The 72,089-nt window shown below is 42.6% G+C and overlaps 1 protein-coding gene and 1 pseudogene across 8 annotated transcripts; both read right to left on the bottom strand.

The window, feature by feature from the left end:
- Nucleotides 1–21,380: 21,380 nt before the first annotated feature.
- LOC143438744 (ATP-dependent RNA helicase DHX30-like) lies at nt 21,381–55,619 on the bottom strand (annotated as a pseudogene).
- Anos1 (anosmin 1) lies at nt 53,717–59,948 on the bottom strand. 8 transcript variants are annotated; one of them, XM_076925192.1, is made up of 10 exons: nt 59,353–59,519; nt 59,147–59,257; nt 58,988–59,040; nt 58,009–58,071; nt 57,567–57,780; nt 57,269–57,450; nt 56,968–57,097; nt 56,659–56,843; nt 55,995–56,118; nt 53,717–55,824 (listed from the first exon to the last, which is right to left on the bottom strand). In XM_076925192.1, exons 1-10 carry the CDS (start codon nt 59,372–59,374, stop codon nt 55,751–55,753), a joined length of 1,158 nt encoding a protein of 385 aa, XP_076781307.1. In that variant the 5' UTR covers nt 59,375–59,519; the 3' UTR covers nt 53,717–55,750. The 8 variants fall into 8 exon arrangements, with proteins under 8 accessions (XP_076781307.1, XP_076781305.1, XP_076781309.1 ...); XM_076925190.1 differs by lacking the exons at nt 59,147–59,257; nt 59,353–59,519 and adding an exon at nt 59,526–59,948 and having other exon boundaries at nt 58,988–59,044; XM_076925194.1 differs by lacking the exon at nt 59,147–59,257 and having other exon boundaries at nt 58,988–59,044; nt 59,398–59,530.
- Between the last annotated feature and the right edge of the window lie 12,141 nt (nt 59,949–72,089).

Here is a 72,089-nt window from a genome sequence, read left to right as displayed (position 1 = left end):
GGGCTGAGGGCCTGTCTGTCCCATGGCTGTTTAATAAAACAGCTCTGGTCAGACCCTGGGGGCAGCCTGCTTCAAAGAGCAGCTGGAAGGCCATGTGATAATGGGAAGGGAGCATAGAACCTGTGCCCAGGTCTATGAGACCTATCTTGAAAACAGAGTGGAGAGTTTGTGCCCTGCATTCCCAACAAGCAGCTAATTTCACCTGCCATTTCTAATCTTCCCCTAGCTCCAATTACTTCTTGGCTTCCTCTTTTGCCTCAGATAGGCAGGTTTCCAGAGCTGTCAGATTTTCTTCTGCTCAAGTTAACAAGGAAATTGATTTTGGAGGAAGGCAGGCCCTTCCTCCCACCCTCATCCTTGCCTGGCTCCTGACTGAGCCTGGCCAATGCTATGGCATTGTCTAGTTTTATTAGTACTGCCTGGCTGAGACCTCCCTTCCCAGGTGGCCCTTGTGGCTCTGGCTTCCTCTACTTGGCATGTTGGCATGCATTTTTGGTCTCCTAGGGAGAGACTGCTTACCTGAACAATGGGCACTTGACCCCCTCAGTTCCCAACTGGACCTGTGTACTTCAGCAGGACTTGTATCTGTTTTCAAGATGATCACCAGGAGGAGTCATAGCAATGTGACCTTGCTCTGATGGCTCTGAGATTGATGGAAATAGTGTCAGTTTAAGGGTTCTATGGCTCTCAGTATGACAGATCTTAGAGGCGCTACTGTATCTATGGAGGATACTGTGTCCCATTCAGAGTGGAAGCATGACTCTTCTGAACATTTTCATGAGACATAGAATTGTGGATGTCTGTTTCTCTGGAGAATTTGCTCATAAAAACAGGAAATAGAAATTTCAGAGGAAACTATAAAGGCTTTCAAGGGTAAAACTAACTAACTAACTAACTAACTAACAAAAAGCCAAAAACAAACAAAAAAAAAATCCCAAAACCAAAAAACCCCATTGTTTCCCACTGTAGAGATAGAAAAGTAGGTTTGGAGGAAAGAAAGGAAGTTTTCCTTGTGTGGCACACATCACCCTGTCCCCTTCTCTTTCCTCTCTAACCATAGTGACAGCCTGCACATGGCCTACCTGTTCATTCTTGGCCAACTCTAACCTACCTTTAACCTGACTTTAATTTTGTTTTGTTTTGTTTTGTTTTGTTTTGTTTTGTTTTGTTTTGTTTTGTTTTGTTTTTTAAGACAATTTTGCTATGGAGCAAAGACTGGCCTGAAACTCCTGGTCACCCTTGTTCCCAAATGCAGGAATTAGAAGTGTGCATGGACATTATACCTGGTTGAGAATGATATTTTTATGGTAGGCATGTCTGCTGCTTGGTCTTGGCTGCTCTCCACCTTCTTAAAATACATCCAAAAGCCCTTCTTATGTGGCTCCCTGTTTTACCTCTCCCAGCTCCTGCCTTCTTCCTGAGTCCTCTGTGTCCCTGAGAACTAGGTTCTCCAGCACATATCTTTATCATAGTGCCTTCAAAATGTCAAGTTCTTCTCTGCCTCTGGGCTTGCAAATCTTCCTCCCATTCCTTTAGAGTCCATCCCCCACTTCCCCCAGACCCTTGCTCAAATGTCACGTGCACAGAATGATTCTCTAGCAGGAGTCCTGTTTTCTGTTTTTGTTGCATTTTGCATTGTGTGTTCTCATCACTGTCACACGCTGACTATGTACATCTGGGTGCATACTGGCCTAGTGTCTATTGCACCATCCATGAGATCCTCAAGAGGAGGTCCAACACTTAGGTTGCTTACATCATAAATAGCTTCAGAGACAGCCACCCATTGCCACATAATGGCTGCTCAATCCTTATTTGATGACTCACAGAATGGCTGTCTACCTACCTGGTGTGCCTTTCCTAACAGTGTAACTTCTGTGTAATGAAGCCCTGTTACTCCAGCATAGAACAGACATTTTCACTTGCCAGGAAGACCTGGAATGTTCGTGAGAATCCTGAACTTACATGTCTAGATGACTAGGACAAGGTCCCCACTTCCTGAAGCCAAGTTGGCTTGATGGTTTCATCTGGTCTCACACACACCCCCCAAAAAACTCCTGTGTGATGGCAAAATGGCATGTTTTCCCTGACTTCTCATGCTGGCCAAGATGAATGTGCCACATTGGTGATAATGTCAGTAAACTCTGAGGCTACCAAAGAGTACAACAAGTGAGGGCCAAGAGGAAACCAGGCACAAACACTCAAGCCCTGGAAATTGTCTCATTAAGAGAGATGCCAGCCAACACACACTGGATGGAAGGTCATAATTGTTGGAAACAGCTAATCGCTAACAGCCTGACAGCTCTGGGTCTATAGTCCTTTCTTTTCTTCACTTCAGGATCTGTGCCCCACCCACTTCCACCAGAGGAGAAAAGGTGCCAAAAAAGGAAGCCAGGCATGATGACATGGCTCTTGCCTCATACACAAGGAATTTCTCCCCCCACCCCCAGCTTTCCAAAGTTACATTGGGAAGCATCTCTTTATTGCTAAGCTTAAAATTTCAATGCATCTATCCAAGCAAAGTTCTCTGAACCCCAGAGAAGTGATCTGAACCCAGCTTGGCAAACAAAGGTTTTCTGAGTGACACTGGACTTTCCTAAAAGGGTGCCTCATAAAAGTAACCTTTGGCTTTTTGGCTTTCAGGGGAGTTATATGTGAGGACATAAACTAAACATCTCTTGGGGAGACCCTATGAAGCAAGTGATCCACAAAATAAACAAAAATAAAGGCCCTCATAGATTTGTTGGTTTCTTTTTTTGTGCTGAAGCTTACTACATGCTAGACAAATTGTTCTACCACTGAGCCACTATCTCAGCCATTTCATTGTTAAATTGCATTTATCACAAGTGTATTTATGATAATTCACTAAAATGAGTGATTAGCTCCATCTAGTAAATGCCCAAATATCAAAACAAAAATGTCACAGTTCTCCAGGAGAATATACCTGTTCAAAATTACAAGCACAAAGATGGGAGACAGCTCAGTGGTTATGAAAGGACTCAAAGGGGGATTCTCACTCAAGTCTCAGGACGGCACCCACCCAAAAAATTCACGAGAGACCAACTTGATGTAAACACATGAGGCAGTGTAATATCAGAGCTCTGGGCCAGTCCATATCTCCATATCTCACATAGGGGATAGAGGGACTGACCTCGAGGCCCTAAGAATTAGGACTTATATAGCCAAGGGGTGGGGGAATTGGGAGCTTTTTACGTGGGTGTATAGGATTGGTTGTTTTACATCAGCAGACAGTACCAGTCTAAGTTAATATAGTATCTAGTTAATTGCAGTTTCTTGGACCTTGAGAAGACCTCAAGGGGAGGGGGAAAGGGTCTGGAGGAACACCAGATGGCCCATTACTCATTTGGACATATCTCTGTTCTTCTAAGGATGTCCTTGTATACTTTTTATCTATGTGTCTGGCCAAGTCCTTGGGAGGCTCAACAGGCCTTCGTCCTTGGTCCTATAACTCTATATTTTCTGTAACTAATTAATTGGGCCCAAACATGCTGACAGGCATTTTTAACTATTTAGGTTAGGAAAAGGAATCACAGGGCCCTGTTATTTTATTAGTTTGGGCCTATTTCAAAATTTTCTTTCAGTTACAGCTATTGCCATGAAATGATGAGCCCATAATGGAGCTCCTATCCCGAAAGCCCACATAAAATGTCGATTGGGCATAGTGGCCACCTATGACTCCAGATTTTGTAAGATGAAAACAGAGATCCCTGAAACAAACTGGTGAGCTAGACTAGCATTATTGGAGTGGTTGGAGTTCTGACCTTCAAGGTCAAAAGTGGCAAGTCATGTGGAGACATTGGTATGTCACAATCTCTAAGAAATAAAGGTTTTAGTGATCATTTTTTGTATGAGGATGCATGCATATGTATACCTCCCTTTGCATAAGCATATACCTATGTATGTGCAAGCAGAGGCCTCTTTCACTAAATGTGAAGCCCACTACTTATAGTAGACTAGCTGGGCAGCCAACTCCCAGAATCCACCTGTATCCATCCCCCAATACTGGGGTTACAGGCATGAGAGGCCATATATGGCTTTAAAATGGGGTTTTTACTATAAATTTGACCTCAAGTTCTCATGATACAGCAAACATTATTATCCACTGAGCCATCTCCCAAGCTCTACAGACTCCTGTAAAATAGTTTGTCAATATATAACAAAAGCCATAAATGAGGCTGGAAAGATAGCTCAGTGGTTAAAAGCACTTACTGCTCTTCAGAGGACACAAATTCAGTTTTTGCCATCCATATCTGATGGCTCCAGAGGATCTTATACCCTCTTCTGGCTTCCACAGGTGCAGGAATGATTAGCTCATGTGTGGGCATGGGTTCTTGAATCTTGTTGGGCAGTGTTGTTCCTGAGTGTCTGCCACAGCTCAGTCGGCTGGAACTGCACCTCAGCATGGCAGCAGCGTGGGAATTTGACTGAGTTGGTTCTATGTGCAGCACTGGGTGGGAGCTAGTGGGGCCTTGCCCAACGTGGGGAGTTCTCACTCAGTCTAAGGTTCCATGGGGTGGGGCAGGGCTCTCAAGAGGGGAATCCCTGGGCCAGGAGGCAGCCAAGGACTGACTGGTCTCAAGCTCTTGGGCTCCCAGACACTGCTAGAAGCCTCAAAAGAGTTGAGGCTGGGAACATGTGAGCACACCACCAGCCCACATTCCAAGAGAAATGAGGTGGGGGAGGGAGAGCTCTGGCCTTGCCCCACAGGAAAGGGATTCTTTGGTACTCACTTGGCTTGGAATGGCTCAGCTAGCTTGCTTGCTTGAAACAGTAGTCCCATGGCTGAACACAGAGAAGCTCTCCAGGCTAGAGATTAAGCAGCTGCAGCTACAGCAGCAGCGTTAAAGGCTTTCTGTGCAATTTCTCTATGGCAGGCCCCCAAAAGACATGATGGAGTCCAGGGTTTCAAGAGCTTTATGGTGGATTATAGATGGTCTAGATGCACCCCCACTTAAGTCAGGGCAGACCTGACTTAAATAGGGAGGGAGACGGAGAGGAGGGTCACTTAATTAACTATGCCCTCTGGCCTTTAGGTATCTCATTAATATGGAAATTTTGAGGGAGGCTAAGACCTGTAGTCATGCCCTCTACCTGTGTTAGGTGACACCTCTTTGGGAAAGGCTGACTGAATGATTCAGGTTAATGAAGATCTTTGCCACGTGTCAGAAGCCTAGATTCTGGGAGCGAATCTGAATAGATGCCTGTCCCTCACAGGCAATGGACACCTGTTGGGTCTCTGGGCTACTTCCAGCCAGCACTTCTACCAAAACCCAAGCTATCCTTTCACAGCCCCACACACAGGCACCCCCACAAACACACACATATGGCATACATTCACACACACACACACACACACACGAATAAAAATTTTAAAAAACTTAAAAGCAATGGAAATGTTTCTACTTATTGATATGGTAATCCCAATTTAACAAATTTGTTCTAAAAGAAGTGATCTACTACCAGGCATAGTGGTCTACACCTAGGATTCCAGCACTGGGAAAGTAGAAACAAGAAGATAAAAAAGCCAAGGCCATTTCAGCTACATGGTGAGGTGCAGGCCAGCCAGGGCTAAAAATTAGATATACAAATCTCCTTATTGTGAAATGTATCAAAATTTGTTATGTTATAAATTATAGTAAAAACTAGATATAATTTCTATATTCTCAACATTTGGAGAATGGTTGACTAAATGGTTAATTAAAGTGAAAACATTTGACGCTTATTATTCATCTATTAAGATAACAAGGATTCTTGCAGCAATTTAAAAAGTGACCATAGCTGGCAGGATAGCTCAGTGAGTAGATGAACTTGCCACTAACCCTGATGAAGTGAGTTCAATCCCACATGGGGGAAGGAGGAAGGGACACCACAGTTGTCTGACTGCCACATTTGTGCCAGGGCAAATGCATATACATTCATATATTAATTGAATATAAAAATTTCTTTTAAAAGACACACTGTAACCAGTCAAACATATTAATTGAATGTAAAAATTTCTTTTAAAAGATACACTGTAACCAGTCAAACATATAACCATTATGCCTACAAGAAGATTGACATAGCACAACAAGCCTATATTAGAGTAAATTTTAAGTGAAATTGGACTCAGAATCATTTCCTTTCTTTAAAAGATTTAATTTTTTCATCATCATCATTATTGTGTGTGTGTGTGTGTGTGTGTGTGTGTGTGTGATGGTGATGGAGGAACACATGCCACAGCATGTGTGTGAAGGTCAAAAAAACTTTATAAAGTTGTTTACTCTCTCCAACATGTGGAGAGATCATCAGGCTTGTATAGCTAGCATCTTTATATCAGCAATAATGCCAAGCCATCTTGCAAGCCCTCTTTTTTTTTATTTAAAATTTATTTTTATGTGTGGGTGTTTTGCCTGTATATCTGTGTATCACATGTATGCTGGATGCCCTAGGAGGTAAGAAGAGGGATGGCCTCAGACCTCCTTAAACTGGAGTCATTTCTCCACATTCACTCCCAGACTGCCGGGGACCGCTCTGCCAAATGTTGGAACCCACACTGCCAAAAGCTTGGGGGCCAAAATTGTTAAAGCCCTCACTGCCCCAAGTTTTGGGGGCTAAATTGTTCCGGCTCATACTGCTACTCTGGTCCACGGGTCAGGGTTCAGCAAGAGAGAGAGTGAGGGAAGATGCAAAGAATGGAGACCAGATAGAGTGTGATTAAGTCCCATTTATTCTCAAGTCTTTCTTCCTAGTCCAAGTCCCAAGTCTCAAGTTCCTAGTCCCTAGTTCCTAGTCCCTAGTGCCTCCAAGTTTCAAGTTTCCAGTTCAGTCTTCTCTTCTGTCTGCCTCTCACCCTTTGTAAGTCTCACTTCTTAAGTCAGGCCTTTGAGTCACACCTTTAAATCATGCCTTTAAGTCACACACACCCAAGGGGAAATCCTGGGTATATAAAACAAGATGTTATCAGAGTGTGCTCAGCTGTTGTAGGCTATTGTAATCAAGTCTCTTGTCAGGGTATATGGCTCAAGATGGCTGCAAGGATGATAGCAGCCTTCTATCAGCTCCCCACACCAGACCTCTTTTTAAAATTATCCCTTACTGCTGTTAAAAGCAATGAAAATTACAAACTTTAAATTTCTGACAAGACTTGTCTTGGACACAAAAAGGGTGCCTGCTGGGTTGTTTTGATGATTAAATCCGTTAATAGGTACAAATGCACCTAGGTGTGACCCTGGAGTGCTGGAAGGTTTCCCTTCTTTCCCTCCCTTTCTTTCTCATCAGTCCCTCAATCCCTCCACCCAGTATCAGTATCCCAAGGGAGCAGGATCAACACTGGACCTGTTGTTGGGCTCAGAGACCAACTTCTTGTGTGGCCCTTTCTCTTTCTCAATGTTTACCTCCTTGCTCATTGTTTTTAACTCATCACTTCAGGAGCACCACAGGCTCTGGCCACTTATACTTCCCAACTCTCTTTGAAATGAACTTGTTCTTTTCTCTTTAGTTAAAATGCTTTTTAAATGCAATTATCAACAGTAGAGCAGTTCTGTGAGGTAATAAACAGAATCACCTGCAATTCCAGAAAAGGAGCTAAATACAATGACCAAGGAGATGGCCATATTGGTAAAGTGTTTCCTGCACAAGTACAAAGACCTGAACTTGGATCCCCAGATTTCATGTAAAAAGTCAGTCGTGGTGGCTAAGACAAGAGGATCCCTGGAACTTGGTAGCCAGTGAGTCTAGCTGAATCCATGAGCTCTCACCCTAACCCTGGTAAGAGAACTGATCTCAAAATGTAAGGTGAGAAAGACACTAGATGTCAAGTACTGGAACACATGTGCGGACACCTTCACATAGGAACACACACATGCATGATCACACACATGTACACACACAGTCACACACACAAATAAGGCAGTGACTCAGACACTATGTATATACAACAATATTCTTTACAGTAACCAAAAATGGAAATAACCAAAATGTGATAGTGAGCTCTCCATTATTACAGCAAAACAGTACCTATAATCAGCTTTTCTAAATAAGAAAAGTATTGGTATCAGAAAGCCTCATGGTTGTAGAACTGCAGTCCATGACTTGTGAGCACTATTGCTTTGGGTCTACATTAGTGTAGTTGCTAATGATGAAGGAATGGTAAGTAAAATTGCTGACCTTATTGTCAGGAACCTAAAGAGATAATGGGGAGGAGACAGGAATCCCACAGTTCTTTTCCCACACATCTCCACCATTCAAACTCTTTAGCCTTCTCACAATGCACAGCACCAAGTATTCAAGGCCTATCTGGGATACAGAGTGAGTTCAAGGCCAGCCTGGATAGTGTACCCCTACTCAAAGTAAAAAGAAGCTAGAAGGATATAGCTGAGCGGCAAACAGCTTGCTAAGCATGTGAGGCTCTGGGTTCAATCCCCAGGACCATACACACATGTACACAATTACAAACACCACTAAAACATTATCTGTTATGTTTCTTCACACCTTACAACACTTCTTTGAAGCACATACTGTTAATAATGGCAACTTTCCTCTAAGTTAATACCTTAGCACAACTTGTCAAGTACTAGGCTGACATCTTAGCAAGTCCTTTCTAGAGGTGATACCTTAGGTAAAGGATGAAGACAGTATGGAAATCTTGGGTAAGGTAGCTAGTCAAAGAGAAGCTTGTGGGACTTTCCATTCCCTAACTTTGTAAGAAAAGGTAAAAACAAAACAAAAATAACAACAACAACAACAACAAAAAATACAGATGAGAGGCAAGGTGAGAAGGAGGAGGTGAGGGGATGGGGCCCAGATACAGCAAGGGAGTAAAGAAAAAAATCAGAAGCCAGTCAGCAACCTGTTGAGCAGTTCAATGTCAAATCACAGTTTACAAAGTCCATGGGAGCCACTGAGAGTCACATGGCCCAGCCTCTTGTTGTGGGTGATTCCTCCTGCTGTGTGACTGTGGGGTAGGAGGTTGTGTTTTGTTGATAGGGTATTCACTTGCTTTCCATCATGCCTTGTTCCCTCTTGGATAGTTTTTCCTACTGTTACATTAACTTTTAGGGGGGAAGCATAAACAAATGTCTGCTTATCCTAGGTAGGGCTCCAAGGACAGAACAAAGGAAAAAAAGAAACAAGTCTAGCTTGATGAGTGATCCAGGAAGCTGTATTGGAGTTACTGCTAAGAGCATGGGCGAAGGGTTGCTTAGAGGAGCATGCAAAACTTCCTGGCAGCTAAGCTCACTTCCAACATCCCCAACAATAAGTAATGCCTCTAGGACAATGAGTGAACACAGGAATGTTAGTCTTATGGCTGTCAGTTATGTATAATCACTGCTGCTTTGATTTCAAGACAGCTGCTGCTATGTCATGCACAGAGGTCCATGACATCTACTGTGAGGGTTAATATTAACTGTCATCTTGATGGGATCTAAGAGTACCTAGAAGACAAGCCTCTGGGCTTGTCTGTGATGAATTTCCTAGATAGGGATGGAATGAGAACTCACTCTACATGTAGGTGGTGCTATTTCATGAACATCCTATCCATGACTAGAAGAAAAGAGAAAACTTCCTGAGTACCAGCATTTATTACTCCCTGTTTCCTGACTGCAGATGCCCCCACCTCAAGATCCTGCTACCATGAGGGACTGTACTCTCCATATGAGAGCCAAAATAAAGCCTGCCTTATTGCTTTTGTCAGATATTTTTTCTCCCAACACTAAAACTGAAATTTTACATATAAGACATTTGCTGATGGAGCTGTCTCTGCTCTGCCTCTGAGGCATCCTGGGTTTATCTCAATCTCCCTGCTCTGTGCTGCCTTCAAGACTTGAGACTAGTAGCATATTCCGTATCTCATCTGTTTCTTGGCCTCAACTCCAACCTCGACCAGTCTCTTGAGTTTCTTTAATCTCATACTGTTCTTTCTGTAGCTAATGCTACCATGAAACCTCACTAAGCAGTGTCTGTGGACATCCCTGTGATATGCAAGCTAGATGGCAAACCATTTAACAATTCATACACATGACCTGAAAGCTAGTTCATTTTATTGTTGATCAAATCACTCTAAGGACAAACCCCCCCTCCCCAAGATCAACAGGTAAAAACATAGAAAAAAAAAAAAAGATTTATTGGGTAAACAGTGGTGGTTAGTACTAACTACCAAGATAACAGAATCTAAAATCACCTCAGAGCTTGGCCTCTGGGCATTCCTGTGGTGATTATCTAGGTTGCATTCATTGAGGTTGGAAAGACCCACGCGTGGTGTCACCATTCCATAGGCTGAGACCCTGAACTATGCAAAACAAAGATAGAAGATAGTAAGTCAACCACAACCATCTCATCACTCTTTGCTCTCTCATTGCTGACACCATGTGACCAGGCCCTGCTACCTTATTATAGACCAGACCTTGGTATGTCAGACCAAATAAAGCTTCTTTCTTAAGTTGTGCCTTTAGTTTGGTTTTTAGAGACAGAATTTCTCTGTATAGCCTTGGCTGTCCAAAAACTCACTCTGTAGACCAGGTTGGCCTGGAACTCATAGATCTAATTGCCTCTGCCTCTCAAGCGCTGGGATTAAAGTGGTGCACTACCATTGCCCAGTTACAGATGTATCTTCATGTCATGCACAGATCAACTCTACGTGAGAATATTACTTTCTCTGCTACATATTAGGAAAAATGGGCATGAGTTTGTGCCAGTAAAAAGAATCAAATTGGATATTATCTGCTTCAGAGGCCCATATATTTCCCCTACACTTCTGCCAGATACATTCAGGGTCAAAGATTGAAGATACAACTTAAGCTGTTTTACTTAAGGACATTTACATGTCAACATGCAGGACAAAGGAGGCCAGGAGGCTCAGCAATATCACAACAGAAACTTACCCATTCTCCAACTACTTTGCTACCCACAGTGATGCTTTTGTTCAAAGGCAGACTGTGCTTAGTGAGTCTGTGGCAACAGGCTCCCTTGTCACTGTTAGCAGGGAAGAAAAATGAATTTGCCATAGTTTTCTTTAAAGGAAAACAACTACACCAGGAATCCCCAACATTGATGATTGACAGCGACTGTTGGCAAGAAGGGCTGAACTCTTTTGGACTGGCCTAAGCAAACTTAGCTTTTGACCTACCATGAGTCCCCTTAGATGTACTAGTTGCTTGATGGTTGCCTGCAGAGAAATCAGACAGACTTGAAACTCTATCACAATCATTACTGTTTTGACATGGCAATTCCTATGTTCACTGAGAGCAGGTGGTGTGTGCTGGAAGCACTGGGTATTGGGAACACAGACCCATCCCTGTTCTGGGGCCTCTAGCAAAAGGTGGGCAGATTCATGCATTGTCTTAGAGGATAAAGACATACAAAGGGCACACTAAACAGATATGGAGAAATGATAGTGTGTGAGGTCATGGAAGACCTTCTGTTAGGGATGCTCCCACCGAGATCCAAGTATGCTGGGCAGAGAGAAGGTTGCAGGTGAATCCTGAAGCAGAGAAGGAATGACAGACAAGTCCCACCCTGAGTACATGGGGACAGAAACTAATCATTTATTCAATCATTTCTACATACACTCAATGTAAAAAGGGCAGCAGAAGAGGACACATGTATGTAGCTAACAGTAAAGATACCTGCTTAAAGAATGATCAATTAATGACTGATTCAAGCTCTCACTCACCCCTGCACCCACTTACTACTGGATTATTTTTCTGAACTTTCACTGGAATTGGGACCCTCCAGAAGAAGTGAACTTCAGTTTATTTTTTATATTTCTGTATGGTGGGGGCATGAGCATAGTGTGTGTATGATTCTCCTGATTAGGGTTCACAACTAGGGTTGTTGTAATGAAGCACAATGACTAAAAACAACTCTAGGAGGAAAGGGTTCGTGTGGCTGACACTTTCACTTTGTACTCTATCACTGAAAGATGTCAGGACAGGAACTCAAACAGGGCAGTATCCCCAACATAGGAGCTGATGAGCTGATGCAGAAGCCATGGAGGGGTGCTGCTACTTGGCTTATTCTTTTTGACATATTCAGCCTGCTTTCTTATTGAACCCAGAACCACCATTCCAAGTGTGGTAGCACCCACAATGGGCAGGACTCTCCATATCATTCACTAATTAATAAAGGCCTTACAGACTTACCTACAACCTGATCTGACAGACAAATTTTCTTAATTGAGGTTCCCATCTCTCAAATGACTCCAGTGTGTCAAGCTGACAAAAAATATCCATGTATGTACAAGTGTCATGTGTGTATAGGTGCACATGCTTATACACACGAGGGCCTAAGGAGGATGGTGTCTTTTATTTATCCCTTCTATTTGACACAAAGTCTCTCATTGAGCCTAGACCTAAGTTTGTAGCCAACAAACACCATACACCTTCCTGTCTCTGTCCCTACCCCACCCCAATGCTGGAATTACAGGCATGTGTGCAACCATAGTTAGTTATTTTTTAACATGAGTGCTAGACTCTGAACTTAAATCCTCATGTTTGTACAACAGGCATTCTTAGCCACTGAGCTATCTCCCACAACCCAAGAAGCCAATTTCAAACAGGAGGGAGTACCTTCGCAATCTTTAAATTTTGAAGTAGCTCAAATAACTATAACACTAGTGAGTCTGGGATTATTACATTAAAACCAGGTTAACAAATGACTCTAAACCACATACACTTTCTCAAAATGAGCTTTGAGTCCCCAGTTGTAAGGAGCAGGCCCTTAACAGAACTGACTCTATATTTATAATAGAAAAGAAACCAAGTTTAAAGTGAAGTTGTTTTGAAGTGCTGTGATAACCAGCAGTTGTTTTGATAATTAAAAGTTGTTTTGAAAACCTTATGAATCAAAATATTTGTACATTAAAATAAGTTGGTTTGAATAAGTGTGATAACCAGCTGTAATGAAGTCATAGCCCCACAGATAACCAGACACATCTGGTTATCTGCTAGGTATGTCAGAAGTAACCCTAATTTAAGCATAAAAAAGGAGCCCTTGGCCGGAGCACTTCACACTGGTAGCCATGACTGGCTAGCGTGATTCTCCATTCAGGCCTCCTCTGCAGCCAAGAGACTGAGCACTCTTTACCCGATTATCAAAGCTACCGAACATTCTGCTGCACCCCATTATCAAAGCAGCAGCCAAGAGGCCAATGCCCCTATCTTCACAGTCAAGCACTCTCCGGACCTAAGCTGCTGGAAACTACTGTCATAAGGACTCAGGTCATATAACTCATGAATAATGATGTACTTATTGTTATTCTTATTTCTTTGGTAATTAACAATTTATTATTTGTGTTAACTGCACTGACATTAATAGAGTCAATGCATAGGAAATGTGGCAATACCTCATTGTTACAATAGCTTTAGCATTGGTGATAATATATTGTTTGCTGTGCATTATTAGAAAACAATTAAATATTAAACCTCTGTCTCTGGTGTATTTCTCCCCTCTTGGGGAACTAGCCATCTCACAGTCAATCCTGTATCCTATTCCTGAGTGGAGAGGACCTGTCCCTCCTCTACCCACAGGGACCCTAAACCTTATTACAACCTGCTCATGACAGATAACTGACTGGGCTCGAGACACCAGTGTACTAGCATCAGGATGCAGGGTCTTGGGAGGTTACTGGGTCAGGATAGTAGGACCTTAGAAGGAAGGCACTTCCCAGCCACATCGTATCTATGGGAAGATAGACACCGGTTCCCCCCAAAAAGCCTCTCAGTCTCTGATGTGTCTGTTCCACTTTTCTCAGAAGCATCCTATTCAGGATATGCTACTTCAAGGAGAATCTTTCTCCCTCCCTCTCCCACAGAAAGGAAAAAAGAAAGCATTAACCCCATATTTAAATGTTAAAACCTTTATAAATGAACCTAATATAAATGAACCTCACAGTGTGAGCAACAGACTCTGAAAAGCCAGCATCTACCAAGGGAGTGAGCCAGGCTATTGATCAGCTCCATGTTTGATTACAAGCTTCATCTGAGTCAAGATGATTATTCCTTAAGCCTCACCCCTGGCTTGGCTCATGACAGTTCTTCTTCTCACAAAGCAGCTTCTCTCACTGGGCCCAATTTTTTTCCAAAACCAATTATATTTTATTGTTGTGGGTGAATGCATGTGTGTGGATTTTTATGGAGATTAGGAAACACCTTGAAGAAATCAGTCTCTCCTTCTACCATGTGTGTTCTGAGGAATAAAGTCAGGTATGTCAGTTGTAGTGGCAGCAACCTTTACCCACTCAGCTAGCTCACTGGATCAGGGACCATATCTTTTGAACCAAATTTCTCAGGAAAAGTTCCAATGACTTGCCCATTTGGGCTGTTTCTGAACAAGGTGCCAAAAAGACAACCCTGACTCATTAACCCTAAAGGGACTTTATTGGCTCAGGTGAATATTCCCAAGGCCCAGCACCAACTCCTGCAATCAGGACCAAAAAACTAATGGCTACAGAATCATAGGGACCCATCTCAGAGGTGAAAATCCACAGAAATTTAAGATTTGCTCTGATTGCCCTGGATAATGTCATGGGCTGAACTGTAGCTAGTGGAACAAAGTCCAATAATTGGTTGTCCTGGGTTTCAGACTTAGAGCTGAGGCTGTCCAGAAATACAGGCTGAGATCTGAAGTGTGAAGATGGCTAATGTAGCTCAGCTAATAAAGTGCTTGAATAGCATTTAGAGGCTTGATTCCCAGACACCACATAAAACAGGACATGATAACCCATTCTTGTAATCCCAGCATTTGATTGATCTCTATGAGTTTAAAGCCAACCTGGTGTACAAAGAAAGTTTCAGGCCACTGAGGTTTGCATATTAGTTCAATATCAGGATTGAGATTATCGGCACATGCCTTTAATCCCAGCACCCAAGAGGCAAAGGCGAACAGATATGCAGGAAGATTAAAAAAATTCAAAACTACTTGCTACATAGTGAGTTTGAAAATAGATTGAGATACATTGAATATATAAGATCTTGTCTTGAAGAAGGAGGAGGAGTTGGAGGAGAAGCAGCAGCAGCAGCCACCACAGCAGCAGCAGTGATATCAGTGGGCAGCAGCAGCAAACAGACTGTGTTGATTTAAATGAAAATGGCCCATTTATCCTATAGGCATTATTGGAGGTGTGGCCTTGTTGGAGGTGTGGCTTTGTTGGGGGTGTGGACTTGTTGAAGAAAAGTTTTCACTGGGGGTGAGCTTTGAGGTTTCAAATGCTCAAGCCAGGTTTCTGTCACCCTTCTCTTCCTGCTGCCTGCTGATCCTGATGTAGAACTCTCAGCTCCTCTCCAGCAACATGGCTGCCTGCATGTCACCATGATTCTTGCCATGACAGTAATAAACTAAACCTCTGAGATGGAAGCCAGCCCCAATTAAATGTTTTCTTTGTAAGAATTGCTGTGGTCATGGTATCTCTTCACAACAATAGAACTGCAAGACAGAGCTCAAACTTCTCTATCCATGCATATTCTTTCCAGGAGTATCCCTGAAATCAATACCTCAAAACCAAAGACATTCAGCTCAGTGTTTCCAATGCTCTGTTGAGGAAGGCTTTGCTACTTCTCCCACATATGCAAACTCATATGTAGCTGCTCCAGAATATCAGGATACTGAAGTGATTGCTAATTAGCCACCTCAGACTATGCAAAGGATTATCTACCTCACTACCTGTGTGATTGATCCTGTGTGATTATCAACCACTAAGACACAGCTTCCTTTGCTTCCGATGCAATTCCGTTTCTCCATGGTGAGGCTGATGCCCATGTGAGGACTTGTTCTGCATATGTAATTGATGACCATACAATTAACTAGCACAATGATAATGCCAGTGATTGATACCTCTGTGATTATCTGCCAAGATGATGTAGGTGCAAATGAAAACTAGCAAGTTCTGTAATTTCTAATAATAACCCTCACCAGCATATGAAAGCCAATCACTTAAAGACTTAAGACAAGTCCTCTCTGAAGATAAAAGGCCACCCACACACCACAGGATCTCTATTATGTATGTAGTATGTGCATTTCTATGCTAAATCACATATTTATGAACACATTTTTGGCTGAGGAGTTCTACCTTCTTGCGGTAGTAATTAAAAGAAAACCTGGGGGGCTGTGAACATGGGAAAAGTCCTTGCTGTCAGGCATGGCAACCTGAGTTGAATCTCACACAAGGTGGGAGGAGAGAGCAAATTATCTTTGACCTAAATGAGCACTGCATGCCATGCTCGTGCCCCACCCCCTAAAATCAATCATAGTTAAAAGAAGAAAACTTGGAATCCAAGTTTTAACATTACATCGTGGGTCTTCCCCTTTCTTAAATTCTGATTCAGGAAGCTCACCAATAAAAACGCATTACTAGCCTCACAGAGAGACTCTCTGTTCTCCCTGAAGTTTTTCTGTTAGTGACATTAGTTCCTAATGACTGTTTTGCTCACATTGATCAACTCATGAAATCAATGATAGAAAATAACTGCTGATTATAACTCTGCCTCATTGATGGGGTGCAGACAACAGTCTGCATGGCTTGATCTCAATTGCAGTCCAGTCCCAGGTAACACAGTTCACTTCTTAGCCCCATTTCCCTCCTCCAAATAAGAACACTGGAGTCAGTAAGGCCATGTTCAGCCATTTATCTCCCCTCCCTATCTCCAATTCATTGTTCTACTGTTGAGAAAAGCATATAATATCCCCCATAGAATTGATTATTTTCTTTGTTATTATTAAAAAAAAAAACCTGCTAATTCATGAAGAGTTTCTTCCTGGGTAATGTTAATTCAGCTGCTTGTTTTATAACCAGAATTTAAAAATCTTACATGCTAACTACCAAATAGACTTTTACAACTGCTATAAAATCTAATTTAATTTCCATTGGCATTAGGGGAATAGCTGAGGTACAATTTATGTCTAGCTACACTTAACACCCTACAACCTCCAATAAATATATAACATTTCTTTTGAAGTTATTATAAAAGAAAGCTGTTCAGTGGAGTAACTGGGTCTCAGGAGTCCAATCATGCAATATCTCTAAGACAGAACAAATGTTGTTTATGTGCAGTAAGGATTATGGGAAAAGTTTGTTTAAGCACATTAATGTTTGTTTACCCATATTTATGCAATTTTCTACATTATGCAAATTCAACATAAAATGATCTTCATTTATTTCATTTGAAAATAATTATGGAGGGAGTCAGCTATTTGGTCTGTTACCATTTAGTTTGAGAACCTAATTAGCTTAGAAAACATTTCAGAATAAATGCTATACCAAACTCAGGCAGAAGGCTAATACCATGTTTTATTTTATACCATGGGAGGAGGCATTTCTTTGGTGTTTGGGTGATGATGAAGGAAGGGCCAAAGGCAGGGATTAACAGGTTCTCTTCTGTATGTTAGTCTCCTTTTTAAATGCAGCGGGCATGAAATAAGCTCATGGAACAGACAAATCTAGGCACAGCTAGACAGACACATTTTCTTCCTGCTCTGCCCTTCCCTTCCTTCCCCCTTCACACAGGTGAATAAGGGGAAGCCCATGTCAAGACAGATGAAAATGCTGGCAAAGATGGCTCAAGACAGGAGGATAAAATAAGGAAGCTGAAGTGGAACACATCAAAAAGAACCTAGCACTGGGAAGTTGAACATGAATCTCAGGGGACAAATCTTTTTAAAGATGCAAATTGCTATCAAACACAGAAAACAGTAGGGCTCTGTTTACCCTTTCAGACAGGGTGCAAACTGCTAATCAGACTCCATTGCTGGGTTGGCCACTTTGTTTATCAATAAACAGGAAGACTGTTAGACTGTAACTTTCCTGCCTAGTATTGGTGGCCAAAAGGAAATGCTAGCAACTTGATAGTACTGGATTCCAGTTGTACAGAAACCCAATTATTATTGGACTAATGTATAGGTGTTTGCAAGTCACAAAGGCATGCTACACATGCCCACAAAGCCATGTGAGACATATTGGCAGAGCTGTCAAAACAGACCTGGGCTTCTGGGAGCTCAACTGTGCACTATTGCCTCAAAACACATGCGCATACTCAGGAAGTGAGTTAAGATGTCAAACACATGGGAATCTTTCACATAGTAATACAATGTAATGCAAACAGCAATGAGGCAATAATACATCTCTCTGAAGTGGGAAATTTTATTGGAATATAGTCTAACCACTGCTGCATGCTGTGTTACCATGGAATGCCTTGTTATTCTAATGTGAGCAGAATACATGACCTCAAATCTACAATATTCACAAGATCCTAAGCCTAACATAAAACAAAATCCTTACACAGATTCAGGACTTTGAACAGTCCAAATAATTATTTAGTTCTCTTTCATTTGATCTTTACAGCTCCATTTGTAAGAGATAAAGATATATTAGGCATGGTGGTGTGTGCTTTTAATCTCAGCCCCCAGAGACAGAGACAGAAGGATCTCTGTGGTTCAAGACTGGCCTGATCTACAAAGTGAGTTCCAGAGTCCCACTGAAAGGGTTAAGAATTTTCAAAATCTCCTAGCAGGCTGGGTAGAACCAAGAGTGCAGGTCAGCTTGGTCATGAGCTCTGTGTTTCAGGAACTTGGCTGACCTCAAGATAGATGGCTGATTACGTGTTGGGGGCCAACTTTTAGCAGAAAGCGGCTATCAGCTTTGCAGCCATCTTGAGCCATATACCCTGACATGAGACTTGGATTACAATAGCCTACAACAGCTGAGCACACTCCGATAATCTTGGTTTAGATACCTTGAGATTAAAGGTACATGAGATTAAAGGTGTGTGAGATTAAAGGTGTGTGAGATTAAAGGTGTGTGACTTAAGAGTGTGACCTAGAGATCAGATTTAGAGACAAGACCTAAGGGCATGACTAAAGGTGTAACTTAGAGGCATGGCTTAGAAGTGAGACATATAAAAGGCAGAGGCAGACGGCAGAGATATATACTCTTTAGGGAGACTCTTTAGAGAGTACAGCTAGACTTGGGACTTGGACTAGGAAGAGAGACTGAAGAATAAACGGGATTGAATCACACTCTGTCTGGTCTCCATTATTCAAGTCCATCCTCACTCTCTCTCTTGCTGAACCCTGACCCTCGGACTGGAGCAGCAGCTTGGGCCTGGAAACAGTGGCCGCAAAGTGCAGAGTGAAGAGGGCCTCAACATTTTAGGTAGCCCAAACGCAGGGCAGCCTGGGCCTCAACATTTTGCTCGGGCCATGACATTTTTTGGTGCCTGAACAGGGACTAGTGCAGTTCCCAACAATTACGTACAGGCTCTTAGAGAATAGCCTATACAAAATGTTCCTTGGATCCTGTCACAAACTGAATAATGGGCTGGGACTTTCCACAGGTACTCTCCAATAACCCTTCTTCACTCCCCCTGGGTTGTGGTTTCCCCCCGAGTTGTGGTTTTGGCTTTAAATTCTCTTTGTCTCCAAAGCCCTGGGGTCAGACCCCATTGCCCCTGCATGGGCTACAGGTCTTGTCCTCAACATGTTTATTAAAATATACCTCTTGCTGATTACATCAAGTTTGGTGTCTTGTGAGTTAATGGGTGGCTGCGAATTCCTGAAGCTTGGGTGGGGTCCTCCCTTTGTGGGGGCCTTACACCAAAATGAGACTCTGTCTCGAAAATAAGCAAAAAAGATGCATTTTGCACACATGTACACTGATAATTGGGCTTGAAACTGTACAGTATACACTGGTCAGTGCTTTTGTTAATGCTGAACTAACCCATACATGAATAATAAAGACAATGCATTGATCACATAGAATTTACTGGATTTATCAGATATCTGCTGTGTATCGTCTAAGTATGAAACACTGCTAAGTTGTGGGAACACAACTGAATTCTCTTTACAAGGCCAAAAGTCTTGCAGTGAAGTAGGCACTGAATGACTCTTGGGCTTTCAGTGGTAGCTTACCTAACTCTTTTTTTTTTTTTTTTTTTTAAGACAGGGTCTCACGTATCACATCCAGTCTTCAACTCAATCTTCAGGGTAATGTCTCCAAGGATGACACTGAACTCCTAAGTGATGGAATGACAAGTGTGTGCTATCCTGCCTGGTTTTATGCAATGCTGAGAATCAAATGCAGAGTTTCATGTATGTTAAACAAGCAACTTACCAACAGACCCACACCCTCAGTTCTAACTGACCTTCGTTCATTCTGCTCAGTCCACAGTGACTATTCTGGCTATTTGAGATGACAAACACTAGTTCACTGTATTAGGGTGTGTCAAATAAGTGGAAATTCTGAAGCTCAGTACAGCTCTGTTGAGAACAGTTTTGATCAAATGTTTTGGGATAGGGACTAACTGGTGTAGGGACTGACATAAACTGAGTCTGTTAGCCTCTCTGAACTCTCCTTTGCCTATCAATCACTGAGAATTATGAGAGCTGAGAAAAGAATGAAGTGACCTAATCCATGCACATGGCACTTAGAAAACTGTTAGCAAACAGAAACATGCACCAGCTCTCTGGGATCGTCTTTGGACAACTGTCAGCACCATTGTTAGCTCCAGAATTTCAGGAAACTTCAGGAACGCCAAAGATGGGATGAGATAGCCTTCAGCTCGGCCCTGAACAAAAGGACCGCCATCCTCCTGTGGACCCAGGAAGGGGATGTCATGATGTTTGGAACCTCTTGAGTCTCAAAGTTGAAGATGGGTGACTAGTCCCTAACCCACACAGACTGACTCCAAGTCTGGATATATCACATTCACCTCAGCTTCCCTTCCCTCTAAGTGTAAAAGATTCCCTGATTTACTGGCTCCCGATTCTTTCATTTATAGCCCCTGATGAACTAAATCATGGAACATTCCAGAAAAGAGATGCACTTGATACCACACCTGTAGGACCATGAAAGGGGTCTTGGTTTTGGTCGAAGTGCTGGCTCAAAAGCCTGGAGACCCAACAGGTGTCCATTGCCTGTAAGGGATGGGCATTTATTCCGCCATGCTCCCAGAATCCAGGCTCCTAACATGTGCATGGAACTCCATTGACCTGCACTGTTCAGTCATGTTCAGGGCAGTGCAGCCCCGCCCAAAGAGCACAGGTAGAGGGCATGACTACAGGCCTCAGGACCTAGAGAGATTTATATACTAATGAGATGCCTGAAAGCCAGAGGGCAGAGCCAATTAAGTATTCTTTCCCAGCCCCTCCCCCCTCCCTATTTAACTCAGGTCTGCCCTGAGTTTCACAGGGGTGCACATCCAGATTCAACCATCATCAATCATGCCAATAAAGCCATTTTGGAAACCCAAGGACTTTCTCGTGTCATTGGGGCTGCGCCATGTGGAACTGTGGAGAAGACCTTTAATGAGCCACTATAGCCACAACCACCATGCTTAACTTCCCACCTGGAGGAACTTTCAGTGTTCCCAGACACCTTACCCACACACACCCATTTCCTACATGTTTCCATCACTCCAGAGGTTATGGTAGGAGGGGTACCCACCTCGGATGTGCACATCCCCATCTGTTAGAAGCAACACAGCTGGTGGGTGCACCTGGGAGGAATCTTGAATCAAAATGCTTCCACTGGACTTGATGGCCATAAAATATGTCAGCCATTAGCTCCGTAACTGGGTGGCCTCCCTAGGCAGAAAAGTGCTGTGTGAAGCTACACCTCTGGTCATTCTCTGGGGCCCTCTGTATCTAATCCTGCTTGCCACCCACCTGTTAATGGTCGACTTGTGCAGGAAGATGTTGCAAGATTTGGTCCTGTAAGTGACACTCTTGGGTTTGAACTTGCCTTGCTGAGTAACCTTACCTGGCCTCACCTAGAGGGATAAAAGAAATACAAGCAAGGAGTTAGGGTTGGAAAGAGGTGGAAGCCTGGTGAGCACCTGATCCTAGAGGAAGCACCTGGATGAGGTAGGGGTCAGGACCGACCATCAGCATGCCCTTCACCAGCTCCTCTTTGCACTTTGCGCTGTACTCATTGCACTGAGCAGAGGGCAGTGTGCACTCAGAGGGCTTTCCCATGAGGAAAGCCTCATAAATGTTCTCTGAGAACTGCTTGATGAGCCATGGGGAGGCAAAGTGCAGTGTGAACAGACACCCTGCCTCAGGACTGGGCATGGGAGCTCTGGGAGAAGTGGAGGGAGTGCTCAGGAGGCCTCCTTGGGGGCCAGGCTGACCGTGAATGAAGAACAAGCTGGGGGCATAGAAAAGGTTTTCTTCTTCGAGGTAGTTTTCCCTGGAGGTACAGTCCTGCCAGTGCAGTACCTCCTACCAGCCAATTACAGCCCATGCAAAGGCCAAATGGTCCCTGTCACTGTCATAGCTCAGCAATGCCTTCACTTGGGAGAGGAGAATGTTGTACAGAGGACAGCAGAATAACTAGAGTCCATCTCAGCACAATGGGTGAGGTGTGAATAGACAGCAAGAGGGCTATAGGATGCACTAGGACTAAACTTGTCTACCTCTGCCTGGTTCTGAAAACTGGTGCTGAAGGTGTCCTGGGTAAGACAAGAAACAACCACCAGCAGTGGGTGCAGGCAAAGGAAGATGGTAACCAACAAACACTATGGCCTTTGCCAGTCAGGAGTCAGTAGAGATGTGTGTCAGGCATTACCCCAAGGTAGTTAGGTACTCCTGCTAGTCCAGCACCCCTGCAACAGTGCAGCTGTCAGTCCCTCTCACAAGCCACTCTACAGCCCAACCATTCCTAGCCTCCATTTACTGATCTTCTGGAGCAGTATCACAGCCTCATTCATTGCCTTGATAGTTGGACTGTCCACAGCTTTAGAGAGGAACTCCACTGCCTAGAGCAAAAAGAAACATGCTCTCACAAGCCTGTGTCCTATCTGCTTTATCTAGGAGCCAGCCATTTTCTAACTCTGCCTCTGCTGCACTGTCTTTTCAGGCATGTGGATTTTGGCTTGTAGCACCAGGTTCTCAAGACGTGTGCATAGGATCTCTGGCACTTGGAAAAAGACCATTTTCTCCAGCCAGCTCCTCTGGGAGCAAGTGGTAGGCAAAACCTGACTGGCCGCAGCCTGCCTTGCCTTGGTGCTAAATCACATTTGCTCTCAACACCCACACAGTCTCCAAGCAGGACACCAGGGGGAAGGCAGAAAACCAACATGTGCTACAGGCCTTGTCTACCCACATCTCCAGTCAACCTCATCACCTCTCAAGAAGAACATTTCCTATATGTGTGGCCCTCACACAAAAAGAATGTCTAGAGTAGATTGAGAAAAGGGGCTACCTGGGAACTGGAACCATTCCCCAAGGTTAGTTGGGCCCACAATAGAGGCACCACCTTGGTCTTCAGGTCATAGTGTTCCTCCTTATGCAGACTGCCATACATGACATGCACAATGTTGTTAACTGTGATGGAGATTTCAGCAATGTTGGTGGCCAATACGATCTTGCATACCCCAAGTGGAAGCTGTTAGAATATGGCCTTCTGGTCCATCATGGGGTACACTGGTGGATAGCAAGATACAAAAGGGCTTTACACACTGTTCAGCCAGAAGAGTTCCATATTGAAGGCAAGGCAAGAATTTGGATCCCTCACCCAACCCTGATACAACTGAAGTCCAAATGATCAACGTGAGAAACAAGTATAGGCTGGGTCACTCCCTACCACAAAAAGCAAGACTCACTACTGTGCAGAAGCTCACCTGGTAAGATGAAGTACTTGCTTTCATGCATGCCCTGGGCCCCCCTGAGCCATTGTTGCACTCCTTTGATTTCTTGCCAGCCAGGCAGAAAGCACAGGATCCTACCTGTAAAGGGATCCTGCAGCCATGAGCTGGTTGGTCCAGCTAATAGGGGAAAGGGTGTAGCTGAAAATTGGGGGGAAGCACCCACCTGGCTCCCCATGGGCATTGATGTGCAGAATCAGATCTGTCACAAGGTCCAAATCAAGTGCACATTCATCTTCAGACTGGAGTGGGGGAAGAAAGGCCACTCACAGTCATGGGGTAGGGAGTCACACACAGGAACACAGTGAAGGTGAGCAGCTACTCAGTATGTAAACTCTAGCCCACACATACTTGTCCCACATAAAGCATGATTATTCCCCAGTTTGTATCAAGGAGATAGGATTGGGAAGAAAATAATGATCTATCATAAAGCTAGGGAGGAAGGAATTCAAAGGAAAGCTCCAGACCCTGAAATACAAGGGTATTCCTCACCTCATGGTGTCAATGCCAGTGTGGGTATTGTTATTTACCCAGCTTAGCCAAGACATCTTCCAGGTAGTGTTCCTTGATGGGATACATGAAGCCAGGTACCTTGATAACAGGGCAACCCCCAAAGTATCAGGAAAATTGCTCATTATCTCCTGTAGCACTCAGGAGCACTAACCACAGGGCTGGGTTGAACCACTGCAGACTCTTGAGAAGAATCAGCAGGAAATATGTGTTCACATCCCACTCATAGACCTCGTCTATAATGATATGGCTTTCCGTCCAGGCTGGGGTTGCTCTGTAACTTCCAAAGCAGGATACCCACAGTGCAGAAGAGCAGTGCCCCACCTCAGGCTGGAGGCTTGCTTTCCAGGCATACCTGGAAAACCATATTCCAAAGCAAGGAGGGGCCAACTGAGATCCTTCGAAGTTGTGTGATGATCACAATGCAGCAGGCACTTCGACCCTCAGTCACATAGTGTTCCAATAGCAGCTGAGGTATACATGTCGTCTTCCCACAGCCTGTGTCCCCAGAGATGTCTGTCTACTACTGGGTGTTGTTTAGTGGCACTGAGGATAGTGTCCCGATGAGGGTCCACAGGTAGCTGGTGGGCCTCTTGCCAGATTGGCCCTCTCCTGCACCACAGCTCTAGCAGGATCTGGCTCAGGCACACCTCCACTGCTTCTGACAAGAGTATGTATGGCTTGCCTGTGATAGGATCACTCAAGGGTCCTGAGTCCTTGCCTAAAGGCAAGATGTCATCACTCTGCAGCTGGAGTTCTGGGGAAATCCATGAACCGTCCACCACCTACTAGAGGATGAAGAAGCAGTAAAATAACAGAGCACCTGCCTTCCTCCTCCATGTAGTCAGACCTCCAAAGGCTTCAAATGAGTCACATAGTTGGGGCCCAACCCACAGAGAAGAGAACTTAGGCTGTGGCTACCCTGACAACAGTCTGGAGACTGGAAGAGTTCTCTTTGCAGTTTTGCCTATGCCTGAGGGACTTAATAGCAGTCCCAATATAAAAGCGTAGTAATCATTGATATAATTTTAGGAATTCTTTTTTTTCCATTTTTATTGGATATTTTATTTACACTTCAGATGCCATCCCCTTTCCCCATTCTGCCGCCCCCCCAGAAAACCCCTATCCCATGCCCCCTTTTTCTTTTTGCACTTATACATTTTTTAAAAAATGTTAATCAAAGGCTTTATAAGTTTGGTATTTCTCAATCAGAGGTGAAACAGACAACCCAACCTAGATATAACAACTATCTTTGACTGATGGAGATACATGAACATCTGCCTCCCTGTCTCCCCCCCTTTCTGTCTTTCATCACCTAGCTTCTCCTCTCCTTCTTTTCCTCCTCTTCTTACTCTTTCTCTTCCTCTCAGTACTCCTCCCACCTTAGCTCCTCCTACATATCACCCTTCCTGTTAAAATAAAACTTTTCTCTCAAAATACAATTAGAGCATAATTATGCCAATTTGTACCAGTGAGGTACAAGATAGTCCTAATACTCAGTCCATCATTTTGTTGACTAGCCAGAACCTCTGTCATCTATCCTAACTAAAACATTTAGTTCTGAACCTGGCTTTAGGATGAATGTCAGCTAAAGACCATTCACTCAAATGTTTTCTCTCAATGTAAATAGCCAGGATTGGCTATGAGGCTATAAGTTTTCAACCCCATCAGAAATCCAGAATGACTGAGTTAACTATAATTGTGGGAACTACAAAGCATAGCTTCTAAAACTTAGCCAATTTATAGAGACCTCTAAACACCTGGACATTCCCTCTACTACAAAACGTTGGAGCATCTGTTCTTCTGCCTTCAGGCCCAGGATCATCTGACAGACCTTAGTGCTGCAGAATTATTAAGGGCTGATTACTCTGTCTAGGCAGATATAATCAGTCGACTATTCTGCAAGTGTGTCCTTTTCTGGACAGTAATTTGTCTGTAGAAGGAAAGGGGCAATTCTTGTCTAGTGGCTGTCTCACCACAACTGGAGTAACTCCAAAGATGCTCAATTTCTTCTTAAAATTCAATATAGGAAGCTGTCCAGAGCAGACAGGTCTCTAATCAAAATGAACATTAATACAGAAATGTTTGTCATGTCAATTCTGTGGATTTTTGATGTTTTGAAAACCAGCTATCCATGTAAGGTAATCTGGACTGTTGCCTGTTAACTCCACTCAGCTATTTCTAAATAAAACATAGAAAACACCCTAACAATAAATTCCAAGTCACGAATTTGCTATAGTCCCTTAACTCACAGGCTGACCATCTCAAATCAGTTACAAAAGTTAAAGAAGGACTGGGTCTAAGCCTTGTATTCCTAAATGTGTTATACTGGTACAATGCCTATGAGAGTAACAATATTCATCTCACTCTTATATCACTAAGAAGCTCAGGCCAATGAAAACCTTAAAATTTGTAATCAAAGTAAATTGGTGCCATTTAAGAATTTATATCTTCATCTTGACAATAATTATACAGATTTCTACTAATAGGTTATGGCTATGCAGTAATCCCTAGCTAATCCTCTCTATTTCCACAAAACCACTACTTTTCCCTAGACAGACAGCCCAAGATTTACCACCTTAGTCCCCAAGCCCAGGGAATAGGGGCACTGACTCTTCATTAGTTTCTTTAAGCTGATTATGAGCATTGAGATATTAGAAGAGTAGTGGGGGAAAGAGCAAATTGATAAGCCTCTGATGCTGTGTCTTCACTGCATCGAGATGGAATTCCCAGACCTCAGAGGTTTGAGAAGGTCTGCCCAGCTTGCTTGTTGAGTAGATACACCAAGGCTGATCATTCTGCAATATACAATTCTCAAAACAAATTTTAGTGTCAAGATAGTTTTATTTATTTATTTAATTATTAATTTATTTATTAGATCCTTCATTTGCACTTCAGATGCCATCCCCTTTCCCCATTCTCCCCTCCTTAGAAAACCCCTATTCTATGCCCCCTTTTGCTTTTTGCATTTATACATTTTTTTTAAAAAATGATGCTCATAGGCTTTATAAGTTTGGTATTGTTCAATCAGAGGTGTAACCCACTTCCAAACCTAGATATAACAACTATCTTTGACTGGTGGAGATACATGAACATTTGCCTCCCTGTCTCCCCCCTCTTTCTCTCTTTCATCACCTAGCTTCTCCTCTCCTTATTCTTCTCCTCTTCTTACTCCTTTTCTTCCTCTCAGTACTCCTCCCACCTTAGCTCCTCCTACACAGCACCCTTCCTGTTAAAATCAAACTTTTCTCTCAAAATACAATTAGAGTATAATTATGCCAATTTGTACCAGTGAGGTACAAGATAGTCCTAATACCCAGTCCATCATTTTGTTGACTAACCAGAACCTCTGTCATCTACCCTAACTAAAACATTTAGTTCTGAACCTGGCTTTAGGATGAATGTCAGCTAAAGACCATCCACTCAAATCTTTTCTCTCAAGGTAAATAGCTATAAGTTTTCAACCCCGTCAGAAATCCAGAATGACCAAGTTAACTATAATTGTAGGAACTACAAACCATAGCTTCTAAAACTTAGCCAATTTATAGAGACCTGTGAACACCTGGACACTCACTCTACTTCAAAACATGGGAGCATCTGTTCTTCTGCCTTCTGGCCCAGGATTATCTGACAGACCTTAGTGCTGCAGAATTATTAAGGGCTGATTACTCTGTCTAGACAGATATAATCAGTCGACTATTCTGCAAGTGTGTCCTTTTCTGGACAGTAATTTGTCTGTAGAAGGAAAGAGGCAATTCTTGTCTAGTGGCTGTCTCACCACAACTGGAGTAACTCCAAGGATGCTCAATTTCTTCTTAGAATTCAATATAGGAAGCTGTCCAGAGCAGACAGGTCTCTAATCAAAATGAACATTAATACAGAAATGTTTGTGATGTCAATTCTAAGGATTTCTGATGTTTTGAAAACCAACTATCCATGTAAGGTAATCTGGACTGTTGCCTGTTAACTGCTATTTCTAAACAAAACATACAGAACACCCTTATAATAAACTCCAAGCCATGAATTTGCTATAGTCCCTTAACTCACAGGCTGACCATCTCAAATCAGTTACAAAAGTTAAAGAAGGACTGGGTCTAAGCCTTGTATTCCTAAATGTGTTATACTGGTACAATGCCTATGAGAGTAACAATATTCATCTCACTCTTATATCACTAAGAAGCTCAGGCCAATGAAAACCTTAAAATTTGTAATCAAAGTAAATTGGTACCATTTAACAAATTATATCACTTGTTCTTTCTTCTTCATGAGCTTCATGTCATCTGGTAGTTGAATCTTTGTTGTTTCAAACTTTTGGGCTAATCTCCGCTTATCAGTGAGTAAATACCATGTGTGTTCTTTTGTGATTGGGTCACCTCACTCAGGATGATATTTTCTAGTTCCATCCATTTACCTAAGAATTTCTCGAATTCTTTCTTTTTTATAGCTGAGTAATATTCCATTGTGTAAATGTACCACATTTTTTTGTATCCATTCCTCTGTTGAAGGGCATCTGGGTTCTTTCCAGCTTCTGGCTATTATAAATAAGGCTGCTATGAACATAGTGGAGCATATGTCTTTGTTATATGTTGGGGCATTTTCTGGGTATATGCCCAGGAATGGTATAGCTGGGTCTTCAGGTAATGCTATGTCCAATTTTCTGAGGAACAACCAGACTGACTTCCAAGAGTGGTTGTACCAGCTTGCAATCCCACCAACAATATAGGAGTGTTCCTCTTCCTTCACATCCTCACCAGTGTCTACCATCACCTGAGTTTTTGATCTTAGCCATTCTGACTGGTGTCAGGTGGTATCTCAGTGTTGTTTTGGCTTGCATTTCCTGATAACTAAGGATGTGGAGCATTTCTTAAGGTGCTTCTCCTCCATTCGTGTTTCCTCAGTTGAGAATTCTTTGTTTGGCTCTGTACCCCATTTTTAATGGGGTTATTTTGTTGTTTGGTGTCTAATTTCTTGAGTTCTTTGTATATATTCGATATTAGCCCTCTATCGGATATAGGATTGGTAATGATCTTTTCCCAATCTGTTGGGTGCCGTTTTGTCTTGTTGACAGTGTCCTTTGCCTTACAGAAGCTTTGCAATTTGATGAGGTCCCATTTGTCAATTCTTGATCTTAGAGCATAAGCCATTGGTGTTCTGTTCAGGAACTTTTCCCTGTGCCTAGGTATTCAAGGGTCTTTCGCACATTCTCTTCTATTAGTTTCAGTGTATCTGGTTTTAAGTGAAGGTCTTTTATCCACTTGGATTTGAGCTTTGTACAAGGAGATATGAATGGATTGATTTGCATCCTTCTACATGTTGACCTCCAGTTGAAACAACACTATTTGCTGAAAATGCTGTCCATTTTCCACTGGATGGTGTTAGCTCCTTTGTCAAAGATCAAGTGACCATAGGTATGTGGGCTCATTTCTGGATCTTCAGTTCTGTTCCATTGATCTTCATGCCTGTCTCTGTACCAATACCATGCAGTTTTTATCACTACTGCTCTGTAGTACAGTTTGAGGTCAGGGATGGTGATTCCCCCAGAAGTTCTTTTGTTGTTGAAAATAGTTCTTGCTGATTTGTTTGAGTTGATTTTATATCCAGCCACATTGCTAAAGTTGTTTGTCAGGTTTAGGAGTTCTCTGGTGGAAGTTTTAGGATCACTTAAGTATACTATCATATCATCTGCAAATAGTGAAATTTTGACTTCTTCCTTTCCTCTCTGTATCACTTTGACTTCCTTTTGTTGTCTAATTGCTCTAGCTAGGACTTCCAGTACTATATTTACTAGGTAAGGTGAGAGTGGGCAGCCTTGCCTAGTCCCTGATCTTAGTGGGATTGTTTCAAGTTTCTCTCCATTTAGTTTGATGTTGGCTACTGGCTTGCTGTATATTGCTTTTACTATGTTTAGGTATGGGCCTTGAATCTCTGATCTTTCCAAGACTTTTAACATGAAGGGATGTTGAATTTTGTCAAAGGCTTTCTTAGCGTCTAGTGAGATGACCATGTGGTTTTTTTCTTGGAGTTTATTTATGTAGTGGATTACATTGATGGATTTCCGAACATTGAACCATCCCTGCATTCTGGGATAAAGCCTACTTGATCTTGATGGATAATTGTTTTGATGTGTTGTTGGATTCAGTTTGTGAGAATTTTATTGAGTATTTTTGCATCAATATTCATAAGAAAGATTGGTCTGTAGTTCTTTTTCTTTGTTGGGTCTTTCTGTGGTTTAGGTATGAGCGTAATGGTAGCTTCATAGAACGAATTGGGTAGTGTTCTTTCTGTTTCTATTTGATGGAATAGCTTGAAGAGGATTGGTATTAGGTCTTCCTTGAAGGTCTGAAAGAATTCTGCACTGAAACCATCTGGCCCCAGACATTTTTTGGTGGGAAGATTTTTAATGAGTGTGTCTATTTCTTTAGGGATTATGCGACTGTTTAGATGGTTTATCTGCTCCTCGTTTAGCTTTGGTACCTGGTATCTATCTAGAAAATTGTCCATTTCATCCAGGTTTTCCAATTTTGTTGAGTATAGGCCTTTGTAGTAGGATCTGATGATTTTTTTAATTTCCTCTGTTTCTGTTGTTATGTCTCCCTTTTCAGTTCTGATTTTATTAATTTGAATACTGTCTCTGTGCTCTTTGGTTAGTCTGGCTAACAGCTTGTCTATCTTGTTGATTTTCTCAAAGAACCAGCTCCTGGTTTTGTTGATATTTTGTATAGTTCTTTTTGTTTCGACTTGGTTGATTTCAGCCCTGAGTTTGATTATTTTTTGCCATCGACTCCTCTTGGGTATATTAGCTTATTTTTGTTCTAAAGCTTTCAGGTTTGCTGTCAAGTTGTTAATGTATGCTTTTTCCATTTACTTTTTGTGAGCACTTAGAGCTATGATTTTTCCTCTTAATACCGCTTTCATGGAGTCCCACAAGTTTTGATATGATGTGTCCTCATTTTCATTTAATTCTAAAAAGTCTTTAATTTCTTTCTTTATTTCTTCCTTGACCAAGTTATCATTGAGTAGAGCATTGTTCAGTTTCCAAGTGTATGTGGGCTTTCCATTGTTTTTGTCCATGTCAAAGACAAATCTTAGTCCATGGTGGTTTGATAAGGTCCTAGGGATTATTTCAATCTTTTTTATCTGTTGAGGCCTGTTTTGTGACCAATTATATGGTCTCTTTTGGAGAAGGTACCATGAGGTGCTGAGAAGAAGGTATATTCTTTTGTTTTAGGATGAAATGTTCTATAGATGTCAGTTAAGTCCAATTGGTTCATAACTTCTGTTAGTTTCATTGTGTCTCAGTTTAGTTTCTTTTTCCATGATCTGTCCATAGCTGAGAGTGGGGTATTGAAATCTCCCACTATTATTGTGTAGTGTGCAATGTATGCTTTAAGCTTTAGTAAAGCTTATTTTATGTATGTGGGTGCCCTTGCATTTGGGGCATAGATGTTGAGAACTGCGAGTTCCTCTTGGTACATTTTTCTGTTAATGAATATGAAGTGTCCTTCTTTATCTTTTTTGATTACTTCTGGTTGAAAACTGATTTTATTTGATATTAGAATCACTACTCCAGCTTTTTTCTTGGGACCATTTGTTTGGAAGATTGTTTTCCAACCTTTTACTCTGAGGTAGTGTCTGTCTTTTCCACAGAGGTGCATTTCCTGAATGCAGCAAAATGTTGGGTCCTGATTACGTATTCAGTCTGATAGTCTATGTCTTTTTACTGGAGAATTGAGTCCATTGATATTAAGAGATATTAAGGAAAAATGAATGTTGTTTCCTGTTATTTTTGTTATTGGCAGTGGAGATATGTTTGTGTAGCTACCTTCTTTTACGGTTTTTGGAAGATTACTTTCCTGCTTTTTCTAGGTTGTAGTTTTCCTCCTTGTGATGGAGTTTTCCACCAATTATCCTTTGAAGGGCTGGATTTGTGCTGAGATACTGTGTAAATTTGGATTTGTCATGGAATATTTTGGTTTCTCCATCAATAATGATTGACAGTTTTGCTGGGTATAGTAGTCTGGGCTGGCATTTGTGTTCTTTTAGGGTCTGTATAATATCGGTCCAGGATCTTCTGGCTTTTATGGTCTCTGGTGAGAAGTCTGGTGTAATTCTTATAGGACTGCCTTTATATGTTACTTTACCTTTTTCCCTTACTGCTTTTAGTATTTTTTCTTTGTTTTGTACATTTGATGTTTTGACTATTATGTGGCAGGAAGTATTTCTTTTCTGGTCTAAACTATTTGGAGTTCTGTAGGCTTCTTGTGTATTTATGGACATCTCTTTCTTTAGGTTAGGAAAGTTCTCCTCTATAATTTTCTTGAGGATATTTACTGATCCTTTAAGTTGGGAGTCTTCCCCCTCATCTATACCTATTATCCTTCGGTTTGGCCTTCTCATTGTGTCTTGGATTTCTTGTATATTTTGGGTTAGTAGCTTTTTGTATTTTGCATTTTCTTTGACAATTGTGTCAATGTTTTCCATGGTATCTTCTGCACATGAGATTCTCTCTTCCATCTCTTGTATTCTGTTGGTGATACTTGTGTCTATGACTCCTGATCTTTTTTTTAGGTGTTCTATCTTCAGGGTAGTCTCCCTTTGTGATTTCTTTATTGTTTCTACTTCCATTTTTAGATCCTGGATGGTTTTGTTTAATTCCTTCTCCCATTTGGTTGTGTTTTCTTGCAATTCCTTAAGGGATTTTTGTGTTTCTTCTTTAAGGGTTTCTATCTGTCTACCAGTGTTCTCCTTAAGTTCTTTGAGATCGTTATTTATGTCTTTCTTAAAGTCCTCTATTATCATCATGAGAAGTGATTTTAATTCTGAATCCTGCTTGTCTGGTGTGATGGGGTGTTCAGGGCTTGCTCTGATGGGGGAACTGGGTTCTGATGATGCCATGTAACTTTGGTTTCTGTTGCTTACAATCTTACGCCTGCCTTTTGCCATCTGGTTATATCTAGTGCTACCTGTACTTCTGTCTCTGATTGAAGCCTGCCTTTCCAGTTATCTCACTTATGTCTGGTCTTCTAGGGGTCCAGATGTCTCTGTGATCTTTTCCAGCTGCACTTAGTACAGTGGTATCTCTAGGATGCCTCAGCATATGGTGCCTCCAAGGTAGCAGTCCAGCTAGGTGTCTGCTGTTCTGGGTGCAGTGTCTCCTCTAGGATATCTCAGGATATGTTGTCTGACGATCTGAGTTCAGTTGTTCCTCTGTGGTTCTGGGTTGAGTGGACCTTCCAGTATGTCTCAGGCGGAATCCGGGGTCCACACAACAGCAGACTTGGCAGAGGTCCAGTCTAGGCCTCAGATCCGGGAGATGGGCAGAAGGGGGGTGCTAGCTAACGCTGGCTGTGGGATCCGTGGAGCCTCCAGAATGTCTCCAGCGGGATCCAGGGTGCACACACCAGCAGGTCAGCCGGGGAGAGGTCTGGTCCAGGCCTCAGATCAGGAAGAGGGGTGAGGGGCGGAAGGTGAGTGCTAGCCGGAAGGCTCCAGGAGTGGGGTATCTGCTGGAATCTGAGCACTCACAGCACCCAGCTATGGGCTCAGGGCAGTGTGTGGGTCTTCCTACCTAGGCTGGCTGTTGGATCGGTGGAGCCTCCAGGATGTCTTGGGCAGAATCCGGAGTCCACACAACAGCAGACCAGGCAGAGCAATTTTAGAAATTCTTATAGGATCATCATTAAGACTTAAGAAGTTATATATTTGTCTATATAGTATCACTACAAGACAGTACATCTTCGTGGATCTGCAGAGATTTGTTACAAAAGGGTGTGCTATTGCTTAGTGATAGTTGCATATGTCTAATAATAATAATAATGGAAAACACATATTAATAGCAGGAAGTTTTCCTAAAGTTACGTCCACCACAGCCTTGCTAATGGGGCACACTCATTGTAGATTATATATAATAATCTGAGGCAAGCATTTTAGGATGATCATCTGCTAATTATTAGCTTGTCCCATTATGCCTCCTGACAATGTGACCATGTACTCTGAAAGATGCATAAGTACTGAAGACAAAGAAAGTAGTAGTCATTAGCAGTAGAGTAGTCGTTAGCAGTAGCAGTAGTCATTAACAGTAGTAGTAGTCATGTATGTAGTGATTCATTAGGAGCCGTTCATCCTCTCCTTTCCTGTTCCTCTGCCTAGAATTTTTTTCCCTTAGAACTTTTACTTTATTAGATTTTTTTTTCTTTTCCCCACTTAGGACCTTTCTACTTTTCCCCTCAAATAGCTTTCATAGGATACTTTTTACATTTAATAAACTATATAGCAACTTCTCTGAGTGTCTTTTCTTCCTGAGACCTCAGACTAGCAGAGGTAACTTAGAGCCCAGTAGTTCCTGCTGAGAGTGCAAAGGCTGTTTGCCTAATTCTCTGCTGTTAGGGTACAGGTGTTAATCACCTAAGCCTGCAGTCTTTAACCCTCAGAAGTTTTTAGCATAGTACAAGGCCATTTGCTTAACATTTTGCTGGTTTTAGGACTGGGATGCAAGTGCCAGAAATGGCAGTTTCTGGCCACAGGATCTAGGATAACATGTCAGCTACAGTAGCATAGTAAGTGAACTTTTCTAGCACAGGTAAGTTAACTTTTATTACAGTAATCCTAAAAATCTTATAAGGCCCAAGGCCTTATCCTGAATCTCATAAGACCAAGTCTTAACCACCACCACCACCACCACCACCACCCACCCCACCCACCCACCACCCACCCCCACTCCCACCCACCCCCCATCCTCCCACCCCCCACCCCCCACCCCCCCCACCCCCCACCCCCCCATCAATGCACTTCCATTCACCCCCTCCCCCTGCCCCCCTCAGGAAGAGCAGGACTAGGAGAAGAAAGAAGACTTCTCCTCTCACCCACACTGGGGCTGGCCCCAGGCATTTAAAATGGCACCTTGAACAGGGACTTCTTTAGGTAAACCCCTTCCCCAAATTTCTGTGTGTATATCAGAAAAGCTAGGAGTCTTGCCTAGGGCCTAGCTAGCCCTCTGATTTGTGAAAGTTAGTTCAGGACAGTAATCTGAGTGGCCTGAGAGAGGGCAAAACACACTTGAAAGAGAGTACCAATGCACTTAAAAGTGCCCATGCACTTGAAAGAGAGTGCCAGGAAAACAAACTCCCTCCTCCAGCCTGAAAGAAGGCACCCCTACCCTACCCCAGCCTGAAGGAAGGCAAGTTTGCTTGAAAGAAAGCAACCCCCCTCCAGGTTGAAAGAAAGCTATCCCAAGCCTGAAAGAAGGCAAAGGTACCCCACCCACCCTACCCCAGCCTGAAAGAAGGCACTCCTATGGGTTGCTGTTAAATATTTAGCTCTAAGAATTAAATCTGTGTGTTCAGCCTGAAAAAAGGTATCCAGTGTATTATTGATAATTACATAGTTGTCTGTAGCTTTTAGTAGGAGTTTTATTGACTAGTATTAGGAACTGGCCTGCTAGTTGGTACTGACCCTGTTAAATGTAAATAGTTTGTAGCTACTAGTGGATATTCCAACAAATACTGCTAGCACCAACGTGAATCAGGATGGGACAAAGTGAATCTAGAGACAGTTTTTCACAGATGTTATCATGTATACTCTTAAGAAAAAAAGTCATTGAGGTTAGCACTAGCCAGCTGACTGACTTTCTTCAGTTTTTACAGTCAGTCCCTGGTTCTCAGAAAGGGGAAGTTTAGATGTGGATACATGGGGGAAAGTAGGGTTAGATATTAAAAACTGGTTTACAGAGACTGGAGGATTGGGCATACCCCTTACAGCATTTGCTATTTGGAATGTGCTTAGGAAGGCATTGGGGATGACAAAAAATCATATGTGCTCAGGAGACAGTAGATTCACCTTGTGAGGGGACTCCGTTACTACAGTCTGACTCAGGATCTAAGAAAAGTGTTTATTTCTCGACAAAAAAGTCTGAGAAAAGTAGCTCAGAAGAGAGTAGTGGTGAATCAGAAGAGGAATGATCAACCTCAAATGAGGAATCTGACTCTGAAAAGAAAGTAACAAAATATCATAAACATAAGTGGCCTACCTTGCAGCATTTAAACATTAGTCATTCAACAGAACCCCCTGAAAAACATTAAAAAAGAAAAAAAACCAAGGGGCTTATTGGTTCTGCTGCTGGTGTACTTCAAGCTCAGCAACAGGGCAAATTGTTAGGCTGCTTTCCAGTGAGTATGCAGAATAACAAAGAGGATAAGGATCTTTTGTGGGAACCTTTGGCATTTAAATGTTTATGACTCCTCATGATTGGTTTAAAATTGCCAGAGCCTATCTAACTAAAGATGAATTTTTACAGTGGATGAATATATTTAAGAACTTGGCTCAAAAAGAGTTATCTAAGATGTCTGAAAAAAAGAGGGGAGTAAAAGAGTTAAAATATGAAATGTTTATGGGTACAGAAGAGTGGTTTGAAGAAACAAATTAACAAAAATGGCAAAGGAATCTCTAGTAAATAAATCAGCTGCAGCCCTAGAAGCTTAATAGAGATTCAAATACTAAAAGGCTTGCTAATATAAAACAAAAACCAGAAAATCTTTCTGAAGAATCTGTTGCTCAGCTAACAGATGCTATAGAAAAAAATAGTTCTTAGCTATGAACCAAAAGATATGGTTTTAAAACAACTGGACTTTGAGAATACTGCACTTGCTTGCCAGTCTCTTCTAAAGACAATTTAAAAATCTGGAAATTTATTTAAAGCATGTATTGAGGTTGCTACTTCATATTTTCAAGGTGTACCCATTACAACAACCTCACAAGGCCAGAACACTATCCAAAATCTTACTAATAAAGGACAGAAAAAAATTAATAAATCAGGCTTGGCTTGCAAAAGTTATTCAAGTAAGAAGCCTGGACCTATCAGCAAACAATGTCCTAGTAAGGCAACAGATGCCATAAATTTTAATGCTCCTGGCCACATTCAAAACAGAAATCCAACAGGGCATCATCCTTATCTGAAAGGGTACCACTGGTGTAAAGAGTGCCAAACTAACTTTTATAAATATGGTACTGCCTTATCCGGTACTACTACAATCCCTAAATATACAAAAGTTTTATCAAGTCAGGAAAACTGTGTGAGGGACCTACCTCAGGCTCCTCAATCAATAGAGGTAATTCAACAGCCTCAGGTGACCAATGCATTTGTCAAAAAAGAGCCATCTAATAGCTGCAGCAGGCAACCCCACGCAGCACAGGACTGAGCCTCCACAAAAAATATTTACTTATGACTTCTCCTCAAATAGGATACCTTAATTATTAAGATCTTAAAAATTTTTTTCCTCACACAAGAAATGTTTACATACAAACAGAGCTGGTAAAGATAGCCACTAAGGACAAGCCCCTTTCTAAAACTTGCAACTGTTTTACAGCTGTTTTTACAATTTTAGCCCCAACTTTCAGAATTACAAGTCTTGCTTCAATTTAGACATTGCCTTTTCTCTATTGGACAGGCTCAAGTTCATTCTATGCTTTTTGGTCCTATGCATGAAGGTAAGGATTAATTTAATTTCTTAACAAAAGCCTGTTGTTTCTCCTACAAAGGTAACTTAGCAAAATCTTACATCACAAATCATTGCTCTCAGTGAAAATGCCCCTGCATTCCTGCAGAGCTGTTAGCTCAGCTTGGGAATTAACCCCTGATGACCCTGGGTCCTTTGTGACTTAAAACAGAGAAATGTTACACATGTACTGTCTTTGGAAAATTAGCCTTTATTTCTATACTCTTAGTTCTCATCGCTATTTATGTATTTTCCTAACTTGGGAAAACTTTCAAAGATTGATACAGTATTTGTTTCTTTGGTTTATAATTCCAAGGGCTTAAAATCAGACTATGTCCTTGCTTAAACTTAAGAAGCATTTAAAAATTGGGTTTTAACTCTTAGTTTCTCATATTCCACTGATATTCCCTATAGTTCACAGGGACATGCTATTGTGGAATAAGCTCATCAGACCTTAAAAAATATAGACATCTAAATTATGAAATGAAATCATAATTATTCATCTCCTTATGTTTTATTTTAAAAGTCCATTTCAAAACATTCCAAGCCACCACTAAAATAAAGAACTACTAACTGGATAATAAAAAAAGACTGGATGTTTTTCTGGGAGAAGCTCTGTTTATATATTTACAGGACCCTATAGATGCCAGACCAGCTGATTGTGCCAGGTCTTCTCCATGGATAGAGACTTCCACACCTGCCACTTCCTTCAAGCCCAATTCAGCCATCATCATCTGCAGACTCTTCACCCACTCCCGTGAACTCAGCAAAAGAAGATACTGAAGACATGGTTCCTGATTGCATCTGATTGGACATTTAATTCTATACCCCAAAGATATAAGGGATATAAAATTGTTAAATATAAATCTATATGTATCATTTCCTACCAGAATGCTATTTGACCAATTGTATAACTTCACCATGTGTCATAATGCCTTTTCTCATTGTATACTAACTACTTTATGTTTTGTCAACTATTATTTTCTCACAGCCTTGATGTAATGCTTCATTTGCCTTGTTTGCTGTGGTACAGACTGTTAATTCTCCTTCATGACCTAAGAAATTTATACCCGGACTTATCTTAGGCATTACTGCCTTGATTGCAATTTAGGGTCAGTTGCAGCTTCTGCTGCCTCCCTATCCCAACAGGTACACACTGCTAATTGTGTTAACTCCTTGACAAAAAATATTCCTTTAGCACTGATTACCCAGAATAGGATTGATAGAGGTTTAACAGATAGAGTCAATGCTTTAGACGAAGCCATCCTTTTCATAGGAACTCAGGTTCCAAATATTAAAACACGTTTAACTACCTCATGTCATGCCAATTTTAAGTGGATTTGTGTCACTCCTTTGCCCTACAATGGGTCAGAAATGTCCTGGGAACAGATACAGGCACATCTACGTGGTGTGTGGAACAATTCACAACTCGCTATTGATATGGATACTTTACATTCCCAGATCAGTGTCATCAGTCACTCAAGACTGAAGAATTCTTCGGCAGTAGAATTGGCTGATTATTTTTCAAATTTAATCATAAATTTTGTTAAAGATAATTCTTTATGGAATTTTCTTATAAATTTGGGAATTATTATAGGATTAGTTATTCTACTTCTGATCCTTCTTCCAGTCAACTTTAAATGCTTAGGGACTGCTATCAAGACTTCTCAAAGGGAGATATATATGCTTCATTTATATTATTTGAAGGGAAGAATTGCCAGGAGCCATAATGAGACAAGCTAATAATTAGCAGATGATCATCCTGAAATGCTTACCATGGATTATTATATAATCTGTGACAAGTGTGCCTCGTCAGCAAGGCTGTGGGGGACATATTTTAGAAAAACTTCTGGCTATTAATATGCTTTTCCTATTATTATTATTATTATTATTATTATTATTATTATTATTAAACATTTGCAACAATCACTAAGCAATAGCACACCCCTTTGGTCTGGCTATTAATATGCTTTTCCTATTATTATTATTATTATTATTATTATTATTATTATTATTATTAAACATTTGCAACAATCACTAAGCAATAGCACACCCCTTTGGAGAAGATCTCTGTAGATTCACGAAGATGTACTGTCTTGGAGTGATGCTATATAGACAAATAGATGACTTCTTAAGTCTTAATGATGATTCTATAAGAATTCCTAAAATTATATCAATGATTATTAAGCTCTTTTATAATGGGACTACTATTAGGTCTCTCTCTAATTAGTCAAAACTGCAATTAGAACTCTGCCAGTCTCCCAAGCGTTATCAGTTAATTGTCCCTAGATAGTAACCAGACTTTCTCCTGCTCAGAGCACATTCCAAGAGGTCATAAAACAATTAACCAAAGGTCACTAAAGGAAACTCACAATATATTATAGGTACCAGGACAGAAGAGAAAATATTGCCTGGGTTTATTTATACAAAACTTCACTAATTTCTTAGTTGTAGTTTTAAACCTTTGGTGAACCTGTGGAGCTAGACAGGTGATAGATGTTTGGCTAGATAATTACTCCTAATGGATATGCATGTAAACATTCTGTGTTGTAAACTTCTGTTTCAATTTATGATTTGAATTTTGGTGTGAACTTGTGATGAACTTTGTAACACGTGACCATGTACTCTGAAATATGCATAAGTACTGAAGACAAAGACAAAAAGTGAGTAGTCATTAGCAGTAGCAGTAGAGTAGTCGAAGATGTAGACCTTCATCAGGAGCTGTTCGTCCTTCCCTTTCCTTTCTCCTTGCCTAGAATTTTTCCCTTAGAATTTTTTCTTTGTTAGAATTTTTTCCTTTTCCCCACTTAGGACCTTTCCACCTGTCCCTTCAGATAGCTTTCATGGGATACTTTTTACAATTAATAGTAAACTCTATAGAAACTTCTTTAAGTGTCCTTTTTTCCTGGGACCTCAGACCAGCAGAAGTAAGTTAGAGCCCAGCAGTTCCTGCTGAGATAGAACAGAGGCCACATTGCCTAATCCTCTGCTGTAAGGCTATAGGTGTTAATCACCCTAGCCTGCAGTCTTTTACCCTCAGAAGAAGTTTTTAGGACTTTTTAGAAGTTATCATCAGCATTCCAGTACAAGTCAGAGAGCCCGAAAACCCTGAGACCTTCAGACATTAAACTCATCAACAGAGTCCTACTCTGTGCCCCTGCCACTACCCTCTCAGAGCTGGGTGGACCCAGCAGGGAAGTGTGAATGGTTTTCTATACAGTAGGTTTCTTCATTACATGGTATAATGCTTTTTAGCTGTAATATAGGTACTTATTGTACATTCTATACAAAACAGTGAAATATGCATGGCTGGGTGATAAATTGTTTATGTGTAAATCTAAACAACATGTCTTAACATAAACATCACCATTAACACGCATTGAGTGTTTTGAGTTTTTCTAATCGTTGTCTTTTACTCGGGAACTACAAATGGTTTCTTTTCATGTATTTATACAGAAGGTTTCTTCATTACATAGTATAGTCCTTTTCAGCTGTAATATAGGTACTTTCTTGTACATTCTATACAAAACAATGAAAAATGCATGGACGGGTAGTACAATGTTTATGCAAAATTCAAATCAAGATGTCTTAAAAGAAACATCACCGGTAACATGCATTCAGTGTTTTCAGCTTTGTAATAGTTGTCTCTAACTCGAGAACTGTGAATGGTTTTCTTTTCATGTATTTATACAGTATGTTTCTTTATTATACTAGTATAATGCTTTCTAGCTATAATATAGGTACTTACTAGTAAAAATTATACAAAACAATGAAATATGCATGGCTGAGTTGCACAGTGTTTATGCAAAAATTAAAATAACATTTCTTAACAGAAACATTACATGTAACATGCATTCACTGTTTTCAGCTTCTAATAGCTCTTTTTATTCTTTTTTCTTTTATTGGATATTTTATTTACATTTCAGATGCCATCCCCTTTCCTCATTTACCCTCCCTAGAAAACAATTATCCCATACCCCCTTCTCCTTTCTGCTTTTATACAATTTTTTTTAATGTTAACCAATGGCTTTATAAATTTGGTAATGCTCAATATCAATCAGAAGTGTAACCTAATACCCAACCTAGATATATCAACTATCTTTGACTGGTGGAGACATGTGAACATCTGCCTCTATGTCTGGCCCCCCTCTCCTTTCTCTCTCATCACCTAGCTCCTCCTCTCCTTCTCCTCCTCTTCTCCTTACTTCTCCTCTCTGTACTCCTCTCACCTTAGCTCCTCCTACATATCACCCTTCCTGTTAAAATAAAACTTTTCTCTCAAAATACAGTTAGAGCATAACTATACCAATTTATGTCAGTAAGGTGCAATATAGACCTTATACCCAATCCATCATTTTGTTGACTAACCAGAACCTCTGTCATCTCTCCTAAATAAAAGACTTAGTTCTGAACCTGGCTTTTTTTTCTTGGCTTTAGAATGAATGTCAGCTGAAAACCATCCTCTCAAATCTTTTCGCTCAAAGTAAATAGTAAGGATTGGCTATGAGACTATAAATTTTCAACTCCATCAGAAATCCAGAATGACTGAGTTAACTGAAATTATGGAAAGCACAAAACATAGCTTCTAAAACATAGCCAATTTGTAGAGACCGCTGAATACCTGGACAGTCCCTATACTACAGAAGGGTAGAGCATCTGATCTTCAGCCTTCTGGCCCAGGATCATCTGACAGACCTAGTGATGCAGAATTATTAAGGGCTGATTACTCTGTCCTGGCAGATATTATTAGTCAACTATTCTGCAAGTGTGTCCTTTTCTGGACAGTAATTTGTCTGTAGATGGAAAGAGGCAATTCTTGCCTAGTGACTGTCTCACCACAATTGGAATAACTCCAAAGATGCTCAATTTCTTCTTAGAATCCAAGACAGGAAGCTGTCAGGAGCAGACAGGTCTCTAATCAAAATGAACATTACTACAGAAATGAAATGTCAATTCTATGGACTTCTGTTTTTGAAAACCAACTATTTATGTAAGACAATCTGGACTGTTGTCTGTTAACTCCTCTCAGCTATTTCTAAAGAAAATATAGAAAACACCTAACAATAAACTCAAAGCCATGAATTTGCTATAGGCCCTTAAACTCACAGTCTAATCATCTCAAATAACTTTAAAAAGTTAAAGAAGGACTGAGTCTAAGCCTTGTATTCCTATATGTGTTATACAGGTGCATACCTATGATAGTAACTATATTCATCTCACTTTTATATTAATAAGATGCTCATACAAATGAAAACTTTAAATTTGAAATCAAAGTAAATTTTGTACCATTTAAGAAATTATAACTTCATCTTAATAACAATTATACATATTTCTACCAGTAGGTTATGGCTATGCAATAAATCCTAGCTAATCCTCCCTGTTCCACCAAAACCACTACTTTTCCCTAGAAAGTCAGCCCAATATTAAACACCTCAGTCCCCAAGCCCAGGGAATAGGGGCACTGACTCTTCATTAACTTCTTCAAGCTGATTATAGGTGTTGAGATATTAGAAGAGGGGTTGGGGGGAAAGTAAATTGATATGCCTCTGACACTGTGTCTTCACTGTATCCAGCTGGAATTCCAGGACATCAGAGTCTGCTCAGCTTGCCTGATGAGTAGATACACCAAGGCTATGTATCCTGCAATACACAATTCTCAAAACAAATTTTGGTATCAAGATAATTGTTTGTTTGAATTCTGGAATCTAGTCTTCTGGTGGCCTGCCTCTCTCATGTCTAATCCATATAATTCTGGGAGTTTCTATGAGGGTGTGCTCCTACCATCCTCCCATTTTCGCCTTCCTGCTCTCAAATTTCCCAACATCATGGAATCCAAACTTTCAGATACCTAGGTCCTCCACTTCCACTGATGCCTAACCCCTTACCCCATTCCCCCCTCTAATTACTATGAGGGTGTGCTCCCAACATTCTCTCATTCCCGCCTCCCTGCTCTTGCAATTCCCCAACACTAGGGATTCCAAACTTTCAGGTACCTAGGCTGTCCACTTACACTGATGCCTGGCAAGGCCACCCTCAACTACCTATACAGGTGGAGCCATGAGTCCCCCCCCCCTTTGTGTTCTTGGGCTGGAGATTTTAGAATGGCTATTCCAGCTTGTTTCTTAGGACCATTTGCTTGAAAAATTGTTTTCCAGCCTATTACTCTAAGGTAGAGTCTGTCTTTGTCACTGAGGTGTGTTTTCTGTATGTATTAAAATGCTGGGCCCTGTTTATGTATCCAGTCCATTAGCCTATGTGTTTTAATTGGGGGACTGAGTCCAATGATGTTAACAGATGTTAAGGAACAGTGATTGTTGTCTCCTGTTATTTTTGTTATTAGAGGTGAAGTTATCTTTGTGTGGCTATCTTCTTTTGGATTTTTTGGAAGAGGGTTACTTTCTTGCTCTTTCTAGAATATAATTTCCCTCCTTGTATTGGAGCTTTCCTGCTATTATTCTTTGTAATGCTGGGTTTGTGGAAAGATATTGTGTAAATTTGGTTTTGTCGTGGAATATCTTGATTTCTCCATCTATGGCAATTGAGAGTTTTGCTGGGTATAGTAGCCTGGGCTGGCATTTGTGTTCTCTTAGGGTATGTATGACATCTGTCCAGCATCTTCTAGCTTTTATAGTATCTGGTGAGAAGTCTGGTGTAATTCTGATAGGTCTGCCTTTATATGTTACTTAGCCTTTCTCCCTTACTGCATTTAATATTCTTTCTTTGTTTTGTGCACTTGGTGTTTTGATTATTATGTGATGGGAGGTATTTCTTTTCTGGTCTAGTCTATTTGGCATTCTATAGGCTTCTTGTATGTTTATGGGCATCTCATTCTTTAGATTAGGGAAGTTTTCTTCTATAATTTTGTTGAAGATATTTATTGGCCCTTTAAGTTGGGAATCTTCACTCTCATCTATACCTATTATCCTTAAGTTCAGTCTCCTCATTGTGTCCTGGATTTCCTGGATATTTTGTGTTAAGAACTTTTTGCATTTTGTGTTTTCTTTGACAGTTGTGTCAATATTTTCTATGGTATCTTCTGAATCTGAGATTCTCTCTTCTATCCCTTGCATTCTGTTGGTGATGCTTATGTCTATGACTCCTGATTTCTTTCCTAGGTTTTCTATCTCCAGGGTAGTCTCCCTTTGTGATTTCTTGATTGTTTCTACTTCCATTTTTATGTCCTGGATGGATTTGTTCAATTCCTTCACCTATTTGGTTGTGTTCTCTTGTAATTCTTTAAGGGATTTTTGTGTTTTCATTTTAAAGGCTTCTATCTGTTTACCTGTTTTCTCCTCCAATTCTTTGAGAGTGTTATTTATGTCCTTCTTAAAGTCCTTTAACATAATCATTAGAAGTGATTTTAAATCTGAATCTTGCTTTCCTGGTGATATGGGGAATTCAGGACTTTCTAGTTTGGGAGAACTAGGTTCTAATGATGCCAAGTACCCTGGGTTACTGATGCTTATGTTCTTGCACTTGCCTTTTGCCATCTGTATCTCTTTAGTGCTACCTGCCCTGTCCCTGACTGGAGCCTGTCTTTCCTATTATCTTGGTTGTATCAGAACTTTGTGGGGTAGGTATAACTACTGGGGTAAGCGCTGGAGCCCAAAATCTGCTCAGTGCTCAAGCACAGACAGGATACTGCCCAGGTTAGAGCTCTGGGAGCCCCATTTCCTCTGGGTTCTTAGAGATTGGGGGCAGACCTGCCACCCAAGATCTGCTCAGTGCTCTGGCCCAGACCAAAGGGAACCAGTGCTCTGGGCCAGGAGTCCTTGTGGGTCCCAGTTACTCCCTCTTTGGGGCGGGCCTTGCTGTCTGCTTACCTAAGAGACTGCCCGAGTTAGAGCACCTGGGATCCACGCTTCCTCTGGGTTCTTAGAGATTGGGGGCAGAGCTGCCGCCCAAGATCTGCTCAGTGCTCTAGCCCAGACCGGAAGGAACCTAATAGTTGTCTTTAACTCAAGATCTGTTAATGGTTTTCTTTTCATGTATCCATACAGTAGGTTTCTTCATTACATAGTAAAGTGCTTTTTAGCTTAAATATAGATACTTATTTGTACATAATATACAAAACAATGAAATATGCATGGCCAGGTGGTACAATATTTATGCAAAATTCAAAACAACATGTCTTAACAGAAATATCACCTGTAATACGCATTAAGTGTTTTTATCTAATACTTGTTTTTAAGTTGGTAATTGGAAATAGTTTTCTATTTGTGTGTCTATACAGTAGGATTCTTCATTACATAGTATAGTGCTTTTCAGTTCTAAACTACATTCTTCCTTGTGAATTATATACAAAACAATGAAATATGCATGACTGGGTGGTACAGTGTTTATGTGAAAATCATTACAACATGTCTTAACAGAAACATCATATGTAACCAGCATTCAGTGTTTTTAGCTTTCTAATATTTGTTTTTTACTCAGGAACTGTGAATGGTTTTATTTTCCTGTATCTATATAGAAGGTTTCATCATAGTGTTGTACTTTGTGCAGTAATATAGGTACTTACATGTACATTCTATACAAAACAATGAAATATGCATTGCTGTGTAGTACAGTGTTTTTGTGAAAATCAAAACAACATGTCTTAACAGAAATATCACCTGTAACATACATTCTGTGTTTTTATCATTCTAAACTTGTTTTTAAGTCAACAACTGGAAATGGTTTTCTTTTTGTGTATCTATACAGTAGGTTTCTTCATTACATTGTATAGTACTTTTCTTCTCTAATATAGGTACTTACTTGTACATTCTAAACAAAACAATGAAATATGCATGGCTGTGTAGTACCATGTTTATGTGAAAATCAAACAACATGTCTTAACAGAAACATCACTTGTAACATGCATTCAGTGTTTTCAGATTTCTAATAGTCTTCTTTAATTATGGAAGTACAAATGGTTTTCTTTTTGTGTATTTATGCAGAAAGTTTCTTCATTACATAGTGTAGTGCTTTTGAGTATAATACATTTACTTACATGTACATTCTAAACAAAACAATGAAATCTGCATCACTGGGTGGTACATTATTTATATGAAAATCAAATAAGCCTTAACAGTAACATCACCTGTAACATGCATTCAGGATTACAGCTTTCTAATAGTTGTCTGTAACTCAGAAACTGTGGATGGTGTTCTTTTCATGTATGTATGCAGAAGGTTTCTTCATTACATTATATAGTGCTTTTCAGCTGTAATATAGGTAGTTTCTTGTACATTCTATACAAAACAATGAAATATACATGGCCAGGTAGTACAATGTTTATGCGAAAATCAAAACCACGTGTCTAAAAGAAACCTCATAGATAATATGCATTCAGTATTTTCAGCCTTCTAATTCTTGTCTTTATTTTGGTACATGTAAATGGTTTTATTTTCTTATATCTATACAGAAGGTTTCTTCATTACAGAAGCTTTTAAGTTCTACTATATGTACTTTTACATTCTATACAAAACAACAAAATATGCATGCCCACCTGTGGGGAACTGACAGAAGGTGACTAGCATCCTTGCAGCCATCTTGAGCCATATACCCTGACAAGAGACTTGTTTACAATAGCCTACAACAGCTGAGCACACTCTGATAACATCTTGTTTTAGATACCCAAGATTTTCCCTTGGGTGTATGAGACTTTAAGGTGTGATTTAGAGCTGAGACTTAAGGCAGGACTTGAAGATGTGATTTAGAGATAAGACCTCAGGGTGTGATTTTAAAGGTGTGACTTAAAGGTGTGGCTTAGAAGTGAGACATATAAAAGGCAGACAGAAGAAATTATTAGACAATTGAGATTAGACACTAGTACTCGAGATAGGAACTTGGAAGAGAACTTAGAACTGGGAAAGAGACTAGCAACTGGAACTAGGATTAGAACCTGAGACTTGGTACTATGAACTAGGGACTTGGAACTAGGGACTTGGAGAGAAGAGAGACTGAAGAATAAACGGGATTGAATTACACTCTGGTCTCCATTCTTCGCATCCATCCTCACTCTCTCTCTTGCTGAGCCCTGACCCCTGGACTGGAGCTGCTTGGAGAAGTGCTGACTCTAACAATTTAGCCCCCAAGGCTTTTGGCAGTGTGGGTTCAAACATTGGCAGAGCAGTCTGAGACATTTTAGCCCCCAAACGTGGGGCAGAGCAGTTCTCAACATCTTTGGCACCCAACATGGGGCAGCTCAGACTGCAACACCAGGCTATAACAATGATTATTTGAAAATCAAAATAACATGTCTTAACTGAAACATCACCTATAACATGCATTCAGTGTTTTCAGCTTTCTCATATTTGTCTTTAACTTGGGAACTACAAATGGTTTTCTTTTCATGTATTTATACAGAAGGGTTCTTCATTCCATAGTATAGTTCTTTTCATCAGTAATATAAGTACTTACTTGTTCATTCTATACAAAACAATTAAATATCCATGGCCACATAGTACAGTGTTCATATAAAAATCAAAACAAAATGTCTTAACAGAAACATCACCTGTAACATGCATTGAGTTTTCCAAATTTCTTTTTTTCTGATATTTTATTTATTTACAATACAGATGTTATCCCCTTTCTTCATTTCCCTTCCCTAGAACTCCCTATCCCTTCCCCATCCTCCTTTATGCTTCTCTTTTATTCATTATTTTATTTACATTTTATATGTTATCCCCTATGCGCATTCCCACCACCATTAATCCTGTATCCCATTCCTTCTCCTCCTTTTTGCCTTTATACTGTTTAAATTACATGCAAGTATTAAGGTCATTTCTAGATTGAGTAACTAGCAATACAGTAGAAGCAAATAGTCAAGGAAAAACCAAGACAATATACCCAGACAGTCAAAGAACATGAACGAAAATAAACAGAGTCCTGTGATCACTATTTATAAGGGATTATCAGGATGACCAAAATATCTGCTACTTCCCTGTCCTAGCCCATTTTCATGCCTGAAGCCTACTTCTTTGTTTTAGCTGAAGATTTAGATTCCTGCCTATAATTACTTCTTTTCTCTAGCCTAGGATTTAGATTTCTGACTGAAATTACTTCTTTTTTCCAGCCTAATGTCAGATTCCTGCTTGCAGTTTATTTCTTTGTCCTTGGCAACTATCAGATTCCTGCCAGGCAAGCTCCCAAAGCTTTCCACATCTCCCCCCTTTTTATTGCATAAACCAGACTGAGCTCCATTTTCAGGTTTAAGTCATGGACTTTGGCTGCCAACCTGTTGATGTAGTTACAGACAAGCTTTAACACAATGAGCAGGAATAAAAATATTCCCAGGACAAGAAGAGATAGCATTATCAAGCTATATATACCATACCTGAGGTTTGACCAAAATGGAAATACTGACCTCAGGCCATAGATAATTTTTATCTGCATTATCTGCAGCATCAAAGCTCAACAGAACAGCATTCTTTAAATCCATAATCTCATTATGCAAAGTTAAAACACCCAGGGAGGTGTTAGAATTATGCTACATAAGCTACAGGTATCTAAACTTTTTTCTTTTCTTTTTTTAAATCAAATCGTAATTTTTACTTTTTCACACAGGGGTTATAAACACAAAAAGGCAGGATGTGGGGAAGGGGATGACATAGAAGCATACGTGTTCAGGGGAGTATAGATATCTTTCAGAACAGGGTATCACCTGGGTGAAGGTTCGGGGGCAGGTCACTATGACTCTGCCTATGATTCACTTGTCCTTATCTAAGTTGATACTATCTGCCAAGGCTGCCTATTTAAAGGTCTATGAATACTCAGGCTGGTAAATTTTCACAAAAGCTGCCTGTTTACAATAGCTTATAGCCAACTGTTTCAGTGTTTTTCCACAGAGACTCAAGACTTTGTGTTAGCAGGCATGTATGTCAGGCCTATTGCTGATTTTAGGCCTAGACTGATTTTAGGCCTTCAGTGTATAAGCAGGGCTGCCCCTGACATCACCTCCCTTCTCCAAGTATAGAAGGGCCACGATTAGAATCTTGCCAAGGTGGGGATAGAGGCCTGACCTCCAATAATTAAAAGGGACCTTGTAATGCCTCCAGTCCTCCTGTTGTTGTCTGGTGAGGCATGAGGGCTATATCCATCCCAATATCTTTTTCCTGGAGAGGAGATACTTTTGACATCAATCCCTATGCAGTCAGACTTGTCCCTCAGGAAACCCAGAAAAATATTTTTAACTTTTATTTATATTCCCTTGCTGTGCTTAGCCTCTCAGCCTAAGCAAGAATTCAGATCGCCAGTTAGAGGGGGTTCTGCATGGTCCTTCTCTGCTTGGTCTAGGGGCAAAAGTCCCCTCTTTTAGGTTGAATGAAAATGGGTTTTGGGAACACCCTGGAGAGAGTAACAACCTCATCTTGAGTCTCATGGTCCTCTATAGCTAACTTATGATAAAGTATCTGAATAGGTTTTGCTACCAAATTATCTATCTGTTCTTTCACAAAATTAGTCAGCCTATATAAGACCTGGGGACCAAAAGAAATATGCAAAAATAACCCAATTAATAGTCCCAAGATGGAAGGAAGTAGGGTTGACAACCATGGAGAGGTTGAAAACCAATTCTTGTACCAGCTCTCATCTTTCTCTTTCTCTCTCTGTTTTTTCTCAAGACCTTCTCTGACCTTTTTCATGCTCTCTTTAACCATCCCTGTCTTGTCTATGTAAAAGCAACATTCTTCTTTAACGGCTGTACACAGTCTTTTCCGTTGTAAAAGAGTAAATAAAATCTAATAAAGTTCTTTGCAAATTTTGGGAATCACTTCAGACAGTGAAACGAGAGATTTCTTCAGATTAGTGATGTCAATTTCTAGCTGTTTGATGTTCTTGTCAATGGACCATCGAAGGTCTGAGTAGTACAAGTCCAGAGGCCAGCATCAGGATTAGAACTTCTAACAGCAGACACCACGGGTGATTTATTTTTATCTGGAAAGGAAAAAGAAGGGAGTACTCGGGCAGATTTTTCTTCTCTGAATGTCAATTATTATTCATCTTATTTATAATTGGGCCTGGCTTTATGGGGGTATCTATTTATTTCATCAATCTTTTTGTTGGCCATTTAGCTGTGCCTTCTGTGGTATCAAACAAGCATATCAATCCTCAGCCTCATATGAGAACTGGGTCCACACCATTCCATTTAAGGGTAAGAGGGTCCTTCCACATAGCTGTGGCATACTTTTTATTGGTCTCAACAATGCCAGATGTGGGGTGGTAGGCTGTGAGAAGCAGCTGGGTGCTTGCTCAAGCATGAGTTTCGAACCCCGGAACCTTAATTGGACACCAGGAGTTCAGCTCTGCTCCTGGGCCCTGGTTCTTTTCATTTAGCTCCAGCCCTCCAACAACCCCTCCCACAGAGAGGTTGCTGACCGTCAATCACAAGGAACAGTCATCCCTCAGGCTCTCCCACATGCAGATGAGGTATCTCCAAGCTCTCAGACCAAGCCAATAGGCATTATCTGCTGCCAGACCCTAACCCACCCCGAAACTGTATATAAGGGCTCTATTTAGGGGAAGTATAGTGCTCAAGAATCATCCTGGTGTCCGAGAGTTTCTGTCACAAGAGCTGTAACACTTGGTTAGAGCTCTGCTCTCCCAGGACCTGCCTGGGACACCAAACTGCCTTCTTGCCAGCTAGCCAGCTTCTTATGGGCCCATCCCGGGCCTGGACCACCTCAGTGCAGAGAGACAGGTACAGCACCTGGGAGAGATTGGTCAGCGACAGCAGCAGCGAGCAGAGGCAGCAGTGGGAGCAGGCAATCTCCTCTCCTGCTCATACTCTGTGTCCTTTGGCCCCGACCTCCCGCATCAGGCCGGACCGGAGACCTACAGACAGTGGAGATACAGGCCCGAGGCAGAGCAGAGACAGTAGGCAGCCCTCCCTGCTCTCACCCTGTCCCCAGCCAGGAGATCATTGTGGGACACCCTCCAGAACAAGGAGCCCACAGCTAGAGACTGATTTGCCATGAGCTTTCAGTTTTAGAAAATAAAAAGTGAACAAGGCATGATGGAGAGTATTTCTGGGAGACTCCTTTTGGGGGGTACAGTTCCCCCTCTTTTTTTTTTAAAGCCAGTTTCTCAGAATTCTTGTAAAATCAGGGCAGAAGTGCCAGCAGCCACTCCTTCCATACTCAGAGAGTCATGAAGACACTATTTTAAAAAAATATATAAATCTATATTAATAATGTCTTTTATCAAAGGACTGTTATAAAACAGCCAGCAACTAATCCATTTATATAATATATCGATTAATAATAGCTTCTTCTACTTTTTGTAAAATTACTCCTCTTGTCAACTAATTGTTGAGGGAAATTAGGATTTGCATCTCTCTTGAGAATATTAAACAGAGACTTAAATTCTTTTGTGGAGAGGTTAAAATAAGATCTTAGCCAATTAGCATCTCCTAGAAACTTTTGAAAATAATTTGAAATAAATGATTTTTTTGCCAGACCTGTGGTTTTTTAAATTGGATATTTTATGTATTTACCTTTCAGTATTATCTCCTCTCCCATTCCCCCCAAAACCCCTTATCCCATACCCCCTCCTTCTATTTTTATGAGAGTGTGCTCCCATCATCCTCCCAATCCCACCTCTCTGCTCTCGAATTCCCCAACACTAGGGAATCCAAACTTTTGGGGACCAATGCCCTCCATTGAAGCCTGACAAGGCCACCCTTAATTACCTATACAGGTGGGGCCATGAGACCCTCCCTTTGTGTTCTCAGGCTGGAGGTTTAGACCCTGGGAGCTCTGGTTGAGTATTTTGATACTCCTTCTTAAAAGGAACAAAGCACCCACACTTTGGTCTTCCTTTTTCTTCTTGAGTTTCATGTGGTCTATGCATTGTATCTTAGGTATTGTGAGCTTTTGGGCTGATATCCATTTATCAGTGAGTGCATACCATGTGTGTTCTTTTGTGATTGGGTAACCTCATTCAGGATGATATTTTCCAGCTCCATCCATTTGCCTAAGAATTTCATGGACTCATTGTGTTAAATAGCTGAGTAAATTGTGTAAATGTACCACATCCTCTGTTGAAGGACATCTGGGTTTCTTCCAACTTTTGGCTACTATAAATAAGGCTGCTATAAACATAGTGGAGCATGTGTCCCTGTTGTATGTTGAAACATCTTTTGGGCATATTCCCAGAAGTGGTATAGCTGTGTCCTCAGGTAACACTATGTTTAATTTTCTGAGGTACCACCAGACTGCTTTCCATAGTGGTTGTACCAGCTTACAATCCCACCAACAATGGAGGAGTGTTCCTCTTTCTGCAAATCCTTGCCAACATCTGCTGTCACCTGTGTTTTCGATCTTAGCCATTCTGACTGGTGTGAGGTGGAATCTCAGGGTTGTTTTGATTTGCATTTCCCTGATGACTAGGGATGCTGAACACTTCTTTAGGTGCTTCTCAACCATTCGAGTTTCCTCAGTTGAGAATTCTTTGTTTAGCTCTGTACCCCATTTTTAATAGGGTTATTTGTCTAGAGTCTAATTTCTTCAATTCTTTGTATACCTTGGATGTTAGCCCTATACCTATCAGATGTAGGATTGGTAAAGATCTTTTCCTAGTCTGTCGGTTGCCAGTTTGTCCTACTGATGGTGTCTTTTGCTTTACAGAAGCTTTGTAGTTTTTTGAGGTCCCATTTGTCAATTCTTGATCTTAGAGCATAAGCCATTGGTGTTCTGTTCAGGAACTTTTCCCCTGTGCCCATGTGTTCGAGGCTTTTCCCCATTTTCTCTTCTGTTAGTGTCAGTGTAGCTGACTTTATGTGAAAGTCCTTGATCCACTTGGAATTGAGCTTTGTACAAGGAGATAAGTATGGATCAATTTGCATCCTTCTACATGCTGACCTCCAGTTGAACCAGCACCATTTGTTGAAAATGCTCTTTTTCCCACTGGATGGTTTTAGCTCCTTTGTCAAAGATCAAATGATGATAGGTAGGGGTTCATTTCTGGGTCTTCTATTCTATTCCATTATGAATGTTCTTTTCGTGTATCTATACAGAAAGATTCTTCCTTGTATAGTATAGTGCTTTTCAGCTGTAATGTAGTAATGTAGTTACTTGTACATTCTATAAAAAAACAATGAAATATGCATGGTCGGGTGGTACAATGTTTATTCAAAAATCAAACACTGTCTTTACAGAAACATCACCTGTAATATGCATTCAGTGTTTTCAGCTTTCGAATAGTTGCCTTTAACTCAGAAACAACACATGGTTTTCTTTTTGTTTATCTTGACTAAAGATTTCTTCATTATTATGATGCATTTCAGCTGTAATACAGGTTCTTACTTGTATAAATTCACGGCCACGCCCCCAGTGACTTATGGCTACACCCCCAGTCCCATGGCCCTGCCTCCAGAGTCATAGTCTCTCCCCCAGTGACTTATGACCACATCCTCTGTGACACATGGACACACCCCCAGACTCATGACTATGCCCCAGTGACATAGCCCCGCCTCCAGAGACCCATGGCCACGCCCCCAGTGACAAATGGCAGTGTCCCCAGTCATGACCACACCCCCAGTGAATCATGGCCTCACCACCTGACTCATGGCCACGCCTCAGATGCATTGCCACACCCCCATTGACTCATGGCCACACCCACAGTCACCCATGGTCATGCCCTCAGAATCATGTCCTGGAATGGGCAGGACTTCCTGTCTGTGTATCACTTCAGGTCTGTCAGTCACATTAAAATGGCCAAGACTTCCCCTCTGCCCATCACTTCTGGTTGTCATTCAGGAATGGGCGGGACATCCTGTTTGCCCATCACTTCCTGTCTGTCCATAACGTTACAATGGGGAGGACTTTCTGTCTGCCTCTCTGTTCGTCACTTTTGGTCAGTCAAGTTAGAATGGGCAGGACTTCCTATCTGCCTGTTTGTCCATCACTTCTGGTTTGCCAGTCAGGTTAGAGTGGACCCAGTGAACCATTGCCACACACCAGATTCATAACCACACCCCCTGATTCATGACCACTCTCGCAACGACCCATATGTAATAATAATGTAAATTAAATATAAAATAACATAAAATGATATAGATTAAATATAAAATAATATAACATAAATCAAATATAAAATAAGATAAAGTAAACATAGAATAACAGAATCTTAATCAAAAACAAAAGAATATAAATTAATTATAAAATGATAAAATAATATTAAATATTTAAGTACTTAGTAGAATGAAAATGACCAGCAAGGGCAAAAGAACTCGTGGGCGATGACATCATCCATGCGAGATGCAGCACGTGATGCATGCAACAGTGCCCATGAAACGCATCAACAGAGTAAACACAAAATGTCCCCCAGACCAGGTGATATTCATTTAAATTAAATAATAGGACATAGAATAAAAAAAAAGACTTGTAGACCCGCCCCCACATTTACATAAAATTTTAATATTCAACACGTCTGATACCTTTGTGCAAGATACCTTTGTGGCACTGAAGGGGGCTAATTTACATATTTATGTCACACTATGCCTGTATTTACATATTCAAAATAGTGCTGCTTCATGACTTAAGCATTATCATACTCTGCATATTTAAATAGTGGTGGCTCCTAATTTGTATATTCACATCAGAGTATGCCTGGATTCACACATTGAATTGAGGCTAATTTGCATATTCAAATCAAAGAAGCTCATATTTTCATATTCAAAATGGCACCATTTCAGGATTCAACAATAACTTAACCGTCTAGACATGTGACTGAGATTCCCTAATTTACATACTCAAATTAACACTGCTTCTCGACTTGAACATTACATCACACTGGATATTCAAATAGTGTGGCTTCCTCATTTGCATATTAAAATCTAATTGACTTCCATTTGCTTATTCAAGTCCAAGCTGCCCACATTTGTGTATCCAGATGACGCCACTTGGAAATCGGGATTTTCCTTAAAGGTCTCACTTGCATATTTAAATTTGAGCACATGGGGAAGGGCAGGAACGATGTCATAGGTGGTGACATCATATGTGATGTCATCCATGGGCGTGGCATCACTAACATTTATTATGACATCAGTAAACATCCGAGGGGGTGATGGCGGTAGTGGGTTTGGGCTTCTGGAGAAAACCCGCCCCGTCCCTCTCAGTCAGGATGGTGAGGGGCCAGACGACATCATCCCTCCGTGATGGCGCGGTCTGGGAGCAGGAGGTTGGAGGTCGTGGTGACCTCATCGGGAGCGGGGTTTGCTTAGGGAATAAAGGGGTGGAGCCTGTGTCAATCAGATGAGTGGGTGGGCTTCATCCTGTGATCCCAACCCCATGCGCCCTGTGACCAAGCCCCCTACCACAGACTCCACCTCATCCTCATTTTGGCCCCACCCACACCTCACAGATCCCGCCCCCAGCCCCACCCTCACCAGCTGAGAACTGCAGCTCTGCCCGGGAGCCCAGAAGCCGTTTCTCCCCCCAGAAGGCGACAGCCTGGAGCTGCAGCTCGTACTTGCCAGGGTGTAGCCGGGGTAGGACTGCCGAGTGCTGGGTCTGTGGGGGGTGGAGTGGGGGGGTGGGAGGTGGGGGGGGCATGGGCTAGCTCAAGGCATACCGGGGTGTGATGAGCTAGCTCAGGGTACGTGGGGGTGTGACACCACTTCCCCCCACTCCTTTGGATCTATCTTAGACGGTGTGATGACTATGGGCTATCTCAGACTGACAGGAGATATGGACTACTGGGGTATCTCAGACCACACGTGAGCTATCTCACTCCACATCCAGGTCTCATGTCATACCATGTGGGCTATCTCAGAACATATTGGCCTATCTCAGGCCACAGCTACTTAAGATGACCTATGGGCTATCTCAAGCCACCCATGTGGTCTACTACACATTGTGTGGGCTCACAACATGCATACCACTCTGGGGTTATCTCACACCACACAGGCTATCCCACACCACCTGAGCTATCTCCTGACACATGGTGCTATCCCCACACCACAGGAGATATCCCACACCATACAGGCTATCTCATACCACATGAGCTATCCCATGCTATCCCGGGGTCCACTCCACCCCATGCCCTCTCACCGCATCCACAGTCATCCTCCGCCTCTCCCCACCCATGGCCTTGCCCCACGTGACCCGGAAGTGGCGGGGTGGGATGTCGGGCTCAGGAGGCGGGGCCCACGCGATCTCCACGCTCACACTGCCATCGCTGTGCACAACCTCACCCACCACGCGGAGGTCAGCTGGGGCCAGGGGGGCCACGGGATCTGCAGAGTGAGGGGGTGGGGCTGCAGTGACCTCTGACTCCCAGGGTGATCCTTGGTGACCCTTGACCCCACCCGCCTGGCACCAACCCTCAGACCCCCATCCCACCCCCCAGCCCTGGCCAACCTCGGGTGGACAGGAAGTGCCTGCTGGGTGTGGTGAAGCCACGGGATCCGCGGGCATTGACAGCAGCAACACGGAACTGGAACCAGCGGCCCGGACGTGGGGCAGGGAGGAGCGCGCGTGGGAGGGCGGTCTGCACAGTCACAGGGGTCAGGGGAGGTCAGTCACCCCTGGCCCCACCCAGTTCCCGTGGGGCACATGGTGGGAGCCAGTGGGCATGGTCATTGACCACCAATCACGCTCCTCAGGCCCTGCCCCCTGGGAATGATGTCACCATGATGGGGCCCTGACCCCGCTACTGCACCTGAGCAGCAGTCTCCCAGGCGGAGGCGCCGTCCTCACTGGGGTGGGGTCCGAGGTTAGACCTCGCCTGCAGCAGGAACACCACAGGCTCCTGGGCAGTGCTGACCCCGGGTGACCACGTGACCTCCAGCATGGGCAGGCGCTCAGCGAAGCGCAGGGCACGCCGGGGCCTTGGGGGCACGCCTACGGGAGGAGGAGCTGTCAGCCAGTGAGGTTACCTGTGGTCACTCTGGTCATTCCCCTGCCTCACATGGTCACTCCACACCCCACCCCAAGAGCCCTGCCCTGGCCCCACCCACCTAGGAAGAGCGCACGGGGTGCCTGGCACGTGTGTCCACAGCCATTGCCGCAGCACTTCCGGCCCCCACCGCAGTCGCTGTCGGCCTCGCAGCTCCGCACACATGCGGCCTCAAAGCCCCGGGCCCGGCCTGGCGCTGCGCATGCGCCCTGCCTCTGCCCTCGCGCTGCCTGCAGGAACTCACAGCTCGACAGGCACTCGGGTGAGGGCGAGGCCTGGGAGTGGGGCTTCATGTGAGGATTCCCATTGTATACTAGGGCGCCCAGGATCCCCCAGGGATGGGGTTCAGGGTAGGGTTGGGGGTTTCCCATGAGGCACCGGGGTCAATACCATCATGCACTGGGGTGCCCAAGGTGGGGGCTAGGGGTGGGGTTGCACCAGGGCAGCCATGATGCCCCGGGGTTGGGGGTGGGGTCAGGGTTGAGATCTCCTGCCCGCCTCACCTCACAGAGGCTGCTGCATGGTCGCGGGCTCACCTCCTCAGGGTCCGCACATGGTGCCAGGCACTACGGGGGTGGGGAGAGGGGGCTGACCTAGGCTAAGGTGAGGGAGCCAAGGGGATTGGGACAGCCTCGGCTACACGGGGGGCGGGGAGGGGAGACAGGAAGGATCCCGTGCTGAGGGGAAGAGAGATGGATTCACAGCCTGGGCTAACTGAACTGGGCTACACGGAGGGAGACATGGTACAGCCTGGGCTGTATAAAGTGAGACTCAGGGGCAGCCTGGGCTACGTGGATGAAGTAGCAGAGCAGCCTAGTCTATGTGGAGGGAGAAGTGGACAGCCTGGGCTAGTGCAGACAAACGCGTGGGAAAGCCTGAGCTATATGGAAGAAGTGAAAGACCCTGGGCTGTGAGGGGGGAGCTGCCACAGCCTGGGCAACGTGAAGGAATACAACTGGTAAAGCCCGGGCTATCCTTCAAGAAATAGTGAACTGCCAGGGCTGTGGGAAGTAGAGATTGGGTCGGCCTGTGCCACATGGAGAGAGACATGGGACAGCCTGTGCCATGTGGATGGAGACTGGAATATCTTGGGCTACTTAGAAGAAGAAACAGGCTTCACAGAGAGAGATGCTATGACCGACTGGCTCTGCACAGAGAGGCCGGGAACAGGCTGTGCTATGACTAAGGAGTGGGGGCAGCCTGGGCTATGCGCAGGGAGAGAAACTTGGGGCAGCCTGGGCTATGTATAATGACAGAACCCCACAGCCTGGGCTGAACAGAGGAGGACTGGGAAATTCTGGGCTACATGGAAAAGCAGGCCCTGCCCCCACCTGAAAGCCCCACCCACTAACTAAAACCCAATAAAGCTCCGACCCCACAATGTCCCCCATGGCAGGAGGCACCCAACCCTGCCCTTGTGACGTCATCAATCGTGTCCGATGATGTCACTGGCCACATCCCAGGCCCTCCAGAGTCACCCACCTGAGCACACCTCGTGTTGTTCTGGCACTGAAGCAGGGGGTCGCTGCCGCCACCTTCCTAGAGGGAGGTCAGAGGTTAGGGGTCCGGGTGACCTCCTCCCCGACCCGCCGGCCCCACCCACTTTCGGGTCATCTCCAGGCTCGGAACCCAAACCCTGACCCCTGTAATCTGTAGTGACGTCACTTCTGGTCTTCCCGGCCCACTTCTGGATCCTACTGATCTCTAGAGACCCCCAGATGACATCGTGAACCCAAACACTGACGCCAGGACCTGTTGTGACGTCACTTCCGGTCATTTCCAGTCCACTTCTGGTTTTACCTAGACACAGGTAACCCCGAGAACCCGAACAGTGACCCCACGATCACCTGTGATGTCACTTCCGGTCATTTCCAGTCCACTTCCGGTCTTACCCAGACACAGGTAACCCAGGGAACCCGAACAGTGACCCCAGGACCAGCTGTGATGTCACTTCTGGTCATTTCAGGCCCACTTCTGGGTTCGCCATGGCTCTGGTGATCCTCCGAACCGCGCGACCCACCTGGCCCCGCCCCTCCGGGGACGTCACGTGCAGCCCCAGGCAACGGGCGGCGCAGCGAGCGCCTAGCACCGCCCCTCCGCTCAGCTCTGCGCCGGGGCCCCGCCCCCCGGCCGAGGCCACTGCCACGGCGGCCAGCCACGCCCACAGGGCGGCCGCTGTGCACACATACACGCGCGGTGTCACACGCCGCATCGCCGGGTCCTAGTGTCAATCACGCGCGTGGCTCCGCCCCCACGCGATTTCTGTGCACGCCGCGGAGCCTGTCAATCAACCGATCGATCGAGCCTGTCAATTAATCGATTGATTGTCCCTCAGCGACCGGAGGCGGGCGGCCGGCGTCATCCCCGTGCCACAGCTCGTGGAGACGCCCGGGGCCGCGAGAGATTGCTATGGGGCCGCGGCGACAACATCGGGAGGGGATTTCCGGTCTGGGTCGCAACTTCCTGTTCCAAGACCTGGGCTTGATTGATGGATGTCGGTTTGGGATGATGTCAAGCCACACCCACTGGACGCTAAGTGACAGTCTCCTGCTTTCGCGGCATTTCAAACGGAAGTCCCGCCTCCAGGGCGGTGATTGATAGCTCAGACTTGTTCCTGTTCCCAAAGGAAGTCTAGTCCCCAGAATGTTGATTGACAACTGCCTCAATGAACTCCACCCAACAAGCTTCGCCTTCTGACCGCTGGAAATCAGGCACCTGTGACAGGTGTCACCTTCACTCGCGATCATCCCCGTGTCTTACTCCCTCACTCCCTGTCACTCGCGGTCATCCCCTTGTCTCACACACTCACTCCCCCATCATTTCGAAGTCATCCCCCTGCCTCAAACAGTTCCTTCCGGTCATCTCCCTGCCTCCTTATAATAGCTGATATGCATACCCGAATACCGCATTTTGCATAATCTGTATACAATTTGCATGTTAGCCTCCCAGGACTGCCCCAGGACATGACAGGCTTGGTTTGAATACGATTTGCATAATTTGCATGCGATTTACATAGTTAAAACCCGGATCCTCGCGGGCTGCATGGAAGAATTTCTCGATGGCATCGGCTTTGTTTGCATATTTTAAATTAAATTTTCATAAATTAGAACAAATTGCTGTGCTGCCTGGTCCGGTTTTGCATAGATCTGATTCGATTTCCATAATCTTAATGTAATTTGTTTAAATTTAGATACTTTTGCGGGCGCCCCGGGTTCTGTTTATTTGAATAAATCAAGTGTGATTTGCATAATCTCAATATAATTTTCATAATTTGCTGCTTTCTGAAAACTTTTCTGTTTGATTAGCATCTGATTTTCATCGCGTTAATACGATTTGCATATTGGGCCCGATTTGCATAACTCGCTGAGACACCTCAGCCTGGATGCCCTTGTGTGATTTTAAATCATTTGCATAACGGCATATGATTTGCAAAATTTAGCCTGGCTGGGGTTGTGGAAGGAGGCGGGTTCTTACATTGGGCTATCTCAGAGATGAGAAACAGAAACAAAAAGTAAAACCGAGGGCTATCCCAGGATATCCCCCCCCCCCCGTGATGACATCACAGGAACTCCCTAGCGTGTCTGAGGCTGGGGGATGGCAGCAACTCCCACTGAGCAAGCTTAATCCTGCACACTCCCCTGACAGTTACTCATAAACTTTGTAATCCATGAGGGAAGGGGCCCAGCTGGGAGGTCCTGGGTCGCCTGCCGTGTCTGGCACCGGAAGTGATGTCACGGAGCGGGCCGAGACCCCGCCCTGGGATCCTGCTCAACCCCCTAATCCGGAGCACAACCTCCGTGGCTCTGATGGCTGCCTTGACCTGCATTTCCGGTTTTCTCTGGCCACTTTTGAGTTTGCCCTTGCTTCCTGCCCCTCCCTTCTGGGATTCCCTCGGCCCCTCCCCTCTTTGTGGGTGTGGCCTTAGGCTTCCAGCAATGGGCGGGAATCATGTGGGCGGGTTCAGAGCGGGATCACTGAGGGGTGTGGCTTTAAAAATCTCTCGCCAGCCCTGACCCCTGCCCCAGATTTCTGCCCTAAGCCTTCCTGATGCGGGTCCAGCTGGGGGGCGTGGCCTGGGTGGGGCCGCAGCTGGTGGTCGGTCTGTAGTAAGTCAGGCAGCCGGGTCCTGACTCAAAGATCCCAGGTTAGTCCAGAGACCCCAGGCTAGCCTGGAGTAGCCCCTGATACCTGAGGCTTGTTTCAAGTGCTCCTCTCGCTCTGGAGGTCTAGGCTGTCAGAAGCATGTGTCAATTGTGAGGGGCTCCACAGCTCCAGGCTTATCATACGCCCCAGGAGGACCTGAGAGCTGGCAGCTGAGGCTACCCCACACACAGGCTGGCCCACACAGTTCAGGCTGCCCCCCATATCAAAGTTTAGCCATGACAGCCAAGGCTAGCCCTTAGATCTGAAGTTTTGCCCCTAGACCCCAGGCTAGTCCCCACACCACCCGGAAGACCCCACGGTGGTGACTCCAGACCCAAGGCTTGTCCACACATCCCACACACGCCTCTAGATCCCAAACCGGGCCTCACATACCTCAGGCAGGCCCAAGATCTGAGAGTAGAACAGGACCAGGGTGGTGCTGAAATCGAAGGGTAGCCTGGGAAGCCTTGCCTACAACAGCTGAGCACACTTGATAACATCTTGCTTTAGATACCCAGGATCTTCCCTTGCCTGTGTGAGATTAAAGGTGCGACTTAGAGCCAAGACCTTAGGGCGGGACTTAGAAGTGAGACACACAAAAGGCAGACAGAGGAGAGTAGCAGGCACTTGAGACTGAGACGGGCACCTGGAGGAGAACCTGGAACTGGGAAGGAGACTGAGATTGAGACTGGGAGTAGGACCTGAGACTTGGTACTGGGAACTAGGAACTCAAGACTTGGGACTTGGACTAGGAAGAGAGACTGAAGAATAAACGGGATTGAATCACACTCCGTCTGGTCTCCATTCTTTTAGTCGGTCCTCACTCTCTCTCTTGCTGAACCCTGACCCGGCAGCTTGGGCCGGGAAACAGTGGCCGCCAAGCAGTGGCTGCCAAACGTGGAGTGGAGAGGGCCTCAACATTTTTGGCTGCCCCAAGTGGGGCAGCTCAGGCCTCAACATTTTTGGCGCAACAGAACATGTCTTAACTGAAATATCATACGGAACGTGCATTCACTGTCTACAGCTTTCTAACAGTTCTCTTTAACTCGGGACCTACGAATGATTTTCTTTTCATCTATCTATACAGAAGGTTTCTTCCTTACATAGTATAGTGCTTTTCAGCTGTGATATAGGTACTTATTGTACATTCTATACAAAACAATGAAATATGCCTGGCTGGGTGGTACACTCTCTCTTCTAACAACCAGAAAATTGTTAGTTTTACATTCCTTAAATATGAACATAAATATTTTTGTTTTATTAATTGGTAAAAATATAACACGAATCAAATAGTGTTAATGGTTTAAGGAAGTGGATGAAGAGTTGAGTCTGGAAAGAATGTATTATTCTTACTTTGATCATTGATTTTTGTAGCTATTTACTATACACCACAGAAATGTAACATCAGTCTATTTCTGAAGTGCTTGGCTTTTATTATCGTAATCCCTATTTTGGCCGTTGATGTGATGTCTTCACCTTCTTTTCTCAGGCATTTCTTTTTTATTTTTCCTATTATTCTTTAATGGTTTTTAATAACATTCTAGTCATTACCCCCCTTCTGGTCTGCCCTCTGATTGGTCCTCATTTCATTCTTCTTCCCCTGTCTCCAATAGAATATATCCCCCACCCCCATTCCACCAGACCTCTCCACTCCCTGGGGCCTCACATCTTTTGAAGGTTAGGTGTTTTTTCTATCATTGAGTCATTGAGACAATTCTCTGCTGTATATGTGTCAGGAGCCTTAGACTAGTTAGTGTATGCTTCCTGGTTGGAGGCTCAGTGTCTGAGAGATCTCTGGGTTCAGATTAGTTGAGACTGCTGGTCTTCCTATGTGGTCATCCTCCTTCTCAGCTTCTTCCATCTTTTCCCAAATTCAACCCCCAGCGTCTCTGTAGGGAGCCGCAGCGAGCGGTGACAACATTTGCCATTACAAGATGGTACTGGCATCCGGTGCTCCCACAAGTAAACAACTAAACTGCGCAGGTGCAAGAGGCAAGTCACTGCCCATCCTGGGATCTTTCCAGGTCCCTTAAATATTGTTTCAGATTCCTTCTATGTGGTTAATGCAGTAAAAGCATTAGAAGTTGCTGGGTTAATTAAGACATCTAGCAGACTTGTAGAAGTTTTTCAAAAGATTCAGCTTACCCTGGCTAAGCAAAGATTCCCTGTCTTTATAACTCATATTAGGGCTCACTCAGGCTTACCAGGACCTATGTCCCGTGGAAATGACCTGGCAGATCGAGCCACAAAGTTGATTGGAATTGCCCTTTTGCCAAAATTGGATTTGGCTAAAGCCTTTCATAAAAGGTTTCATGTGACAGGTGAGACGCTACGAGATCGATTTAACATTACTAGAAAGGAGGCTAGAGATATCGTGACTCAATGCCAAAACTGCTGTCAATTCCTACCTGTTCCCCATACCGGAATTAACCCTCGAGGAATTAGGCCATTACAGATCTGGCAAATGGATGTTACCCACATCCCATCCTTTGGCAAATTACAATATTTGCATGTCTCCATTGATACCTGTTCTGGAGTTATGTTTGCCTCTCCATTGACCGGAGAAAAGGCGGCCCATGTTATTCAACATTGTCTCAAGGCTTGGAGTGCCTGGGGAAAGCCTAAAATCCTTAAAACTGACAATGGACCAGCCTACACTTCTCAAAAGTTTGGCCAATTTTGTCGCCAAATGGAGGTGACACACCTGACGGGTCTTCCTTAAAACCCTCAGGGACAGGGCATCATTGAGTGTGCTCATCGTACCCTTAAAACTTATTTGATAAAACAAAAAGGAGAAGTTGAGGAAGCTCTGCCCACGGTGCCATGGGTTATTGTCTCTCTGGCACTTTTTACTCTTAATTTTTTGAATTTGGACAGTCAGGGCAACACGGCGGCTGATCGCCATTGCCTGGAACCAACTAGGCCAAAAGAAATGATAAAATGGAAAGATGTTTTGACTGGTCAATAGAAAGGCACGGATCCTATTTTAATAAGATCCAGGGGAGCGGTTTGTGTTTTTCCACAGGAAGAAGACAACCCATTTTGGTTGCCGGAACGCCTGACGCGATGCCTCACAGTTGTGGACGATGATTCCTCAGCGGGTTCCCCTACGAATGCTTTTGATCGCTACATGGATTCTCCAAGCTTGGGTTCCTAGTATATATAGTGAATTTAGATGGGCTATTCTATCTGCTTTTCCAAAACCTATGCCCTTGCCTTCTTAAAAGACACCACTTCTGCTAAACAGAATTTCTCCTATACCTTTAACTATACTGAGCGAATTAATGCCTCACTCCAGTTTGTGTGTATCCTCCATTTCTTTTCATCTTATCCAACCACTCCTTTAATACTTGTACCAATGTAACTTGCTTTATGTCCCAGTGCTGGTCTGCTCTTGTCTATAAGCAGGCCCTAATAGCCAGAATACCACAATGGATCCCTATCACCGTTCAGACATCTGGGACCTTGACTTTATTTCGACAGAAGAGAGATTTTGATATAACGGCAGCCATTGTCACAGCTATTATGCTCGGAGCAGACGCTGCTACCGTTGGAGCTATTGCCGTGTTTCACCAAGTACAAACCACTGAATTTGTCAATATTTGGCAGAAAGAGTTAGCCAGGCAATGGCTACCCACTCTTCCTCAACAGCAGAATTGAAAGGAGGTATTATGATACTCAATCAGAGATTAGATTTGGTTGAGGAAAGACTGGATATCTTATTTCAGTTGACATAAATTGGCTGTGAAAGGAAATTCGGAGCTTTGTGTATTACCAACATTCAATACGAAAACTTTACAAAAGCAGCCAATCTCTCACGTAAATTGTCCTTATATCTTTCAGGAAATTGGTCTGAAAATTTTGGTAATCTTCTTGAACAACTTCGCAGAGAAATTATTCTTGTCAACTTCACCCGCCTGGATCCCTCCATCGTTAAAGGACTTTCTTCTTGAATTTCTCCTGCCTTTTCTTTCTTTAAGGAAAGGGTGGGGATAGGCCTGTTTGGTGCAGCCCTATGTTGTGGATTAGTGTTCATGTTATGGTTGGTCTGCAAGCTCAGAGCCCAACAAAAATGTGACAAGGTCGCTATCGCCCAAGCACTCATAGCCTTGGAACAAGGATCTTCCCCTGAAATTTGGCTATGCTAAGAAAGTAACTGATGACTGAGACCCTCAGTCGATGCACCCCAAGGGTTCAGCCCATTGGACTGGGTCAATGAGAGGTCTAAGTCTAGCCAGCCCTTGCCTGAATAACTGTGGTACCTGAATATTTAGAGGTGTTTGCGAGTGGGTACTCGACAGGGAATGTTCCACGAGTGTGGATAGATTTCCCAAAAGTATGCCTGATTGCACAAAGGTTTGATGCCAAGAAACCTCCTCCCCTGGTGGCGCCCCAGGGTGGAGGCTCCCTTTCCCCGACAAAAGGCATCGAGATGGGTATGGGAAGTATTACTCATTGCACGACGACAAGAGAAGAAACCCATTATAATATCTCATTTTGCACAGGGGATCAGGCCTCTGCATTCCCTCACTGAGTTGGTGCCACGCTTGATAGGCAAAAGGCTGTTCCATCTTAATAAAATAGAAAAGGGGAGATGTAGGGAGCCGCGGCAAGCGGTGACAACATTCGCCATTACAAGATGGTGCTGGCATCCGGTGCTCCCACAAGTAAACAACTAAACTGTGCAGGTGCAAGAGGCGAAAGCATGCCAAGTCACTGCCCATCCCAGGGCGTAATATGGGGTGATGAGTGAACAGCCAATCAGAAGTGAATACGCCACTATAGGGTGCATATAAGCAGTGCCTTTTCTGGGCTTGGGTTCTTCAGCTTCAGCTGATACAAGAATAAAGCCTCACTGTAGTAACTACCCTAACACTGCCTCCCGTGTCTCTCTTGTGGGCGAGGGGATTCGGAAAGGGCGCAGAACACATCTCCAGCTTCTGTCTATGGGTTGGGTGAAAGTATCTGATTCTGACTCTTTCAACTGTTGTTGGTCCTCTTGGAAGGCAGCCATGCTAGGATCCTGTCTGTAAGAACATCATAGCATAAATAATAGTGTCAGGTCTTGGGGGCCTTTCCTTGAACTGGATCCCAATTTGAGCCAATCACTGAACCCTCTTTTTTTTCAGTCTCTTCTCTATTTTTGTTCCTGCAGTTCTTTGAGACAGGAACATTTCTGGGTCAAAGTTCTACTATTTGGAGATGATATGATAGTATATATAAGCAACCCAAAAAAATCTACCAGAGAACATCTATGGCTAATAAACAACTTCAGCAAAGTGGCTGTATATAAAATTAACTCAAATAAATCAGTAACTTTCCTTTATACAAATGATAAACAGGCTGAGAATGAAATTAAGGAAGCAATACCCTCCACAATAGACACAAATAATGTAAAATACTTTGGGGTAACTCTAACCAAACAAGTGAAAGATCTATAAGACAAAAACTTCAAGTCTCGCAAGAAAGAAATCAAAGAAACAAACAAACAAGACTCATAAATATACCCATGAAGACTCATAAATATACCCATGAAGATTCATAAATATACCCATGCTAAAATGTTCTAAAATGTCTCAGGAACTATTAAGATATGAAAAAGGGAGTCTAGTTTTTGATTTTCTATTGTCCCCTTTTCTCTCAATTAAACAGTATCTATATGATGCTAAATATTTGGGATGATATGACTGACACATCTCTTCTATTACCTAACACCAATCTGACATGGAGAATGCACAGCTTGAATTAAGCAAATACGCATACTGTCACTAGGTGGACTGTTAGAACATCTTTTCTCAAGTCTTTCATATTGGTTCAGGAACTCTAAAGACAGTGCTTTTCAATGCCAAACAGTTTTAGACCTTACCAAATGCCTCAAACTTTCTTTCCAAATTTAATAACATAAATAGGTAAATTGATGCGCTCTAGACTACTTTTATGTCTTCAGATCAAGAAAATAGTTTTGATATGAAATTTCAAGCACATTTTTTCAAAATCTATTTGTGATTTTCTTTTTAACTCATAGATGTCATTTGATCCTCTTTTCTTTATACTAAAACATTGTGTATCAATTGGTATTGATTTAATCCCAGTCTTATCAAGAGGGTTAAACAAATGATTCCTTCCAATTTATCAACTGATAATTATGCAAGATAATTATACAAGACATCATGACAGCTTCTGTTGCGGTAAATCTCTAGCCCATTGAAGTCCAGTCAAGGAAGACACAACTCAATTAATTACAAATGTATGCTGCATGCCTAGATTGGGCAGATTTACCATTGAACTACTCTATTTCCCAGCTATGAGATCTCTTACAACTTGCAGTTTTCTAGGTCATGATCTTCTTCATCGTCTGTCCTTCCCCCAACTGCCAACTATTCCAATGGCTCTTCTGACTCCTCACCTACCTCTGGCTCCTCCCACTCCTCTTCTACTGCCCAATCACTGGCTCTAGCCTTTATTTAACAAATTCGATTGGGCAGAAGGTTCACAAGATTCACTCTTCCTTCGAAGCCCCTCCCAGGAGTGGAATTACCATGACAAGAGGCTAGGGCTATCCACAACATTTCCCCCTTTTTGTCCAATTAAAAAACTCTTTTTCCTTACATTTCCCCCTTTTTGTCCAATTAAAAGACTCTTTTCTCTCAGATATTCAACCTTGTGACAATCATAAAGATTTCTAAAGTAACCAGAACCATCCACTCCAACATAAGGAACTGGGGTGATGATCTCCTTTTGTCTGCTTCCTGCTGAATTGGGGCGAAGAATTCCCATCTGGGGGCCCAAAGGGAAATAGGAAAATTGGCTTAGTCAAAGGAGAGCTAGCTGGCATCATTTGCCTTGAAGTCACTATGTACTGAGAAAGTTCATTGCTTAGCTGACACCATGACTGTAACAGTCAGAAAGGCTGAACAGGCAAACTAGCTGTTCTGGAAGTTTTGGAAGCAAGTCCTTAAAAGAAGCAGCTTTGATGTAGTTGCAGTAGAATCAAGCACGAAGCTGGATTAGAAGGTCCCAGAGACTCAGCATCCCCGAGTATGAATCTTGCTAGGGCTGTGTTTCTCTTCTTTCATCCTGTAACATATAGAACTTAAAAGCAGCAGGTAGTTCTATAAAGACATTCACATGGAACATGTAGGGTATACAGCTTGGTCAATGAAGATTAGTTCAGGTTAGTTTGATCACTTAATCAAACTATAATATAACTTTGTATACATGCCCTCATAAAGGATGGCATGTATTAAGTCATGAGAAATTAGTACCTACTTAAATGTTCTTGGCTTTGTACAGACATTTTAGTCCCAGCCAGTTAAGTCCATATAAGAGACATAAACAACACCATATATACATCACCCATTTGGTTGGTTGTGTTAGTTTCCCTTTTCTTCTGTGTTGAGAGGTCTTCAGGGGGTCTCCCTTTGTCATTTCTGATCATTATCAACTTGGAAGGAACCCACAGTTTTTCTATTTTTGTGGAAACAAAAACATAACCTCTCCCCCAGCGTAACACATTTCCCACTTTCCATTCTGAAGTCAAAATATCCTTAATATAAACAGGTTGATTTAGTTCAGTAGTTTTTTCCACCATCCAATGTCTCTCAGCGGCTGTGGTGCTTTGTTCATTAGCATTCAAAGAATTTAAGGTTAATAATGCAATATATAATCTATCTTTGGGGGTTCTTATTGATTCCTTTTGTCTATTAAGCATTTCCTTTTGAGTTTGATTAGATTTCTCCATTTTTAGGCACTCTTCCTTCTTCTGCTCAAGAGCAATTTCTAAGGTCTTGAGCCATGAGCCCTTTTTTAGCCCTGAGGAAACCAGGGAAGAAGCATGCTCTTTGAGATCCAAAAGAGAAGTCTCCTTCTCTGAGAGGTCTCCTTGCAATAGACTGACCTTTTCTTTCAAGTCTTTAAGATCTTTTTTGTAGGTATCAATCTCCTCTTGCTTCTCTCACTCATCTCTGTCCCGCTACTCCTTTAAACATTCAATTGTCCGCTCTTTGTCTGCAAGAGCCTCCTTCAGCGTTGTCAGAGCTGTGTCCATGTTAGTCATGTCCACCTGCAGAGACTTGACTTGCTCTTTCAAGCTGCTCATCTGCTTCTCTTTATCTCTTAGTTGTTTCTGAAGATTTTCTATCTTCTTCTGGAGAACATTGACCTTCTGCTCCTTCATGCCCAGCATGTCGTTGAGGTCATGTTTCTCTCCAGTTTGTGTGCCCTTCTCCTCAGTCATATCTGGTCTCAGAACATCTGTTTTTGAAGCAGTGACATTTAACTGTCCTGAGGAAGAGAACTCTCCCTGTCTGGCATTGGGGCCTGCTAGAGGCACCCCTGGAAGTTTTTTGGCAGGTTACTGCCCCATTTGTCTGTTGTTGCTCTACATTCCCTAGTCAGATGTTGGCCTTTGCCACATCTTTGACATATTCCAGAAGGCCTAGGCCCCCATTTTGTATTATCTTTATTTGTCCTGCAGTCATTTCTGAGATGACCCCATTTAGCACAATTAAAACATTTGAAATCTTGGGTCATCTCTAGGTTTCTAGTTGCAGCTTTTCCTATTACCATCATATCAGCTGAGTGAGATCCAACATCAGTTGTGTATCTAATCCACTCATCTATTGATGCTGACCTTGCCCTCAGTGGTCTGATTACTTCCTTGCATTCAGCAGTTGCATTTTCAAAGGCTAAAGACTCAATTATTGCCTTTCTTGCTAATGAATCTGATACACTCCTTTCGACAGCTGAGGTTAGCCTTTGTAAAAAGTCAGGGAAGGTTTCTTTTGGCCCTTGTATGACTTGAGTAAATGGTTCAAGTCACTTTCCGGATTCTGCAACTTTGTCCCAGGCATTTAAGGCTGATAATCTACATAATGCCAGAGTTTCTTCATCATATACAGCCTGTACCTCTATTTCAGCAAAGCAACCTTCACCAAGCAATTGGTCTATGGAAATCTCTCTTCCCCTAGCTCTATTTTGTCGTGCTATCTCCCTCGCCTCATCTCTCCACCATGTAACCCATTGTAAATTTGCAGCAGGTTCTAATATTGCTCTTGCCATATCTTTCCAGTCTTGGGGAATTACTCTATTTTTAATAGCCCAAGAAGTCAGAATTTGTTTTACAAATGGTGAGGGCATACCAAAATTAGTGACACTTTCCTTAAATTTTCTCAGATCTAACACATCCACAGGTTGCCATTCAAATTCCTCATAACCCTGTGGGTAAACAACGTTTGGAGGTCTTTGTTGTACAGTAACTGGATAGACCAAAGTGTGTTTTCTAATAACCCTTGGATGATTTTCTCTATTTTCTTCTGTCTTTACCTCAGTATTTTCCTCAACTGAAAATTTAAATTCCTCCCTTAAGGTTTGTATACACGCTTCATATGTTTCTTTATATTGTAATTGCTTCCATTCCTCATTATTTTCTATCTGTTTCTCCATCTGATCTGTGAGCTGCTGTATCCTCTGTTAGATCATCTTTTCAAGCTCCTGTCTCCTAGTTTCATTTTCATCTTTTTGTCTCTTATTCTGATCTATAATTTCTTGTGTCTTCAATTCTACTGTTTCCTCTAAGCCTTGTCACCAAGTCAAAAGCTTCTCTTTCTGAAGTTCATGCTGCTCTATAATTTCCTGTAACTTCTGTTCTAAGCCCTGCTTCCATAATCTTAATTTCTCTTTATATTGTAATTGTAATATTACAGTGTCTGCCTTATTTTGATTTGCTAACTTTAGTAAATTATCTTCTAGACTCTGTTTCCAAATCTTATCTCTATCCTGTACCAAAAGTTCTAGTGTTACTTGTAATCTCTTTTCCAAGGCAAGGAATTTTCTATCTAGGGCTCTGTCTTTTGAGAAGACATAGTACATCAAAAAAAATAAATAAATATTGCAATACTGACAAATAATAAAGTGTTTCCTAAGTTGATTCCTGTCAAACCATTTAAAATATCATCATATAAAGCCCAAAAGCTATCCATTGTTTTTGTCATCTTTAAGTATCAAAATATGTTTCTTTTTTATATTAAAAAATTACCTGGTCTGGAGCCCTCAATTCACTGTTTCTACCTGAAAACTACCTCACAGGCAGTTATGTTCTAGGATCACCAGTCCCTCCTTACAATTCGTTACTATAGCCTTTATCTATTTATCTGTTTGGCTCTCTTGACTCAGAGCAGCCTGCAATTTACTCCTTGCATCTTTAAAACCTTTTTCATCTATTCATCTCTTTCTATTCACTTATTTCTTGCCCATTTTCATTACTATAACTTTTATCTATTTATCTGTTTGGCTCTCTTAACTCAGATCAGCCTGCAATTTACTCCTTGCATCTTTAAAACCTTTTTCATCCATTCATCTGTTTTTTTTCACTTAAATATATATTTTTAAAATTTTTTTTTCACTGTGACCTACTGGTCTCGCTGCAATCACTTTTGTTTCA

Source organism: Arvicanthis niloticus, chromosome 26 (genome assembly GCF_011762505.2).
Source record: "Arvicanthis niloticus isolate mArvNil1 chromosome 26, mArvNil1.pat.X, whole genome shotgun sequence".
NCBI lineage: Eukaryota > Metazoa > Chordata > Mammalia > Rodentia > Muridae > Arvicanthis > Arvicanthis niloticus.
This window is presented reverse-complemented; position numbering and strand designations above follow the sequence as displayed.

Excerpts from the sequence above, each read along its gene's own strand:
- Anos1 (XM_076925190.1), bottom strand. The coding sequence starts at position 59,717 with ATGCGGCGTGTGACACCGCGCGTGTATGTGTGCACAGCGGCCGCCCTG. Across the intron at positions 59,045-59,525 it reads CCCCGGAGGGGCGGGGCCAG|GAAGGTGGCGGCAGCGACCC; the intron begins GTGGGTCGCGCG and ends ACCTCCCTCTAG. Across the intron at positions 55,825-55,994 it reads AGAGCTGCAGTTCTCAGCTG|CAAACCCCGCTCCCGATGAG; the intron begins GTGAGGGTGGGG and ends TTATTCCCTAAG.